The sequence below is a fragment of the Symphodus melops genome (genome assembly GCF_947650265.1).
Source record: "Symphodus melops genome assembly, chromosome: 20".
Taxonomy (NCBI): Eukaryota; Metazoa; Chordata; class Actinopteri; order Labriformes; family Labridae; genus Symphodus; species Symphodus melops.
In genome coordinates this window covers 18,862,152-18,932,035 of record NC_136710.1, presented here as the reverse complement: position 1 = coordinate 18,932,035, position 69,884 = coordinate 18,862,152, and the positions used below count along the sequence as shown (strand labels likewise).

Genomic DNA, 69,884 nt, shown 5'->3' with positions numbered 1-69,884 from the left:
GTCTTAAAAATCATGATTTGAGTGGATGAATCTTATAGCGTTTTATTTTTGTCTCCTCTTACAGTGCAGCTCAATCCCAGTGGGACTCTCCTTGCTTTTTGAGACTGGCACAACATCTGTCTGAAGTCTACTTCAGTGCCACTACTTCAGCACACACTGACAGCTAAGGCGTAACAAGCAGGCGCCATCCACTTTCACAAGAGCAGCCAAAACGGGAATAAACAAGGCGCTGCAAAATTCATGGACAATAAAAAAAAAAAAAAAAAAAAAGGCTCCATCAATATTTCAGTCATGGCTTTGTGTGACTAAATCACGCACTGTCTGCTTAGTGGGCGCTCCTCGTCCCCACGCCGCGCTGCTCTGTGCGCGTCCTTGGACTCCTCCTGCATGTTAACACACACACACACACGCACGCGGAGGATACCACATGAGTGCTCATTATTGTGGAGCTCAAAGTGGGGTCAGAGGACCTTCCCCGGGTCGCTGATTGATTATTAAAGGGGTTACTGAAGTCAAAGGAGGCCTGTGTTAATTAAACGGTTTTTATAAATATGAAGGAAAGCTTCTTTATAGAATAGCTTTTTTTATAAGAAGTTTCTCTGCACAGCGCGTGCAAACACTCGTGAACCTGAGCCATATGTGATGTAATGGCATTCTGAGGCAACACAGTAAATATCCATGTGCATTAAAAGGTCAAAGAAAAAAAAGCCTCCTGATCTTTGAACAAAGCCCAGAGCCTGACAGCATCCAGCGCGCGTGCAGCTGGACCACCTGGATGCGTAAAAACCTCCCCGCGCCTCCTCCTCTCTGAGCAGGCAGCCTCCTGCGAGAACAATAACTAGTTTCTGATGCTGTGCGCTGTGGTGGGAGTGATGAATGGAGGCAGGTGACAAAAGGGGTTTGTGATGGGGATGGTGCACGAGCCAGTGGGTCGGGACGGGATGGGGATCGTCTACTTACGCTGCTGTTCTCTCCTGTCCAGTGGACCATCGCCTGGTTGTGGGTCGCATCCCCTTTGAGCACGAACGAACTGCTCAGCAGAGACATTTGTTTATCCCGGGACAGCGCTCTCCTGAGGCGGGGTGAGCTCTCCGCGCCGACGGCTTCCTCGTCAACATCCTTCGGTAAGCCCGGCGGTGAGCCTCCGCCACCGCCGCCCATGTCCAACGTACGGTCCTCCGCGCCGCGCCGGGTTAAAGCCCCGCTGTCACAGCGCGCGGGTCCCGGCAGTGCCATCCAGGCCGAGGCGGTCAGCAGGAAGACGCAGAGGTGCGCAGCGGAGGAGAGCGGGTTTTCAGGGCGCAGAGATGCCATGCTTTGCGCCGTAGTAGCGCTCGAATCGCGGAGACTGATGGAGAGAGTGCTGATGCTCGCGGAAGATAGATAGGTGTATGCTGTACGCCGAGAGAGAGAGTAAGGGAGAGAGAGAGGGAGGGAGGGGAACTACTGCGAAGGCAAACAGTGGGGACAACGTGGACGCGTCTCTGAGCCAACAGCATCCACAGGACGGCGCAGTGGTGCCATCTGCTGGCCTGCAGCCGCAACGCCGTGCAAACATCAGCGTGGCTCAGCATCCCTCATTAAGTGTCACCACATGATGCATTGACACTCTAAAAATGACAAATGGCGTATTTCAAAGATGCGTTTTCATTTCAAGTGTCTGTCACTGATTGTTGTAGGAGGCCCTCAGGAGCCTGCAGATTAGAGGAGGCTTTACGCTTCAGTCTGTCTCACACAATCACAGAAGAAAAGAGAATTCTCAAATCAGAGGAAATGTGTGTTTTCAGGAAATGAAGTGATACTTTCAGGCAGTACTAATTATCGTCTGTTGATCCACTGCTTTAGTCTATCTGATCCAAAAATACGAGACTCACAGAATGGTTCATCAGTTCAATGTAACCTTTACTAAAAAATGTTTTCATGCTGAAACTCAAAGGTCTTTCAAAACAACTGTAGCCTCAATGTTTATTGAGGATTTAGTTTACAGCTTTGGACTTTTTTTAAATTCAATAAAATGAAATGTGAAAAATTCAGAAGGATTTTTGAGTCTTTGAACTGCACGGCTGAGCTGATCTATCTATCTATCTATCTATCTATCTATCTATCTATCTATCTATCTATCTATCTATCTATCTATCCATTGATTTCACATCCATTCGAAATGTTATACATACATATTTCTACAAGCTAAAAAATATCTTCTCGAAAGGATGTGATACAGACTCATAAAGAGGTCCTGTAGCAAAGCTCAGAGGTCCTCACGTCTGTATAAACGTTCACATTGATTCCACCAACAAAGTAACATTGGTGTCCCAATCTGTGAATTCACTTTGTGTTTTGGTGTTGTGGAAGCACTTCACAGAGGGAGCTCCACACACACACACACACACACACACACACACACACACACACACACACAGTTAAGATACACAGGTGTATCGTTTTATACTGAAAGTACACTTCCTGCTGTTTGTAAGCTTCGAGCTTGTTGTCCAACACTGATTCAGATTATAAGGACACAACAGCTGCCTGAGAATCGACCGGCGACGGCTAATTTGCTTCAGTCTCTCGTCCTCTTCTTTTTAAAAACGAGGAACTGAGTCCGGAGGATAATTCATAAATCCTTTAGGTCACCCTGCAGTCAATCAGCTTCCAGGCCACTGCTGCTCACATCCTCCCCGGGTTTGTTTTTGTTTCAACTTTTAAATTAATTCTTGCATTTTTAATTTGATCTTTGCTCCCAATTTAAAAGATAAAAACTATCAGAAGACCTAAAGCAGTAAAAAAAAAAAAAATATTCCAAAAAAAAAAAAAAGACAACAAAGCTGGAGCAGATTTGCATGTTGTCAGTTTGTCCGTCCCCCTCAGTGCCTGTGTGCTGCTGACCAGCTGGACATGAGGTCAGAGGTCACGCTCTAAGTAATCGCTCTCCTGTGTCTGCGTCCTCCAATTATACTCTCACTCCTCCCGACTCGAAGGGTCTGGACTGGAGGGGACTGGATGTTGTACTCCCGTCAAACGAGCAGAAACATTTAACGGCGACGTAAACTAGCCATGAAAACGTGTCGCTTTACCACGAGCAGAGACGCCAGAATGGTCACTGCTGCTTATGACAAAACACTCGGTCGACACAACGCTGCCAACGTCTGGTTGGTGGGACAACTTGGAAAGTGAAATGTTCATTGAAGAGGAATGGGGAGAATGACATGGTTGGGTTTTTGTGTTTTCATGAAGACGTAGATGGTTTTGAGTGTGTGGACGAGGAGGAAAACCTCTGTTTGCAAAACACCTTTAATTATGTCTGTGTTTGGTGACGAGGTGCCCACATCTTATTGTTGACTCTTGGGACGACTTCAGTGAAATACAGCCTTGTTTTTGTTGAGGTATCTTTGTTCTTTCAGTGTAACTATAGTTGGACTAAACTAAAAATGCTCACAATATATGTTTGATTTATATTAAAGAGGACATATTCTCCCCCGCGTCCACCTTTTCAAACAGCGCCCCCTGTGGTCTAAATGAAACATCTGTGCTTCTGTGTTTTTTTCCAAATATAACATGGATCAAGCAGGGTCAAGTTTGTGACCCTGTAAAAACCAGCTCTCTCTGAACGCTCCCGTTTTGGTGCCTGTCTCTTTAAATGCAATAAGCCCCGCCCCCTCCTGAGTTTTCCTAGTAGACGTCACTCCTTCACTCGTGAGAATAAAAAAGGTTAGAACCATGAGTCCATGGGTGGAGAGAGCAGAGGAGGGAAGGAGATTGTTTTTCTCCCAGAATCCCACTGTGACATCACAAGGAGAGCAAATTTGAAACAGAGCATTTTTCTCTGTGTTGTCAGACTTCTGCAGACCACAAACAAAGGACTGGATGTGTTTATTTCACATATTGTGAGTCAATAAACACTGGCAAAGTGGATTTTTTGCACGTGTCCCTTTTAAGTAAAGCTTGAGGTATCAGTACTTCCTGTTATGAGGCCTTCAGAGTGTTTACACAAAGCAGTGGCCACTCTTCTGAAGGTTTAGACCTCCAAAGTCCAAAGTGTAGATTTAAATATGATTTCTGCTGCACACAGGTGCTGCAGAGTCCGACATGATTATTTCAGCAGAACCTCTCCTTAAAGAAACAGCCGTTGGTGCTACGGTGACCTACGAGCTGGATCAGTGTTTGAGAGGTGAGCTGTGTTAATTATTTACACATCACAGTCCTCCTGTTGTGGCTGCTCATCGGGAATAAATGGAGAGAGAGCGATGCCGCTGCTTCAGCTGGTGGAGAGACCGGTGCAGCTCGGGTGTCCGCGGCGGCAGAGCGGCAGCAGAGACGCTTTGAATATTTGATGGCCGTGAGGCCAGGAGGTGCAGCAGAGTGACAGAGGAGACAAGAAAAGACTCTCACAATGACCTCATAGCAACTTCTCCTACATGTTGCTCTCTCTCTCAGACGCTTTTAACAGCTCCACCTTCTGAAGATCAACTAACTTTAGCTGTAATGAAGTTTAGAGACACTTTTATCTGGCAGAGAGAAAACTCCTGCAGGCAAAGCGAAGATCCACTTACTGGGTACAGAGTGAGCGGAGATGCTTCAGGATGCTTCAAAATGAGTTATTTTTAACGAATTTGTTCTCTTTTTTTTTTTTTTTTGACAAACTAATTCAAAAGACAACACAGTAAATAATGCATGCGCCTTGAAAACGTTGAATAATTCAGTCGACATGAATAATGTGTATGAAAATGAAAACTGTACGGACATGTGATGCTACAGAAGTCACAGATCAAAACACGCCGAGTGGATGCGGCAGGATTTCAAATTAAACATGTGCTCGTAATCTTGAAATGAGGTCTATATGAAGGGGGGGGGGGGGGGGGGGGGGGGGGGGGGGCAGAGTGTACACCCTCAATGACCTCGACTGCTAGGATACCGCCTGTAATTGCACCTCCTCAACTGGAGCTTGACTTTAAATATTTCATAGTACTAAGTGTGTGTGTGTGTGTGTGTGTGTGTGTGTGTGTGCGTGCGTGCATGTGTGTGCGTGTGCAGGAGGAGGTGGAGAGGTGAGGCGTGCATGTGTGTGTGTGTGTGTGTGCGCATGTGTGTGCGTGCATGTGTGTGTGTGCGTGCACGTGTGTGTGTGTGTGTGTGTGTGTGTGTGTGTGTGCGTGCATGTGTGTGTGTGTGCGTGCACGTGTGTGTGTGCGTGCATGTGTGTGCGTGTGCAGGAGGAGGTGGAGAGGTGAGGCGTGCATGTGGTCCGTTTAAATCTTAACGACAGTCCCGACCGGATATTCTTAACGAGTATGAAAATGCAAACTGCGTTCCTCCAAAGCTCGCCGTTTCTTCGAGAACTCTCACTCGCCAGGAACGCAAGCCGAATTACACTCAACTGCCAGGAGCGAGTATGCAGAGAGCGAAGCTTTCACAGTCTGTCTCATCTTCACATCACAAAGACATCTAATGGTTGGATGTCTACGGAGCCCCTGAAGGGACGAGGAGGAAAGAAGAATGTCGAGATGGAAGAAAAACAGTCGATGTTTTTATCCGTTCTGCTGCTGAATGTTTTGAGTTCCTAAACTGCTGTTTCCACTCGGAATAAAGTTTGCCTTTTCCCTGAGAAGAAATTTTACAGCCTTTAATTTTTCATCAGCATCCATCGGCTATCGTCTCTCGATGATACACAGAACTTACCGTTATTAACTTTGCACACTTTGCAGTAAGCAAACTTCGCCGTCATCACGTCTTTGTCGTCCCACATTCACATTTCGATTCGGCGTCGCAGAAGCATGACGTGTGCACGCGCACGGCGCTGTGCTGCTCTGCTGAAGCCCTCCCACCTCTTTCACGCCACCCTTTGTCCCTCCATTACGCCTCCAATATGATCAGATTAAAGGTGAAATGTCACCGGGGCGTAACGATCGCGGCTGTGTAGCAGAGAACGAATAAAATCTTCATGTTTGGAAAACAAAGAGAATCCTCTTTGCTTTTCTTTCAGGAACAAAAATGAACATTTTAAGAGGGAAACACTTTTGCAAGAATAAAAAAGTCCCGTCTGAAAGGGATCGTCTCCAGGAGAAACTCCTGACCTGTCCTCCAGAAGTTTGTATGTTCAGGAGTGCAGATGTGAAAACAGCTGTAGAAGAGGCCCATGTTGTCTGCAGTAAGAAGGATTTTACACCTCCTATATGGACGGCTGATTATTATTTCATAGACGGCAGGCCGCAGTGAACGAGGAGGGAAAACGCTAATGAGAGTAAAACATGCAATTAGAACGGCTCCCATGCATCTTCAAACTGGACTCATTTTTAATCCGTTAAAATGAAGATGGATGTGATGCATGGTTTGGTGCAGATCATACAGCATCCTTGGTGAAAAAAGTCATCAATCAGGAACAAAGCCGCCACCATCACACGTGTCACCACGACAGAGGACACGGACGGCCGCTGAGAGGCCGCTCCAAGCAGCTCTCCTGCAGCGCCGTAAAACTAATGCACATTCATCTTCATAACTTCCAATTATCTGTGAACATTTCATGACGTACAAAGCTACGGAGCAGCATGCTAACGAGCCGGAGCCGGAGCCCCCCCCCACGCCGTCCAAGGTTTACCTCCCCCTGTGCTGCCTCTGATTGAGATGATGCAAGACCGGCTCTTTTTCATCTCTCATCTGCGTCCACACACGCAAACACTCACACACACACACACACACACACACACACACACACACACACACACACACACACACACACACACACACGCAAACACTCACACAGACACGCAAACAAGAAGAAGGAGCCACGGGCAGTGACCGAGGAGGACTTAGGTTTCAGGGAGGTCATTCTGGAGAGACAGACTCTGAAACCTGTCTCTGTTCCTTCTGAAAGAATCTCGAGAATTCAAACATGACTTCCACATGCAGGAATGTGTGACTCTGTATGCACAGACATGAGCGTGTAACGGAAGCAGCTTACGTGGAACAGTATGTACTGCGTTGTGTAAAGAGGCCAGCACCATGTCACAGAGATTGGTAAGCAGCTCTGTAGTTCTTGGCGTCTCTGCAGAACTCTTTCAACCGTTGAAACACCATCGCACTCATCACGGTCTGACCAATCAATAGAATGGAAGGGCGGAGCTATAGATTTCAACAGTTCAACAATAATGATGGTGGAAGACAAGCTCGTCCTTTTTTTTTTGGAAAACATCCTGATTCATTTTCCCAGACTAAACCGTCACTAAGAAGGGAAGCACAACTTTTGTTACCGAGCAACAGTAAGAGCTCAAGAGGTCGACGGAGGTCGGGGAAGACGGCAGCCTTAACGAACACTGTTTCTGGTTCTAAAAGAAACAACAAAAACCACGATAATTATTGATGCACATCAAACAGAAACTCAGGAGAGGTATCAAAGTTTTCCCTCTTAAAACACCGAGCTGCAGTATCTGACGACTTAGGAGGAGGTTATGCAACTTTAAGGAAGTAGAAGAACATGATACAGGTTAAAAATGTTTTTAAAGAAGAGTTTACAAACGCCTTGATCCACGAGCAGACTGACTTCACACAGTCTAATGGATGTTCCACCTCCCTAATGAGGCAGCCAATGAGTGACCCCGCTGAACTCCCGACGAGTAATTACCTCAAATCAGGATCCTTAAAGCACTTATACACGCTTACACACACGCACGCACACACACACACACACACACACACACACACACACACACACACACACACACACACACACACACACACACACACACACACACACACACACACGCTCACCCTTTAAGTTTCTCATATCCCTCTTCTTGCATGGTTTAAAAGGTGTGACCATGTATTAGGGACCACACGGGGGCCGTCCCCTCACTCTGCCCCCCCCCCCCCCCCCCCCCGGGAGTCACACTCTGTCATCACAGATTAATGCAGCGAGGTTGATGTCTCACCCTGGCTGATAGAAACACGGACCTTTGAATACCACTGGTGCATGAAAAACAATGCTGCAGTCATGCTTGGACAAAATGTACACAGAAGAATTAATGTTTCGGACTCCATGCATGGCGGCATGTACAAAGTAAAGCGTGTTAAGAGTGTACATGTTAGTTGTTTTTTTGTGATTTCTGTATCAGGGTCTCCAAATTCAGACCCAGACACGTGTGATGTTCTGTCAGCTCAAGCTGCATCCATCATGGCGCCTTTCTTTTCCCCTCCATGCTAACCTGTACAGTGATCAGTGCTGTGTTGGGATGTCATAATGTGCAGAGCTGCATCAATATTGCAGGTTTATTTGTGGAACAATCACACTGACCTTCAATAAACCTTCAAGGATGACGGAGTCACTGAATCCGAGCAGCAGATGCTCGCTGTGGTTGTTGAACTCATTTATGGACAGAAAAAGGATTTCTATGTTTGTCTTTTTTTTTCTGGAGTCTCATTTGACTCCTTCATGAAGCCTGATGCTTTTTAATTAATGTGCACATGACTTATGTTTTCATGTCCTGTGTAGCAGCATTTCTACTGACAGAGCTAAATGTTTGTGTTATGATCAGTATTTTATGTTTTTAGACGATGTGTGTGTTTGGAGGGGTTAAACTGTTCAGACATTGTTCAGATTGTGCAGCACTCACCTCAACCTTTTTTTTCCTCAAATCTGTCAAATAAAGGATCTTTATACGACATCAACTTAACTTTCAGTTCACGCTGAGCTATTTGACTTCTGTCCCTGTGTTCTTGAAGAGCACCTCGACATGTTTTTGAGCCTGTGCAGTACTCACTTCAACCGCGTCTCCTTACTGTTGAGTATGTCTGATTTTAGTGCATGCTTCATTTTTGGAAGCAGATTGAATATCTTTTAAAAAACTATTGCTGTCTTTAAGTTATTTCACTCTGAATTTGGGATTGGTCGTAGAAAATGGGACCAAAGTTCTGTGTTGGTTGATTATTTTTCACTCAACTGGAGTCCAAGATGATTTTGAGTACAGAGACCAGGGAGTGTATCGTGTCGTACTGCATCTGTCTGTAGGTATTTCATTGTGATGTTCATGGTATGTTTACTTACTTACAAAACTACCACGACAGAGATTTTAAAGGTCACTTGTTATTTAAAATCAACTTCAGCATGTTTCTCTAACACTCACATGTGTCTCTAGTCTGTCTACAAACCCCCCCAGTCTTCTGCCTGCTCCACTTTTTGGAAAATGTGCTATCAAACAGGCCATTTCATGACATCACAAAGGGCAGTAGCCCCTCCCCCAAGTGGGTGACACTCCCGCAGCTAGGTGTTTGTTCTGCCCTCTGAGTCTACCTTCTCACCGTAAACAATAGGACATGGAGCGAGAAAGCACCGAGTACACCCGAGCCCTTCCAGAGAGGGGGCGTGGTCAGACACAGCTCATTTACATATTTAAAGCTACAGACACAGAAACAGCCTGTTCTGAGCAGGGCTGAAATAGAGGGGTTTATAGACATGATCAAATACAGGATCAGAGTGGATTTACAACAACACACTTCACACACATGATGAAGAGGAGCTCTGACACTTATTTACACTGGTTGAAAAGAAGGATTAGAATATGTGACCTTTAAACTTTGCTTTAATTCGAAGATTAATCTTTAGAGGTCACAAGCTAATTCATAACAAACAGAGATAATTTTGTTAATATTTGAAATCATCCATAAAAAAGATGCTTTTCGTATCTTTCCGTTGGACTAACAGATTTTCAAATGATCTTAACCTATAACTTTTGATAAATTCTCAAACTGACCATCGTTATGCTTTACTTTAAACTATTTAAAACCACCGAGGATAAAAACGTATTTGCACTGAGACCGACTGAATAATGTCAAACTACGACATATTCTGTCAGGTTTCAGTCGACCGACATGATATTTTCCTGAACTTGCCCGTGTGGACCTTCAGCTTAGGACTTGCACGGCTGTGATTGAGTTTGCGGCACCAAAATGTTGCCCTGAAGGACTTTCTCGTCAAAGCTGAAGCCTCTGGAAAGCAATCAGTCCATCATGTAAAAATACAACTCTTCTGCGACTCTGTAAGAAGCCTAACTTTAAAATTATAAGGGGGAGAAATGATATTCATATCTGTAATGCTGAGCTGTATCTCGACAGAATGTTCCTTTTCAATTACAGAGCAGCCTGACTCGGGTTATAAAATCCTCTGACACAGCATTTAGAGCGTGACAGCACGATATAACTCTCCAGTAAAACTCAGGACAACAAGTTCTGCTGCAATACGCTGATAACATCTTTCTTCCACACTTTTAAAAGGCTTCCGCTCTGTTAACTTCCAGCATCTTTAAAGCCTCTTCACTGCAGCAATAAACACATGAGAGCAGTTTTATTCCGCCTGTGCTGGATGTAAATGCTGTGCTTTGGGGATGGAGATACATTTCCATTTGTCAGATTTCCCCGGAGAGCAAGGCCACTTTCCGGCATCCTTCCCACCCACAACTCTCACTTAATCAAACGCACTCTCCCCCCGGGGTTTCATTTCCAACAGAGCTAAACATCCGAACAAGAGCCTCCGAGTTCTTCCCCATCCCCACAACAACCCCCCTGGACCAAATCTAGACGGCTGAAACTCCATGCTGCAACCACACTGATTGTAACGCATTTGTTTACTGTGCATGGCGACGTCTTAATTGTTGTCAAGGGAAGTTGGAGAGGGAAAGTAGATGGATGAGAGTAGAGAGGGGTGGTGTATGGAGGGGGGTGAATTCAGTGCAGAGGCTTGCACGCTTGTCTATGGGGGCCGGGGGGCAAATTACATGCAGTCATATCAAGAAATGTAGCAGTGAATTATAAGCCCATCAGGTTATTTCATGCTCACGGTGAGTCCAGGATCTTCAGCTGGGTCAGAGGAAGGAAGAGCTGCAGGGGTGACGGCATCTTGAGTTTATAAATGTAAGTGTCCTCAGACCACCTCAACGGGGTCTTCAGTTTATAAAGTAGAACCAGTCGTGTTTGAAGGCACACACGTACTGTATGTCATTAATTACTGAAAAAATAAATAAAAAATTAAATGTTTAACAAAAAAGTCTGAGTTTAAGTTCGAGACCATAAAGGAATGAAAAGTCCAAGTTCAGAAAATAGGACTAAGCAGTGTCATTAAACAAACAAGTCTAAATAGAATACTAGTCCCAAATCAAGTCCAAAGTCAAGACTGTGTGTGTGTGTGTGTGTGTGTGTGTGTGTGGAAATAGTGAATGAAGTCCCTTTATGGGGAGGTCTTGGCGTCTCTAACACTTACAGATCCTCTCCCATGGCTCTCTGTATTGGATTGCCATTCTTCAAAAACAAGTGTTTGAACGCCCCCTGCTGGCAATCTGCACAACACTGCCCGGCCTGTCAAAGATCTGCGGCAATCATCTGACCCGGGTGAGCTATTTTCCTGCTCTGAATCTGATCCATGTAAACAAACATCCTCTTGGTGATACTGTGAAGGTCTTGTTATTTGTGCTGGATGAGAACAGAGAGGGCTCGAAGACGATCCCCAGACATGAATTATTGAACAACCTTGACTATGTTGTCTTCCACTTTGCACTGAATTTTAAAAATCTCTGCAGCTCTCAACCTTTCTTCCCTTACAAACCTCTTTGATGTCAGAGTTTTTTTTATGTCAATGCACCTCATCTTCCTCCATCAGTCATCAGTGTGAGTGTCCTTCACTCACTTATGTCTGTCCTCCTCCTCCTCTCTCCTGCCTTTATATGACACGACAGACAGCTCTATCTGCCGCCGTATCCCCAAGGCTGAGAGCTCACAATGACTATTCATGAGGACTAAATCCTCAACCTAGATAAGGCCCAAACAAACAAGCTGATCACGAGTCCACAGTCAAACTTTAAGGGGGGAAAAGACGCATCAGGGGAGACGATGAAATACGTGTCGATGAGGGAAATTAGGAAACATATTCCTCTTTTAAAATGAGGCATCAAAGGTGACAGTGGAGATTTGTGAGTCGATATTTTAATTAAAGGGAGCTACTGAAAGCAACGTGGAGACACAAAAATTAAAAATCCACTCATCCTCATGCAACATGTGCAGAAAGCAAACGTTAAAAAAGACAGGATCTTTTAAAGAGCATTAAGATCAACCTGAGATCACGTCCGCTGATGAAGAGATCAAGATATGAATAATAGATTCAGAGATGGAGGCGGACCGCTGGGGATACATGGTAGTTGTTTTACGTACATATTCAGGCCTCTTACATATTGGCATCAGCTCCATTGTCTTCCTTTGGGATGTAACGACGATACGATTCTCTCACAATGTATTTGAGGAAATGAGACTGATGATGAGTGAATCAGATTCCTTTAGGAGCTGCTCACCTGCTTGTCTGTGTGTTTTGACCTTTTCATGTTTGTGCTGTCCATTAAATGCTGCATCATGTTTGTGTAGTTCTCCGTCTTCTTCTAATATCTGCACACAGTTTTTGTCTCGTCTGTTATCTTCCCACCTCTTTTCATTTTCTGTCTTGAAGTCTAAATGTTTCCACACCTCTGATTTAAAAGACGCTGGTGCGTGCTCAAGAACTAGCTCTGTCTGACGCTCACGGTATTATTGATTCACTTTTCAGAGTTCAGATGTGAACCTCGACACCTTTGAATCGATTGATCACGATTTCACACTTCATCTTCACGTCCCTAGTTTTTGTGGGTCAATATGAAAACTATGTGACGATACAGATGATGCAGAAATCTGCTGTAAAACCCGTATTTAGGCCTAAAATATTAAGAGGGTTCAAGTCTTTAAGGAAGTAAAGGGAGACTGTCAGCCACTAACCAACAAGTCCTCCAACCCTCTCTTTAATGAGATTAGAGCACCCCCTACAGGCGAACGGAGGAACGCCAGTAAATCGTCACCCTGCACCGTCCCACTGCTTGATGCGCTCACCAAGGTAAGTGCTAATTAGCTATTAAGTTAGCTAGCTTGGACTTGGGTTAGAGGTCAAACGTCATTCAATGACGAACACACTTTCATTGGATCGAGGTTATTTATACGTCCACTAGAGGTCGCTTGACACTGAAACGTAAATATGACGCTTGCACAAACGACCAGTGGAGTCGGTTTTTGGTGGGGGACAGGCTCCCACTAACACATTTCAAAATGTTCGGACAAAAAAGTCTGTGCTGAGAATTTCCTCCAAGGACGGCACATTTTTCACACACCTTTTATTCATTAATGATTGGGCAGCTTCACTTTTACACCTACTTCACTGTTTTGGATAAAAGCTGAATTTGGAAGAAGCTGACTGACAGAGTGACCGACTTCACGCGAGCAGTCAAGTCGGTCACTCTGACTTCATCCCCAGTTTCTCCTGCCAGACCCCTCTTGTTGTAAACAGACGGAGCTGAAGGAATGTAATCTGCAGAAGTCACCTCGAGCGAGTGGGAGAGGGTGGGGACGTTTATATCCTGTGACCAGTGCACGGCCTGCACGCCACCACTACCATCTACGTGCAAGTTATCAAACTGATTCTGTTAAGCTGAACGTAGCATCGATAAAAAAAACACAAATATTCTCATTATAGCATCGTGAAGCAGACTGTTGATTCACTTCACCATCGTCTCGTCTCAGGATACATATTATACTCTCAATCTTAGGTCACCGGGCCCCTTCAAAATAACACTTCTTTTCACATCATCCTCATATCTTCCAAAATGATCATCGTGCTTCGATTGAAGAGACTTTGAACTAACAACAGAGTCCATAAACTGATGAGAGAGATGATGAATCGAGGGGATAAACAGGCTGACACCAGATCTATACAATAATATATCGCTTAGGAAGAAAAGTGGTCGCCTCCTGCTGGCCATTACAAAGACTACAGGTATAAAATAAGGCCTTTTGACAGGCCACATCCACTTCTATATCCAGGCCACAGACGATATGTGGCTATAAGGAAACAAGCTTTGACATCATTAGAACATTTGTTCAAAAGAGTTATCGACGTGCAGACAAGAGGACACTTTTTAATCAAAGGGTGCTCGTCTGAGACAAGGAGGTAAGTCTATGGTGACCACCGTCATGCTCAGTCACTATCCGTCTTTAAAGAGGTTCATTAGTGACAGACATCAAAGTGAGGCTCAGCACAGCCTCATCAAAGCAGGAACATGACAGATCCACGCTTCACCTCACCAAACAAACCTCCTCCTCCTCCTCCTGATGAACCGCTCCGCTCACTCCCTGTGAGTGAACCAAACACATCGGGGATCTTTGAAATATCAGTAGAGAAGACAGAGGGCGCTGTTGAACCACAGCAGCACTTGACCTGTGAATGCTTCTGGGTCGGTGGAGCAGGAGTCCTGCAGAGGCGTTTGCCCACCGACACTTGACGAGCGAGTTCACAGACTCGGTGAGAGAGGGACTGGTTTGCTTCGAGAAGGCAGCGGCTTGTTTGGTGAAGGCTGCTGAAGCTGAGACAGCTGGGACTCTGTGTTAAGAAGCAGATGCACGGAGTGCTGCATGGGTGTTGAAAAGGGTTTTAATAATTTGTTCTGCTGGTTCAGTGCAGAGATCCAACTTAGAAGCTTTTAAAGAGGTCGGAGGGTTGAGAATAAAAAGCCTTTAATTCATCAAATTCATAAAAACACACCGACTGGCCTTCATCATCAGGACAGGTACAAGCTACTTCCTTTAAAGGTTTACAGTCAGTCACACATCGAAATATAAACATGATACCAAGGCAGATAAGAGTGATAAAATCTAAAAGTGATAAATATAGGAGCCAGTTACTTTCAGACAGTCATCTGTTTAGAAACACCACTTGTGCAACAGGGGTTAAAAATGGCTCATCTCTGTTTCCTCTCTGTTTTAAGGTTAAATGCAGCACACGTTAGGCCTGACAGAACATGAAAGGCAGAGGGTTCACAACTCTCACGCAATGAGAGTGAGACACGCATTTCAGGCAATTCACACGCCCCACGCCATACCTTGCATTTCTCACGCAAATTATAACTCGGTCAAAAGAAATGTTTTTTTATACATAGCTTGGATAAATCCTGATCGTCACCAAATGGTTCCATTAACCTTTCTCTGCAACGAGCTCTTTGGGTCCAACGCAGCCACGCACCAGTCAATCAAACCACCAGGCATTCAACCAATCACAAAGTAGCAAAGCACTATCTGGGTTGGGGGTTATCACCCTAATATATACAGTCTATGGTTATTACATCATATCTTTTTACACGTCTACATTCAGCGCAATTCAAGGAGGATTCTACATTTGCGGAGGCTCGACGTTAACAACCAAAGTCTGGCATTTGGTATTAATCCAATTATACTTTCATCATAAAATGACTACAATAGGCTATATTTGAACTAAAACAAAGAAATTATACTGAACTGAACTTGTGTTAAAAACCATTATTATGCTTAAGATTAATAAATGAACACCCCAAACAAATGTTTGAGAACCCTGAATGCAGAGTAACTCAACACTAAATGAGCAGATCCTGACAGTCACATGATTACTGATCCTCCAGGACCCTGAGAGGCGTGCAGGTCAGACTGTGGCCGACCACGTCACCTCTCTCCCTCTCGCTCTCTGCTGTTAGCTTCACATAGCTCTTGATTTCTCCTTTTCTTTTTTTCAAACAGATTCTGCTTGTGTTGCAGATTCTTCCTCCTTCATCAGAAACATGATCATGTCTGTCTCTTTTTTTCTCACTTCTTAGAAGAGGTGTGTTTTATCATTAGTAAGGAAGTGTGTCACTTGGTTTATTTATCACTGACTTTAATCACTTCAGACAGTCCGGCTGCAGAGAAACATCAAACATTGGTGCTGGGACTTCATTCAGGTGAGATGTGATGATATATTTCATGTTTTTATTTTGGGGGGAGAGTTCTGCTTTTTTCTTGCCTCTGTAACTTTAGCTAAATGTTGCTCGAATGCTCCTGATGGATTAATGTTGGGTCTTTATAAAATGTTAATAAGTAAGGTCTTTTACCTGCTTCCTGTAAACATCTCCAGGTAACACTTGTCAGGAATTTATGCAATACAAATAAAGATCGTTTGATTATTTCTTCAAATGACAAACATGTGTTTGCATTAAAAAAGAGAAAAAATGGTTTTGAAATAAATATCTTAAAGCAAATAAACGGAGCTTTTCAATAAATTTAAATTATTATTCTTAAATTGTTTCCATGTTCTGTGCTTTAAACCAACAAAACCTGCTGAGACGTGTTTCTAGAAATGATGTAATTTTCTAGATCACGAGCAAGAGCTGACATGTGCAGAGTGAGTTCTTGGTGATATTGAGATTCTCGTGAAATGATTAATCAGACACAGAATGAGAGCGAGGATTATTCAGGACTGCAGACTGTAATATATGAAATGTCTGAAGAAACACTGCTGAGAGACGCAATGGTTGTTGAGTAATGATCTGTTTGGGTTGAATTAAAAATAAAAAGATGAATAAAGAAAGTCTAAGAAAAACTTTCATCTTCAGATGATCTACTCTGAACTTTGACAGGAAATTCTTGGAAAATGTCCTGATTCGAAAAATTGTCTTTTTTTTCCAAAGAAATTCTTAATTTTGTCACCGGAAGCAATTTTCAGTACTTGGAAAGCTATGTAAATACGTCCCCTGCTGTTTTCCAAAAGTTTAATATCATAATAATACTGACTCGAGTAAAGTCTCCATGATGAGAGCCCTGTGTTAAACATATTTCAATGAATCATTCTCTTAGATGTCACACTGTCTGTGTCTGTCTTGTTCCCTTTAACTTTAGGTTTCAATCTGAAGGATGAACATTTGCAACAGCACCGACTTCGTCAACTTCTTCAATGACACCAATGAGTTCCTATTCCAATACAACGCTTGTATCGAGTATGTCAAGTATCACATGAAAGTCACATTCATAATGCACGTGGCAACATGCATCATCATCAGTATCGGCCTTCCTCTGACGCTCATCGCCATCTATGCTCTTTACCGTCTGGTATGTACATTACACGACTTTATGACTGGAGCACAGTCTGAACTTTATGTTAATTGCTCCCCCCTATTATTTAATGGATAATTTGTATTACACTATTTGTTGCTTTCACTTGAAAAATGTTGAATACGTTTTTGCAGTTGCTCTTAAAAGCAGGGTTGGTCATTTTGGAAAACTTTGAAAGTGTCATTCCCCGTGTATTTACATGCTTAAATGAGCTCACCAACATGCATCACAATCTTTTTTTGCAGCACATAAAGATCCCATCCCAGATGCATGTCTGCAGATAAACCAGCGTGTCATTTGTGTTACGTCTTTGAAAGCACAATGAGCGATGGATGAAAGATGCATTATGTGGCTTTTAATGCAATAGTGGGAGAGAAATAAAAATGTTTGGGAAGAGGATGAGCTCAGAACATGTTTACAACTGATTGTCTACTTTGTGTTTTTCTGCAGATACGAAAGGATCATGTGGGACCAATCTACGTCATCAACCTTCTTATTTCTGACTTCATTCAGCTCTGCAGCTTGATGGTTTGGGAAATTAAAGGGGGGAGTGATGTGCACATTGAATCTTACTTTTACGAATGTGGCCTATTGACCAGTGTTTGCTTCATGGTGTGCATCTCCCTGGAAAGGTAACTATAAGTCCTGTAGCTTCGTCTGTTTTCTGACTTTTTTATTCTGAAATATTTTTGCACCATCTCAAAGACAACGGGTCCATCTTTTGTTGCAGGTATTTGGTCATCGCCCACCCACTGTGGTACCGCTTCAAACGAACCATCAAGATCTCTGTGGTGGTCTGCGTTGTGGTCTGGCTCATTCCTCTTCCTTTATTTCTCAGGGCAAATTACTGGGATACTTTACAATTCTTTGCCATTTTCCTCCTCATTCCCCTCCCACTGTTCATCTTCTTCCTGGTTGGGACCCTCAGAGCCCTCTCTGCTTCTGTCTCCGTCTCCTCTGAAGAAAAACGTCGAATTGTTGGAATTTTAGTCCTGGTGCTGCTCATTTACACACTGCTGTTCCTGCCCAACGCCATTTATTATCTGGTCGACGGATATGACGAAATTCTGTTTAACACATCTTACATATTTCTTAGGCTGAGTCCTCTGGCTGACTTAATTCTGTATTTTTTCATGAGAAAACAGCCCCTTGGAAAGCTTTGTACCATTGCTAACTGTTGCAGAGTTGCCAACACTGACGCCAACATATAGCTGGTATGAAAGAGGACAACATTGTGACAGTAAGCTCTGTGGAGGAAGAGATCATGAGGAGAAAACAGACCAACACCTGCCTTCCCTCACTTTACAACAAATGTGTTTCTTCCAAACTTTTGTTCAACAATGTTTTTCTTGTTATATACACTTTATACTCTTCTTAACTTTCTCATGTTCGGATCATTAACTTGTGCTGTTAAAGTGGTTGGCATGTTGTTGTGAGAGAAGGTCCCATTTATTGTAAATTTGACTAAATGGAATATGAAATCACACTGTCACTCATTACATTTTAATAATGCTATGGCATTCAATAAAAAACTAAATGTGTTTCAAGAGACAAACAGGAAGTTGTTGAGTAACCAATTGTGAAGCTCACTGTGTCTTTACCTTTTATAATCTTTGACCACGTCTAGTTAAGATCCACCATGAACATTTCTCATCACGTCAGACTTTTTACTTCAACAATTTGGCTTCTGAAAAGCTTTTCTGGGTGACTGAAAGATGTCTCCCACAGCAACATCACTGCTGCATTAAGTTTAGCTCGGATCTCGGAGCTGGGAATGACGTCACACCCGAGTTGACTGCGTTCCAGTTCAGACAAGCAACATGGACGCCATTGTTTTGTTAGCTAACACCAGACCATAACGACACACTACGTGATAGTTTCTGACCACAAATAACATGACAACAGCTCCACAGAGAGAACTAGCACGATACCAGATCTGTTTAAATACACAAAAAGACAACTACGCTTCAAATAAACAGTTACATCTTAAACATTCCTATCGATGCAGGAAGCAGCCATATTGGATTTGAACTCAGTTCTACTGCAGGTTCTCTGAGTTTCCGAGTGGACGTTCCGACTTCAGGGGGCGTTCCTGATGACGTATCAGGTACGGTGAGGTACGGTGGGGCTCGAGTAGCAGGAGTTTGTAAAGGACGCAGGAATTGAATGTCAGTAAACACAGGACCATGGGTGGTAGGTTTTAAATTAGCAAACGTGGATATGATGTCATCTGGTTTTATTACCTCTTCATCCTACTTCATAATGATTAATTGTGTATTTTGTTCAGTTTGTGTTTATACCTGCCCAGGGACTGCAGATGGAATCAAACTGATCAGGTTCAATCCAGTGAAATGCATCTCCTCTCATGACCTGACATTTTATACATGTATGATCTCTCACAAACTGAATTAGACTTAAACAGGGCACACAGCTACAACAGACACTGAAGTTATGTTGAGAACGTGTCAGAAAACCAGAGATAGCAAAAGAGATCAGTATCTCAACATTTCACAAGCTAGAAGCTACTTCCCTTGTTGTGTAACTTAGAGCGATAAATGTGTAAACATAATAAAATACACAAACTGCCATAAAACAGGTATACACCCATCAGAAGAGACAAAGGTAGTAAATATACAGTGAAGTGAAAAGATGGGAGAAGATAAGACAACTACAGAGGATGAAAGAGATTGTTACCTGTGCTCCACCTGAGCGTCGACACCTTTCACATGGCGGCGCAGCGTTTAACAGGGGTTTCTTCAATGCTGAGGAAAGACATGAAAGTGGAGCGTGAGAACTGAACACATCTTAACACATGCATGATCTCACTCTCTGAAAAGAGAGCATGCATCTTCACCTCACTTCACTTTGATTAAAACTCTGATGTGTCAGTGGATACATGTAACCACCGCCTATGTAGCAGCAGCCATGTTTCAAATGTTTACCTCTTCAGAGCACCGTCTTCCTGCATTCAACAAATCAAACATCCTTGTTGACCTGAAATTGTCTCTGGAGTTTCACCTTCCTCTCTTCAGATTCAAAAGCTGGTTTCTAAAACACGACACTGAAGAGAGGAGGTTAAGCGCACAATCAAAACAGCAGCGAGGGACGAGCACTGCACTCCTACTTCACACACATCCCTGAACACAAAGCAGCGATCTGCATCCACAACATGGACGAGAACACGTCATATAAGATGATTCTGCTCCATCACTCCAGTTTGGGGACTTCACATTTAGGAAGTTATATGTCCATCCATCCATCCATCCATTTTCTGCCACTAAGCAGAGACACCCAGACTTCCCTCACCCCAGACACCTCCTCCAGCTCTTCCGGTGGGACCCCGAGGCACTCCCAAGCCAGCCGCGAGACATAGTCTGTCCAGCATGTCCTGGGTCGACCCTGAGGCCTCCTCCCGGAGGGACATGTCCGGAACACCTCCCTAGGGAGGCGTCCAGGGGGCATCCAGACCAGATGCCCGAACCACCTCAACTGACTCCTCTCGATGTGAAGGAGTAACGGCTTTACTCCGAGCTTCTCCCTGGTGACCGAGCTCCTCACCCTATCTCTAAGGGTGCGCCCAGCCACCCTTCGGAGGAAGCACATTTTGGCCGCTTGTATCCGAGATCTCGTTCTTTCGGTCATGACCCAGAGCTCATGACCATAGGTGAGGGTAGGAACGAAGATCGACCGGTAAATCGAGAGCTTCGCCTTTTGGCTTAGCTCCTTCTTCACCACGACGGACCGATACAGCGACCGCATGACTGCAGATGCCGCACCGATCCGTCTGTCGATCTCACGCTCCATCTTCCCCCCACTCGTGAACAAGACCCCGAGATACTTAAACTCCTCCACCTGGGGCAAGGACTCCCCACCAACCCAAAGAGGGCAAACCACCTTTTTCCGGTCGAGAACAATGGCCTCAGATTTAGAGGTGCTGATCGTCATCCCAGCCGCCTCACACTCGGTAGTGAACCGCCCCAGTGCGCGCTGAAGGTCCGGGTTTGATGAAGCCAACAAGACCACATCATCTGCAAAAAGCAGAGACAAGATCCTGTGGTGCCCGAACCGGACCCCCTCCAGCCCCTGGCTGCGCCTAGAAATTCTGTCCATAAGAGTAATGAACAGAACCGGTGACAAAGGGCAGCCCTGCCGGAGGCCAACACGCACCGGGAACAGGTCCGACTTACTGCCGGCAATGCAAACCACACTCCAGGGGATAGGATGTTATATGTGTCGTCAATTACGTCTTGCCAACTTCCTGCTGTCTTCAACCAATGAGCGATGTCTCGTTGAAGGTAGGAGTGTGTTTAGATTTTTCATTCATCTGTACTGATTGACTCTGAGGAAGACGCAGTGCATCAAAACATTAGTCCTTTTGGTTTCAGGATGATTTTTAAATATGCTCATATCAGTCAGTACAAATCTTTAACAGCCAGAGAATCACCGTTTCCACAGGTATACCTCACACAAAACAAATTAAAGTGAATCCACACAAACCTTAGAGCAAGACCTTTCAAGCCAAGAAGCCAGCTGAAAATATTCACTGTTCAATAAAATAAAGGGAACACTAAAATAACACATCCTAGATCTGAAAAAGTGAAGTTTTCTTATTATATACTTTGTTCTTTACATAGCTGATTGTGCTGGCAACAAAATCACACAAAAATGATCAATGGAAATCAAATGTAATAACCAATGGAGGTCTAGATTTGGAGTAACGCTCAAAATCAAAGTGTAAAAACAAACTACAGGCAGATCCATCTTTGAGGTAATGTCCTTAAAACAAGTCAAAATGAGGCTCAGTAGTGTGTGTGGCCTCCACGTGCCTGTATGACCTCCCTACAATGCCTGGGCATGCTCTTGATGAGGTGGTGGATAGTCTCCTAAGGGATCTCCTCCCAGACCTGAACTAAAGCATCCACCAACTCCTGGACAGTCTGTGGTGCATTGTGGCGTTGGTGGATGGAGCCAGACATGGTGTCCCAGATAGGCTCAATAGGATTCAGGTCTGGGGAACGGACAGACGCGTTCATAGCATCAATGCCTTCATCTTGCAGGAGCTGCTGACACACTCCAGACACATGAGGTCTAGCATTGTTTTGCATTAGGAGGAACCCAGGGCCAACCACACCAGAATATGGTCTCACAAGGGGTCTAAGGACCTCATCTCGGTACCTAATGGCAGTCAGGCTACCTCCAGCGAGCACATGGAGGAAATGCCACCCCACACCATTACTGACCCACCGCCAAACCGGTCATTCTGGAGGATGTTGCAGGCAGCAGAACATTCTCCACGGCGTCTCCAGACTCTTTCACGTCTGTCACATGTGTTCAGTGTGAACCTGCTTTCATCTGTGAAGAGCACAGGGCGCCAGTGGTGCATTTGCTAATCTTGGTGTTCTCTGTCTTACACAGGACCCTGAGAGGCATGCAGGTCAGACTGTGGCCGACCACGTCTCCGCCTCTCTGCTGTTAGCTTCACATAGCTGTTGGCATACTTTAATAAACATGACCTTATAAGACCACATAGGGTCTTACTAATAATCTTAAAATATGTGAGGATGCGATGACTCATTTCCTTTTTTTCTGAAGAAAAACATCATGTGTGTTTCCTGCTATAAAGATTGAGATCTCGATGCTTCCGTCATAATAAAAAGATCATTACCATAATTTTCTCATGCAATACCTTTAGGTTTCATGAAGGTAACATTAGGTAAACATAGGACAAACACTGAACAAGACAAGAGATTCTTACTGTCAACATGAGGAACATATTAGTCTTCCAAACAGCTTATTATTATTTATAGAATTTGAAGGTTTATTTGAACAGGGACAGACACAAAAACATAAATAAGGTTGAACAATCATCTGATGTATGAATCAGATGATTGTTCAAGCTGGGGATTTATTTGGGATTTTAGTGTTTTTAGCTAAACGTAATTCACAACACTTGTCCCAAGTAGTAGTGGAGTGGTTTAGCTAAAAACTATGAGGGAATCTTGCACTTTGTGATAAAAAGCATGAAATTTCGTACACTTATAGCCAAAGGCATTCTGAAAATAATTAGATATGGAGCAAATTTAAATTTTCGATATGGCAGCTATGGCAGCCATTTTTCAAAATGGCCACCTCTCCTAACTGTTTTCTGATGTGTGATGACTAAATGTAAGATGTTAAACATAAAATTTGTTAAATGTATGAAGCATATCATTATGGACTTACTTTTGCATGCGCCCTATCACCCCCGATTCGGAATAAATCAAGGTGGTAGCCATTTTCAGCTGTTATTTGGACTAGTCAGCTACAGATGACCTTGATGTAGAATGTTATGTTAGCATGAGGGGCATAATTACATGATCACAGCAATAAAAGATAGAAAGGGCATTGTGACATCAATATATGTAATATCCTCGTGTGAATTGTCCACCCCCGTAATGCCACCCTACCTTATCTTGAGATTTCAATTAGCAGGTAAGGATCAATTCAGGCTAAAAAGTTACCTTTTCTAGATGCAGAATTTGGAATGGTTGATTTCTATTTCTCTGAAATCTCCCTCCGTACTCACAAGGATTGTGACAATACCTTGGTCAGACATAAAGATGAAGCTTCAGTCGCACTCACCTTCATAGACGCAAAGGATTGTGCAAACCCAATAACAGAGGTAGATGCTGCCTCTCCCTGCCAATTGTCTATAAGGCTATCTAGCTGTCTATAATGTCATGATTATAAAGGCTTATAAGGCATTTGCTATGATATCACATCATTTGCTAAACTCAGGTTACTCCATGACTGGGACCGTGTGAGCCTGTTTACTGTCTGCTGGTCAGGACTTTCACTCCGTGCTTGCTTTTTCATTCGTTGAAGCTTGGTGTCATTGCAACCATGGCTGCCTCAATACCTTGGCCTCCCATCAAGTCTCCCTGTTAGTAACGTTGAAGGGAGCTGGCCAAGTTCATCAAACTGCATTAAATGACCTGCAAGTGAACTGTATCCACTTCCCTTTGTCTAATCGCTTCGACTGGAAAGGACAAGTTTGTGCCTCCTCAGTGTGTTCTTGGCATATAATGCAGAGAGTCATGTTTGGGGTTTCCATGTGCTGTGTTGTTGTTGTTTCCTTGTCTGTCATTCCCTCGTGTCTCCCCTTCCCTCACTAATCATTCAATTAGGTTCAGCTGCGGTCACAGGTGTCTCCCAATCATCATCATCAGGCTATTTAAGCTGGCTCCTTGCAGGAAGCCAGCGCCAGATCATTTTGTCATCTCCATGGGTTTGTTCCTCAGTATTTGCGCTTGCTCCTCGTATGTTCCTGGATACGTGTATTTACTTGTGTTTGTTAACCTCTTGTATTTTCTCCTTCTGCGTAGTTCCCGTTCCCGTCCTTCCTGCGACTCCGTCTTCCCCTGTTCGTCTTGTGTGTCCGATCTGGCTCCTCATCACGCGTGTTTAGGTTTAGGGTTATTAGGTTGCACTAGAGTCACATTTATTATTGTGTTGCACAAGTATTTCACCCCGTGTCACGTATTAATAAATTGTTATTTGTTAAACGTCCTACTGTCTCTTAGTCGTGCGCTTGGTTCCAAAGATTTTCTGATTCCTAACACAGAGCTTCCAATCAGTCTTGTAAAAGAGGATGATGGTCCTTGATCAGGACAACTCATTAGTTTAAATGTCTTTGACATCTTCTCGTAAAAAATAGTAATGTAGAAAAGGCATCTACGACAATGTAACATCCCACATCAAGGTCATCAGTAGCTGACGAGTCCAAATAACAGCTGAAAATGGCAGCCATCTTGAATTTTTCCAATCGGGGGTGATGGGGTGCATGCAAAAGTAAATTCATAATGGAATGATTAATAGATCAAACAAATTTATCGTCAATATCTTATTTGAATCCATCACACATAAGAAAACACTAATGAGAGACGGCCATTTTGAAAAATGGCTGACATGACCGCCATACTGAAAATTAAAGATGGCTCCATGTCCAATTATTTTCAGAATGCTTTTGGCTATAAGTGAACCAAATTTCATGCTTTTACCACAAAATTCACGATGATTGTGGTTTTCTACCCAACTAATAGAGATGGCTCCCTTTTGATGCATAAAAAATAAACAAATTCATGACTTTCAAATGTCAAGAAAGTTTCTCCTTTTCTTTTTTCAAACAGTTTCTGCTTGTGTTGCAGATTCTTCCTCCTTCATTACAAACATGATCATGCCTGATTCTTTTTTTTTCTCACTTCCTTAGAAGAGGTGTGTTTTATCATTAGTAAGGAAGTGTGTCACTCTGTTTATTTATCACTGACTTCAATCACTTCAGACAGTCCGGCTGCAGAGAAACATCAAACATTGGTGCTGGGACTTCATTCAGGTGAGATGTGATGATATATTTCATGTTTTTATTTTGGGGGGAGAGTTCTGCTTTTTTCTTGCCTCTGTAACTTTAGCTAAATGTTGCTCAAATGCTCCTGATGGATTAATGTTGGGTCTTTGTAACATGTCAATAAGTAAGGTATTTTACCTGCTTCTTGTAAATGTCTCCAGGTAACACTTGTCATACATTTAAGCAATACAAATAAAGATTGATTATTTCTTCAAATGACAAGCATGTGTTTGCATCACAAAAGAGAAAACATGTTTTTGAAATAAATATCTTGAAGCAAATAAACTGAGCTTTTCTACAAATTTAAATTATTATTCTTAAATTGTTTCCATGTTCTGAGCTTCAAATCAACGTAACCTGCTGAGACGTGTTTCTAGAAATTTTCTAGTTCTCGAGCAACAGCAGACGTGTGCAGAGTGAGTTCTTGGTGATATTGAGATTCTCGTGAAATGATTAATCAGACACAGAATCAGAGCGAAGGATTATTCAAGACTGCAGACTGTGATATATGAAATGTCTGAAGAAACACTGCTGAGAGACGCAATGGTTGTTGTTTAACTGAACGTAATACTCTGTTTGGGTCGAATTCAAAACAACAAGATGCATAAAGAAAGCCTGAGAAAAAATGTAATCTTCAGAATGATCTACTCTGAACCTTCTTAGAAAATGTTCTGATTTTAGGAATTGTCGCATTTTTCTTAGAAGGCTTTGTGAATACGGCCCCTCCTGTTTTCCTCAAGTTTAATATAGATCTGTTAAAATGATATTGACTCGAGTAAAGTCTCCATGATGAGAGTCCTGTGTTCAACATATTTCAATGAATCATTCTCTTAGATGTCACACTGTCTGTGTCTGTCTTGATTTCTTCAACTTTAGGTTTCAATCTGAAGGATGACAGATTACAACATGAACACCACCATCAACTTCGTCAATGACACCAACAAGGTCATGGTTGACTTTGACAACGAGGCCTACGTCGAGCATCTCAAGAAAGTCATATTCATAATACACGTGGCAACATGCATCATCATCAGTATCAGCCTTCCTCTGACGCTCATGGCCATCTATGCTCTTTGCCGTCTGGTATGTACATTACACGACTTTTTAACTGGAGCTCATTATGTGGCTTTTAATACAATAGTAGGAGAGAAATAAAGATGTTTGGGAAGAGGATGAGCTCAGAAGATGTTTATAACTGATTGTCTACTTTGTGTTTTTCTGCAGATACGAAAGGATCATGTGGGACCAATCTACGTCATCAACCTTCTTATTTCAGACTTCATTCAGCTCTGCTGCTTGATAGTTCTTGAAATTGGAGATCAGACAACTGTGTACATCGCATTTTGCTTTTACCATTGTGGCCTAGTGACCAGTGTTTGCTTCATGGTGTGCATCTCCCTGGAAAGGTAACTATAAGTCCTGTAGCTTTGTCTCTCTTCTGACATTTTATTCTGAAATATTTTGCACCATCTCAAAGACAACGGGTCCATCTTTTGTTGCAGGTATTTGGTCATCGCCCACCCACTGTGGTACCGCTTCAAACGAACAATCAAGATCTCTGTGGTGGTCTGCGTTGTGGTCTGGATCATTCCTCCTGCTTTTATCCTCATTCTTTTTCGCTGGGTTACTTTTAATGTGATAGATTCAGTCTTTGCCATTTTCCTCCTCACTCCCCTCCCACTGTTCATCTTCTTCCTGGTTGGGACCCTCACAGCCCTCTCTGCTTCTGTCTCCGTCTTCTCTGAAGAAAAACGTTGAATTGTGGGAATTTTAGTCCTGGTGCTGCTCATTTACACACTGCTGTTCCTGCCCACCATCATTCTTTTTCTGGTCAACGGATATGACAAAACTCTGTTGAACACAGCTTACATGTTTGTTCAGCTGAGTCCTCTGACTGACTTAATTCTGTATTTTTTCATGAGAAAACAGCCCCTTGGAAAGCTTTGTACCACTGCTAACTGTTGCAGAGTTGCCAACACTGACGCCAACATAGAGCTGGTATGAAAGAGGACATCATGGTGACAGTAAGATCTGTGGAGGAAGAGATCATGAGGAGAAAACAGACCAACACCTGCCTTCCCTCACTTTACAACAAATGTGTTTCTTCCAAACTTGTGTTCAACAATGTTTTTCTTGTTAAATACACTTTATACTCTTCTTAACTTTCTCATGTTCGGATCATTAACTTGTGCTGTTAAAGTGGTTGGCATGTTGTTGTGAGAGAAGGTCCCATTTATTGTAAATTTGACCAAATGAAATATGGAATCACTGTGTCACTCATTACATTTTAATAATGCTATGGCCTTCAATGAAAAACTAAATGTGTTTCAAGAGACAAACAGGAAGTTGTTGACTAACCGTTTGTGAAGCTCACTGTGTCTTTACCTTTTATAATCTTTGACTACGCCGAGTTAAGATCCACCATGAACATTTCTCATCACGTCAGACTTTTTACTTCAACAATTTGGCTTCTGAAAAGCTTTTCTGGGAAACTGAAAGATGTCTCCCACAGTGACATCACTGCTGCATTAAGTTTAGCTCGGATCTCGGAGCTGGGAATGACGTCACACCTGAGTTGACTGCGTTCCAGTTCAGAAAAGCAACATGGACGCCATTGTTTTGTTAGCTAACACCAGACCAGAACGACACTACGTGATCGTTTCTGACCAAAAATAACATGACAACAGCTCCACAGAGAGAACTAGCACGATACCAGGTCTGTTTAAATACACAAATAATAAACAGTTACATCTTAAACATTCCTATCGATGCACATAGCAGCCATATTGGATTTGAACTCAGTTCTACTGCAGGTTCTCTGAGTTTCCGAGTGGACGTTCCGACTTCAGGGGGCGTTCCTGATGACGTATCAGGTACAGTGAGGTACGGTGGGGCTCGAGTAGGAGGAGTTTGTAATGGATGCAGGAATTGAATGTAAGTAAACACAGGACCATGGGTGGTAGGTTTTAAATTAGTGAACGTGGATATGATGCTACTTCATAATAATTAATTGTGTATTTTGTTCAGTTTGTGTTTATACCTGCCCAGGGACTGCAGATGGAATCGAGCTGATCAGGTTCAATCTAGTGAAATGCATCTCCTCTCATGACCTGACATTTTATACATGTATGATCTCTCACAAACTGAATTAGACTTAAACAGGGCACACAGCTACAACAGACACTGAAGTTATTTTGAGAACGTGTCAGAAAACCAGAGATTGCAAAAGAGATCAGTATCTCAACATTTCACAAGCTAGAAGCTACTTCCCTTGTTGTGTAACTTAGATCGATAAATGTGTAAACAAAATAGAAAAACACAAACTGCCATAAAACAGGTACACACCCATCAGAAGAGACAAAGTGAATAAAGTGAAGTGAAAAGATGGGAGAAGATAAGGAGCCCCCAATGAGTTTTTGTCAAGGGCCCCAACAGACCCTAGAATCATGTGTAGTCTGATACTGTTGAGCCAGATTGTGACACCTTGAAGAGCAGATATGCAGACAGCTGTTCTCCACAATAGTTTTGGCGTATTTTAGTGCAAATTCTTTTGTGGACTGGGTGCTTAAAGGGCAGATTGCTGGCAGTTTTTCTGTCCAACTCCTGCTGGTAAATAGACTGTGATATGTCTTTAAACATGCTCAGTTTGTGTTCAATGATTTCCAGTTGTGGATGATGAAAAGTGATATTTGATTTAGTTAAGATACAGCCCAGGCTGAAGTGATTCATGTCAAATGTCTTCAGAGCATATCTGCCAAGGATAACAAGAAGGAACAAGAAATTCTGTTTCAACATCCCAGTCCTTGCTTTTCGAGTTCAGCTAACAAGAGCGTAATTAGAGACCCCCACAATTACCTCAGTGATGTTCCTTACCCCGAGGAACAATCAGAGGTTCCGAGGCAGATCGGGCGTAATCGGCTCACCCCCGCAGAGATGAATTGCTGTTTTCAGCGAATATTGTGCATCTATTGTGGCGCGGAGGGATAGCGATTGATGAACTGTCCAAACTTATTAAACTAGTTCACTCATCAGTCGCAGCCGGGGTTCTGGTGAGTAGAGCCGCAGTTCTTAGTTCTCCCCATAAACGTCTTAACCTAGAAGCTAGTATTTTCATTCATGGGAAGTTTCTTACCATGCTAGGTCAAGTGGATTCAGGCGCAGACTCCAACTTTGTTGATAACGAGTTATTTAGGCAAGCTCGCATCCAGGTTCGACCCATTTCACAGTCCTTGTTAGTTGACACTTTAAACGGCCAACATCTGGCTCGTGTTGTGACTTAAATGGAAGAATTGTCATTACTCTTAGCAGGTAATCACCGTGAACAGTTGGCATTTCATGTCCTGCCTTCCTCCCATGCTCCCATAGTTTTAGGTCTCCCTTGGATCCAACGCCACAATCCGCTTATTGATTGGGCTGCAGGGAAGATAATTAGTTGGAGCAATTTCTGCCACGCCAACTGTATTGCCTCGGCATCCCCTTCGTGGAAGTCACCTTTGAGCAAGCTCCAAGCAAAATCTTCAGTCCCCTCAGTCTATGATGACCTCTAGGAAGTTTTCAGTAAAGAGAGAGCCCTTTCCCTTCCACCTCACAGACCGTATGATTGCGCCATTGACTTGTTGCCTGGCGACCCATTACCTACTCGTCAACTTTTCAACCTGTCTGCTCCTGAGCATGAAGCTATGGAGACGTACACTACGGAGTCCCTAAATTCAGACATTATTCGTCCCTCGTCGTCTCCACTCGGTGCAGGGTTGGTGCACCTACATCCCGCCATGGTGTGCATTTTCTGAAATGTATTTATTTGTATTTTGATTCATGGATTGATAATTTCATTTGCGAATGAAAATTTGATTTGCTAAAATTTAGTAGAATGAAAAGTATAAATATTTAGTAGGCTATTGGAAATTATTATTTTGTGATTTCATTTTCTTATTTTGTGATGGTAAAACCATGAGAGTGCTAAAAATGTACACAGTTAAAATACAGTTTAAAATCTCATAGGGCTAAAATATAAAAATATTTTGTGTATATTTTGTGAAGCCAAAAACAAACTCTTTACAAGTACTTATGCTGCAATCTCTTTATGTTTTGAGGTTTTTCTACCTACTGTAACCTGCTGCAAACTGCTACAACAAAAGACTGCAAAAGAAATAAAAGCAGCTAAACGCAAAGAGTGGAGTCCTGTATGCTTCAGTTGGGGGATGTCCTATCAAGTGGGGACAATCTGCATAAAATAGACATGCACTTGACAACGCCCATCACCTTGTTCGCATCAGAGAGGGGGACGAATGGAAAATGGCCTTTAACACTCCTCAAGAGTCACTTTGAATACTTGGTCATGCCATTCGGATTGACCAATGCCCACCGCTGTTTTCCAGGCACTTGTGAATGACATTCTCAGGCACCTGTTGAATCGTTCGGTTTTCGTGTATCTGGACGATATTTTAATTTTTTCCTGGACTATGGAGGAACACATTTCTCACGTTCACAAAGTTCTGCAAAAACGTTTGCAGAACATACTGTTTGTTAAGGCTGAAAAATGTGAATTCCACTCCTCATCCGTTTCATTCTTGGGATACATTTTAGAGAGTGGGCAGGTGAGCACCGATCCAGCTAAGATCAAAGCAGTGAAGGAATGGGACACACCTACTTCTCGCAAGCAGCTTCAACGGTTCCGAGGATTCGCAAACTTCTATCGCCGGTTCATCAGAAACTACAGTCAGGTTGTAGCCCCTCTAACCAAACTCACATCTCTCACCGTTCCGTTTTTTGGTCTCCTGCAGCCAAGAATGCTTTTCGAGACTTCAAGGGGAGGTTCTCATCTGCACCCATTCTCGTACAACCAGACCCGAAGAGACAATTTATCGTTGAGGTGGACGCATCAGACATTGGCGTGGGCGCAGTATTGTCACAACGAGCATCAGGTTATCAGAAGCTACATTCTTGTGCATTCTATGCGGGAAACTGTCAGCCGCTGAGAGGAACTACGACATTGGAAACTGGGAGCTGTTGGCGGTCAAACTGGCAGTGGACGAATGGCGTCACTGGCTAGAGGGAGCTGAGAGGACATTACATTAAGACTTAACTCACCATAAGCCCGTTGGGCCTTATTTTTCACCAGATTTCAGTTTACATTGACCTACAGAAATAGAAATAAATTTTCTAAAGACAATGAAATTCAGAGCCATCCTGACACCATCTTACCCTCATCGTGCCTGGTTGCTTCAGTCACATGAGAGATTGAGTCGGTGGTGACGGATGCTCAGAGCCCTTGTCCCGGTGGTGGTCCCCTCAACTGCTTACTTGTCCCTGATTCTGTCCGTTCCCAGATTCTCCAGTGGGGGCACTAGGTGAAGATTGCATGTCATCCTGGGATGGCTCGGACTCCGGATCTAATTAAAAGACACTTCTGGTGGCCGACTATGAGCTCGGACGTAAAAGAGTCGGTGTTAGCCTGCTCCGTTTGCTCCCGGAATAAGGCTTCTCATCAACCCCCGGTGGGTCTCCTCCATCCACTCCCAGTGCCTGGCCGTCCTTGGTCTATCATCGCTCTCAACTTCATCACTGGTTTACCCCCCTCGGAAGGTAACACGGTAGTACTCACCATTGTTGATCGTTTTTCTAAATCTGCCCATTTCGTTGCTCTCCCCAAACTACCGTCTGCCACAGAAACTGCGGACTGTTCACATATTCAGACTGCATGGGACTCCAGCGTTCATTGTTTCTGATCGAGGACCTCAGTTCACTTGGCAGGTTTAGAGAGCATATTGTCAGACACTGGGAGCTACGGTAAGTCTATCTTCGGGGTACCACCCCCAATCCAACGGCCAAACGGAGAGGACTAACCAGGATCTGGAGGACACTCTCCGATGCGTGTTCGTGCAGAAACCTTCCACCTGGAGTCAACATCTTGCATGGGTGGAGTATGCCCATAACTCCCTTCCCTCCTCAGCCACAGACATGGCACCTTTTCAGTGCACCTTGAGATACTTACCTCCTCTGTTTCCTACCCAGGAACAAGACATTGCTGTTCCCTATGTTCAAAATCATCTGCAGCGGATCTGCAGAGTCTAGAGGGATGCACGTGCGGCTCTGCTGAGGACTAAGGAGCGTGATCAAAGACTGGTGGACCGACGCAAAATCCCGGCTCCCACATACATCCCCGGACAGAAGGTTTGATTTAATTCAAAGGACATTCCCCTCATTGTGGCTTCTAAGAAGCTTGCTCCTCTTTTTATTGGTCCTGACGAGATTATTGAAATCAATGATCCCTCTGCTATTCCCCTCAGACTTCCTCCTGCCCTCAAGATCCACCCTGCATTCCACGTCTCACAACTCAAACCGGTGGGCACGATTGAATTGAGCCCTCCGGTCGTCCGCACATTTATTAAAAATCGTGTCACCACATTGTGTTTGTTAAATTAATTGTTTCACTGCAAAAAAAAGTCTCTGAGTCGTGCGTCTGGGTCTCACCAACAGTGTATCATAACAACATAGCAATAGAGTTAATATTTGGTTGGTCATTGTCATTAACTTGTTTTCTGACATCTTGTCAACATGGAGATCGCCGGCTCTGAACCCTTTTGGTGCATGACACGTGAAAAATGAACAAATTACTGACTTCTGCTCGTTCTGTTTTCAAGAAGCGTTCTGCTTTTCTTTTATCAAACAGCTTCTGCTTGTGTTGCAGATTCTTCCTCCTTCATTGTAAGCATGATTCTTGTTTTTCTGACTTCTTAGAAGAGGTGTGTTTTATCATTAGTAAGGAAGTGTGTCACTTGGTATATTTATCACTGACTTCAATCACTTCAGACAGTCTGGCTACAGAGAAACATCAAACATTGGTGCTGGGACTTCATTCAGGTGAGATGTGATGATATATTTCATGTTTTTATTTTGGGGGGAGAGTTCTGCTTTTTTTCTTGCATCTGTAACTTTAGCTAAATGTTGCTCAAATGCTCCTGATGGATTAGTGTTGGGTCTAAAATGTCAATAAGTAAGGTCTTTTACCTGCTTCTTGTAAATGTCTCCAGATAACACTTGTCATAAATGTGTGCAATACAAATAAAGATCGTTTGATTATTTCTTCAAATGACAAGCATGTGTTTGCATTAAAAAAGAGAAAAAATGTTTTTGAAATAAATATCTTGAAGCAAATAAACGGAGCTTTTCAACAAATTCAAATTATTATTCTTAAATTGTTTCCATGTTCTGTGCTTCAAACCAACGTAACCTGCAGAGACGTGTTTCTAGAAATGATGTAATTTTCTAGATGACGAGCAAGAGCTGACGTGTGCAGAGTGAGTTCTTGGTGATATTGAGGTTCTCGTGAAATGATTAATCAGACAGAATGAGAGCGAGGATTATTCAAGACTGTGGACTGTGATATATGAAATGTCTGAAAAAACACTGCTGAGAGACGCTATGGTTGTTGAGTAATAATCTGTTTGGGTCGAATTCAAAATAAAAAGATGAATAAAGAAAGTCTAAGAAAAACCTTCATCTTCAGATTATCTACTCTGAACTTTGACAGGAAATTCGTAGAAAATGTCCTGTTTCGAAGAATTGTCTTTTTTTTCTAAGAATTTCTTAATTTTGTCACCGGAAGCAATTTTCAGTCCTTGGAAGGCTTTGTAAATACGTGCCCCGCTGTTTTCCAAAAGTTTAATATCATAATAGTAATCTGTTATAATAATATTGACTCGAATCAATCATTCTCTTAGATGTCACACTGTCTGTGTCTGTCTTGTTCCCTTTAACTTTAGGTTTCAATCTGAAGGATGACAGATTACAACATGAACACCACCATCAACTTCATCAATGACACCAACAAGTTCCCCTCCTCCATCGACTACGAGGCCGACATCGAGTATTACAAGAAAGTCAGATTCATAATGCGCGTGGCAACATGCATCATCATCAGTATCGGCCTTCCTCTGACGCTCATGGCCATCTATGCTCTTTACCGTCTGGTATGTACATTACACGACCTTATGACTGGAGCTCAGTCTGAACTTTCTGTTAACTGCTCCCCCCGATTATATCATGGATCATTTGTATTACACAGTGTTGCCTTAACTTAAAACAGTTGAATAAGTTTTTGCAGTTGCTCTTAAAAGCAGGGTTGGAAAACTCGCAGGATTTTGAAAGTGTCATTCCCCGTGTATTTACATGCTTGAATGAGCTCACCAACCTGCATCACAATCTTTTTTTGCAGTACATAAAGATCCCATCCCAGATGCATGTCTGCAGATAAACCAGCGTGTCATTTGTGTTACATCTTTGAAAGCACAATGAGCGATGGATGAAAGATGCATTATGTGGCTTTTAATGCAATAGTGGGAGAGAAATAAAGATGTTTGGGAAGAGGATGAGCTCAGAACATGTTTACAACTGATTGTCTACTTTGTGTTTTTCTGCAGATACGAAAGGATCATGTGGCACCAATCTACGTCATCAACCTTCTTATTTCTGACTTCATTCAGCTCTGCAGCTTGATGGTTTTGGTAATTACAGGGGGGAGAGATGTGAACATTGAATCTTTCTTTTACGATTGTGGTGTAATGACCAGTGTTTGCTTCATGGTGTGCATCTCCCTGGAAAGGTAACTATAAGTCCTGTAGCTTCGTCGGTTTTCTGACTTTTTTATTCTCGAATTTTTTTGCACCATCTCAAAGACAACGGGTCCATCTTTTGTTGCAGGTATTTGGTCATTGCCCACCCACTGTGGTACCGCTTCAAACGAACCATCAAGATCTCTGTGGTGGTCTGCGTTGTGGTCTGGATCATTCCTCCTGCTTTTTTCCTCATTATTGTTCCCTGGGTTACTTTTGATGTAATAAATTCAGTCTTAGCCATTTTCCTCTTCATTCCCCTCCCACTGTTCATCTTCTTCCTGGTTGGGACCCTCAGAGCCCTCTCTGCTTCTGTCTCCGTCTCCTCTGAAGAAAAACGTCGAATTGTTGGAATTTTAGTCCTGGTGCTGCTCATTTACACACTGCTGTTCCTGCCTATCATCATTATTTTTCTAGAAATTGTCAGAAGTGACAAAACTCTTTTGAAAATATCTTTCATGTTTGTTAGGCTGAGTCCTCTGGCTGACTTAATTCTGTATTTTTTCACGAGAAAACAGCCCCTTGGAAAGCTTTGTACCACTGCTAACTGTTGCAGAGTTACCAACACTGACGCCAACATATAGCTGGTATGAAAGAGGAAAACATTGTGACAGTAAGCTCTGTGGAGGAAGAGATCATGAGGAGAAAACAGACCAACACCTGCCTTCCCTCACTTTACAACAAATGTGTTTCTTACAAACTTTTGTTCAACAATGTTTTTCTTGTTAAATACACTTTATACTCTTCTTAACTTTCTCATGTTCAGATCATTAACTTGTGCTGTTAAAGTGGTTGGCATGTTGTTGTGAGAGAAGGTCCCATTTATTGTAAATTTGACTAAATGGAATATGAAATCACTGTCACTCATTACATTTTAATAATGCTATGGCCTTCAATAAAAAACTAAATGTGTTTCAAGAGACAAACAGGAAGTTGTTGACTAACCGTTTGTGAAGCTCACTGTGTCTTTACCTTTTATAATCTTTGACTACGCCGAGTTAAGATCCACCATGAACATTTCTCATCACGTCAGACTTTTTACTTCAACAATTTGGCTTCTGAAAAGCTTTTCTGGGTAACTGAAAGATGTCTCCCACAGTGACATCACTGCTGCATTAAGTTTAGCTCGGATCTCGGAGCTGGGAATGACGTCACACCCGAGTTTGTGTTTATACCTGCCCAGGGACTGCAGATGGAATCAAACTGATCAGGTTCAATCCAGTGAAATGCATCTCCTCTCATGACCTGACATTTTATACATGTATGATCTCTCACAAACTGAATTAGACTTAAACAGGGCACACAGCTACAACAGACACTGAAGTTATGTTGAGAACGTGTCAGAAAACCAGAAATTGCTAAATAGATCAGTATCTCAACATTTCACAAGCTAGAAGCTACTTCCCTTGTTGTGCAACTTAGAGCGATAAATGTGTAAACAAAATCAAATACACAAACTGCCATAAAACAGGTACACACCCATCAGAAGAGACAAAGGCAGTAAATATAAAGTCAAGTGAAAAGATGGGAGAAGATAAGACAACTACAGAGGATGAAAGAGATTGTTACCTGTGCTCCACCTGAGCGTCGACACCTTTCACATGGCGGCGCGGCGTTTAACAGGGGTTTCTTCAATGCTGAGGAAAGACATGAAAGTGGAGCGTGAGAACTGAACACGTCTTCAAACATGCATGATCTCACTCTCTGCAAATAGACTATGCATCTTCACCTCACTTCACTTTGATTAAAACTCTGACGTGTCAGTAGATACATGTAACCACAGCCTATGTAGCAGCAGCCATGTTTCAAATGTTCACACCTTCAGAGCACCATCTTCCTGCATTCAACAAATCAAACGTCAGTCTGGAGTTTCACCTTCCTCTCTTCAGATACAAAAGCTGGTTTCTAAAACACGACACTGAAGAGGAGGTTAAACGCACATTCAAAACAGCAGCGAGGGACGAGCACTGCACTCGTACTTCACACACATCCCTGAACACAAAGCAGCGATCTGCATCCACAACATGGACGAGAACACGTCATATAAGATGATTCTGCTCCATCACTCTGGTTTGGGGACCTGAAAGAGTCTCTCTCTTCACTGGGGGAGGGGTCAACTTTATACACTGCTCAAAAAAATAAAGGGAACACTGAAACAACACAATGTAATTCCAAGTCAATCACACTTCTGTGAAATCAAACTGTCCACTTAGGAAGCAACACTGATTGACATTCAATCTCACATGATGTTGTGCAAATAGACAACAGGCGGAAATTATAGGCAATCAGCAAGACCCCCAATGAAGGAGAGGTTCTGCAGGTGGTGACCCCAGATCACTTCTCAGTTCTGATGCTTTCTGGCTGATGTTTTGGTCACTTTTGAATGCTAGCGGTGCTTTCACTCTCGTGGTGGCATGAGACGGAGTCTACAACCGACACAAGTGGCTGAGGTAGTGCAGCTCATCCAGGATGGCACATCAATGTGAGCTGTGGCCGGAAGATTTGCTGTGTCTGTCAGCGTAGTGTCCAGAGCATGGAGGCGCTACCAGGACACAGGCCAGTACATCAGGAGACGTGGAGGAGGCCGTAGGAGGGAAACAATCCAGCAGCAGGAGCGCTACCTCTGCCTTTGAGCAAGGAGGAAAAAGAGAGGGAACACTGCCAGAGCCCTGCAAAATGACCTCCAGCAGGCCACAAATGTGTCTGCTCAAACAGTCAGAAACAAACTCCATGAGGGTGGTGTGAGGGCCCGACGTCCACAGGTGAGGATTCTGCTTACAGCCCAACACCGTGCAAGACGTTTGGCATTTGCCAGAGAACACCAGGATTGGCAAATGCGCCACTAGTGCCCTGTGCTCTTCACAGATTTAAGCAGGTTCACACTGAGCACATGTGACAGAGTCTGGAGACGCCGTGGAGAACGTTCTGCTGCCTGCAACATCCTCCAGAATGACCGGTGTTGCAGTGGGTCAGTAATGGTGTGGGGTGGCATTTGTTTGGGGGGCCACACAGCCCTCCATGGGCTCGCTAGAGGTAGCCTGACTGCCATTATGTACCGAGATGAGATCCTTCGACCCCTTGTGAGACCACATGCTTGTGTGGTTGGCCCTGGGTTCCTCCTAACGCAAGACAATGCTAGACCTCATGTGTCTGGAGTGTGTCCGCAGTTCCTGCAAGATGAAGGCATTGATGAGATGAACGGGTCCGTCCATTCCCCAGACCTGAATCCTATTGAGCCCATCTGGGACGTCATGTCTGGCTCCATCCACCAACGCCACAATGCACCACAGACTGTCCAGGAGTTGGCGGATGCTTTAGTTCAGGTCTGGGAGGAGATCCCTCAGGAGACCATCCACCACCTCATCAGGAGCAGCCCAGGCATTGTAGGGAGGTCATACAGACACATGGAGGCCACACACACTACTGAGCTTCATCTTGACTTGTTTTAAGGACATTACTTTGATTTTGAGTGTTACTCCAAATCTAGACCTCCGTTGGTTAATATGTTTGATTTCCATTGATCATTTTTGTGTGATTTTGTTGTCAGCACAATCAACTATGTAAAGAACAAAGTATATAATAAGAAAACTTCACTCCTACAGATCTAGGATGTGTTATTTTAGTGTCCCCTTTATTATGTTGAGCAGTGTATATAACTACACTATGACTTGCTTCATTTTTTCTAAAGAAAAACATGATGTGTGTTTCCCGCAATGAAGATCTCGATGTAGACGCTTCCGTCACATCCTTATCTTTCTCTCAAAATAAAAAAACATGACCTTAATTTTATCATGCAATACCTTTAGGTTTCATGAAGGTAACATTAGGTAAACATAGGACAAGCACTGAACAAGACAAGAGATTCTTACCGTCAACATGAGGAACATATTAGTCTATCAATTGGCTTATTATTATTTATCAAATTTGAAGGTTTATTTGAACAGGGACAGACACAAAAACATTAATACGGTCGAACAATCATCTGATGTATGAATCAGATGATTGTTCAAAATCAAACACCATTTTATGTTATTTTTGTCAGAAGTCTAAAAGTGACAGGACAGGAACTCTCCTTCAAGGTCATACAGTCACTCTTCCAGAAGATTTCTGTATTAAGACATGGGATCCTGCCTCCTTCCATCCATTGAGTAGGATGGACAGTTTCTTTCAGTTTATCATTCTTAACTGTCAGCTCGTCTGCATTTTTTTTCTATGTGGGAAAAAAATGGACTTCAGTACCTTTGTACACACGATGGACCTGATTCACAAGTGGATTGTGCTGCTTTTGCAGGAGCTGAACTTCCTGACAAGCTCAACACCCTTAATAATCCAATTCAAAAATGTTGTATAAAGTTCCCATCTGTGTGTATACAGAGGCGCTGCTTGTCAAAAGGAAAGGCAGTAAACTGCTTGGGGCCCCAGGCCAGTATGGGCCCCCCCAATGGCTGAACAAAGTTTAAACCAAAGCAATGCCTTAAAATGTGCTAATTTTGCATCAACAGTAGGAAACCTCCCTAATGGGGCCCCATCTTACAGAACTCACTCTCAACACCCAGCGCTGCAGCATTATTTCTGTGAAACCCAAAATGTATCAATGAAGGAAAATGAAAAGGAGTCATCTGTCTGGGAAATAATAAGAACACTTGTTGTAGAGGCCCCCAATGAGTTTTTGCCAAGGGCCCCAACAGACCCTAGAATCATGTGTAGTCTGATACTGTTGAGCCAGATTGTGACATCTTAAAGAGCAGATATGCAGACAGCTGTTCTCCACAATAGTGCCGGCGTATTTTAGTGCAAATTCTTTTGTGGACTGGGTGCTTAAAGGGGGCAGATTGCTGGTAGTATTTCTGTCCAACTCCTGCTGGTGAATGGACTGTGATATGTCTTTTAACATGCTCAGTTTGTGTTCAATGATTTCCAGATGTGGAAAATGAAAAGTGATGTTTGATTTAGTTAAGATACAGCCCAGGCTGAAGTGATTCATGTCAAATGTCTTTAGAGCATATCATAGCATCATCGCTTCTCGGCCTTTTGGCTAAGATCAAGTGTAGTATCACCTTGAATTTCCCTCGGGATCAATAAAGTATCTATCTATCTATCTATCTATCTATCTAGCAATAGTGTTAATATTTGGTAGGTCTTTGTCATTAACTTGTGTCCTGACGTCTTGTAAACATAGAGATGGCCGGCTCCGCCCCTTTTTGGTGCACAAAAAAACAAAATTATCTACTTCTGCTCGTTCTGTTTTCAGACGTAAAGAAGCGTTCTGCTTTTCGTTTTTCAAACAGCTTCAGCTTGTGTTGCAGATTCTTCCTCTTTCATCAGAAACATGATCATGTCTGTCTCTTTTTTCCCTCCCTTTCTGAGAAGAGGTGTGTTTTATCATTAGTAAGGAAGTGTGTCACTTGGTTTATATATCACTGACTTTCATCACTTCAGACAGTCCGGCTGCAGAGAAACATCAAACATTGGTGCTGGGACTTCATTCAGGTGAGATGTGATGAGATATTTCATGTTTTTATTTTGGGGGGAGAGTTCTGCTTTTTTCTTGCCTCTGTAACTTTAGCTAAATGTTGCTCAAATGCTCCTGATGGATTAATGTTGGGTCTTTGTAACATGTCAATAAGTAAGGTCTTTTACCTGCTTCTTGTAAACATCTCCAGGTAACTTGAATTTGTGCAATACAAATAAAGATTGATTATTTCTTCAAATTTTTTTAAATAAATATCTTGAAGCAAATAAACTGAGCTTTTCAATAAATTTTAATCATTCTTACATTTTTTATATGTTCTGGGATTCAAACCAACGTAACCTGCTGACACGTGTTTCTAGAAATGTTGTAATGGAAGTTTTTAGTGATGATGAGGTTCTTGTGAAATGATTAATCAGACACAGAATCAGAGCGGAGGATTATTCAAGACTGCAGACTGTGATATATGAAATGTCTGAAGAAACACAGCTGAGAGACACAATGGTTGTTGAGTAATACTCTGTTTGGCTCGAATTCAAAAGAAAACAAAAAACGTTTGATCAACAAAGAGAATTAAAAATTCAACATGTATTTTTATTTAAGGTCTAAGAAACCTTGTTAATAATTTTCATCTTTAGAAGGACCTAGTCTGAACTTTGAGGGGTAATTCTTAGAAAATGTCCTGATTCAAAGAATCTTTTTTTCTAAGAATTTCTTAATTTTGTCATCTGGAGCAACTTTTAGAAGACCTCATGAATATGGCTCCTGCTCTTTTCCTGAAGGTTAATATAGATCTGTTAAAATGATATTGACTCGAGTAAAGTCTCCATGATGAGAGCCCTGTGTTAAACATATTTCAATGAATCATTCTCTTAGATGTCACACTGTCTGTGTCTGTCTTGTTCCCTTTAACTTTAGGTTTCAATCTGAAGGATGACAGATTACAACATGAACACCACCGACCAAGGGGACACCAACAAATTCATTGATGAATTTGACAACAAAGTCACATTCATAATACACGTGGCAACATGCATCATCATCAGTATTGGCCTTCCTCTGACGCTCATGGCCATCTATGCTCTTTACCGTCTGGTATGTACATTACACGACTTTATGACTGGAGCACAGAGTATCATTTCTTTGGTTTTTGCAGTTGCTCTTAAAAGCATGAATAAATAAATGTACATGATTAATTGAGTTGGCCAACCTGCATGCATATACATTAAATTTGATTGCGTTGATTTATGGGACTATTTGTGCAATAACATTCCATCCTTACATGCACTTTGTGCAAGATCGTGTTCATACAGTTTATACAGACTTTAAGTTACTGCCATTTCAACAGTTCCTTTTTTGATGCATATTTTTACTCGCTCTTTGATTATTGTTTTGATGCATATCTTTTTTTCTAAACTTATATTTTCATCTATTTTAATTTTGCAGTACATAAAGATCCCATCCCAGATGCATGTCTGCAGATAAACCAGCGTGTCATTTGTGTTACGTCTTTGAAAGCACAATGAGCGATGGATGAAAGATGCATTATGTGGCTTTTTATGCAATAGTGGGAGAGAAATAACTTCATAATAATTAACTGTGTATTTAGCTACTTCCCTTGTTGTGTAACTTAGAGCGATAAATGTGTAAACAAAATAAAATACACAAACCGCCATAAAACAGGTATACACCCATCAGAAGAGACAAAGGCAGTAAATATAAAGTGAAGTGAAAAGATGGGAGAAGATAAGACAACTACAGAGGATGAAAGAGATTGTTACCTGTGCTCCACCTGAGCGTCGACACCTTTCACATGGCGGCGCGGCGTTTAACAGGGGTTTCTTCAATGCTGAGGAAAGACATGAAAGTGGAGCGTGAGAACTGAACACGTTTTTAAACATGATCTCATAGAAGACTTTATATAAGATGATTCTCCTCCATCACTCCGGTTTGGGGACTTGAAAGAGTCTCTCTCTTCACTGGGGGAGGGGTCAACTTTATGTTATAAACATTTTCACATTTAGGATGTTATATGTGTGCTGTCAATTACTTCTTGCCAACTTTCTGTCTTCAACCAATGAGCGATGTCTCGTTGAAGGTATCAGTGTGTTTAGATTTTTCATTCATCTGTACTGTTTGACTCTGAGGAAGACGCATTGTGTCAAAACGTTAAAACGTCCTTTTGGTTTCAGGATGGTTTTTAAATAAGCTCATGTCAGTCAGTGTAAATCTTTAACAGCCAGAGATTCACCGTTTCCACAGGTATACCTCACATTAAAAACAAATTAAAGTGAATCCACACAAGCCTTAGAGCAACACCTTTCAAGGCAACAAGCCAGCTGAAAATATATTTTAAACACTGTTTCACTACTTCCTCACCAAAAGGCTCGGGTTAGATGCACAATCCTTTTTTGGTTAAAGTCCTGTGACACCGTGACTTTCATTTACGAAAAGCAGCTCAAGTATTGATGTCCACCATGTGAGACATAAAAAAACGTCCACTTTTAAAATGTGTGTTAATCCTAATGAGTTTTTAAAGCAAGGTCAAACATTTCAACTATTTGCTTTAACAGCAACATCAATGTGTATTTTTCAACTTCGACACTAGTTTGGCTGTTAACTCCCAACAGATGACAGCTCATCAGAAAGGCCCCGATGTCCTCCACATGACATGTTTCCATTTGGAAATATACTTCGGAGATTCACGTCCGCAGAGGACAAACATGTCTGTCTGGGTCTCGGGAGAAAAAAGTGAACGTTTTGGAGGGTAAACCATCAGACTTACATGAGTCTGTAGGCCACAGGCAGAACTCTAGATGCTGCCATGTTGCTCTTTTTGACATGACTCTAAAAGACTTTGTTTCACATGTTTTATCAAGATTATTCTAAATATGTTGTTCTGATTGCTTTCATGCTCAGTTACAGGGGGGGGGGGGGGGGGGGGGGGGGGGGGGGGATTTTGTTGGGTAGAAAAACAGGGAGGAGGACCCCATTGCAGGTAAAAAACAAAATAGGATTTATTTAAACTGAAAAAGGCAAAAACAAAACTTACTTCTCGTAAACAAAATTCAGATTGAAAAACAAAGGGTAATCCACAGGAGCCAGGAGATGAATGACATGTTACACCGACAGACTACACACAGAGGGGAGTGAACGCAGAGACTAAACAGACACAGAGGTAATCAAACACAGCTGAGACTGGTTACACAGGTGAGGACAATCAGACATGCTGGAAACACAAGGAGCAAATAACACAACACTGAAAACACATCCTAAACAAGATATTACAAAATAAAACAGGAAACACTCAAGACTTAACTAAGAAATTGGAAACCTTAAAACACAAGTAACACCGGAAACAAACTTACAGACAACATAGAAGGACACAGAGATACAGGGAATCACACGAGGGGGGGAATTAGAACTAAAACAAGACAGAAAATCAAAACTAAATCATGACAGATTTAAACTAAAAACATTTGTTGCTTGAGAGGAGTCTTAATTTGTGCTTCACATTAAAGCGCCAGTTTGAGATTAACGCAGTGAGTCTACACCTTCAGGATCCATTGAATAACCTTCTACTGTTCAAAAAACACTGTCCTTGGTCACATGTGCCAATTTCACCTTTAAACTTCCAGGCAACCGAACTACAAGTCGTCACACTCTCCGATTAAATACGATTGGTCCAATTGGGAGGGAAGTTCCGTGTACTCACGTCTGATTGGCTCAGAGCTCACAGTGACGACATCAGCGTTGAGCGCTCCGTTCGTCGGCGTGTGTGTTACGAGAGGAGCTTTTTAGTTACACACACACAGACGGAGAGAGAGAAATGGCGAGCTGGTGTGTGCGAGCGGTGAGACAGAGCTACTCTGTCGTGGCTTCACCTGCGCTGATCAGGTAACAAAAAAAAACCCTAACATGTACGTAGTTAACGGAGAGGGCTCGCGTGAGCTTCAGATTGAATCACCATAGTAACGTTAGCAGCCAGCTAGCATCGTTAGCTTGACCTTTATGTGCTAAATACAGACATTACCTGTAATAAAATGTGTTTAAGGTGTAAAGGTAAGCATGAGCAGCACGTGTGAGGTGTGAGTTACTGTTAGAAACTGAAATGAAATAACTGACATGACGACCAGGTAGTTATGTATCCAGTATGCTAAGCTAACATCCCCTGAGTGTGTTTTGAAGAGTTTGACATATGCTTCCTTTCGTCAGCTGACGTGAGTTTGTTAGTGTGTATTTTTACGAGTCCTCTGTTTTAGTGTGACAGAAGAGACGCCAAAGCAATCCCCAATAAATCTGCAAATGTAACAAATCTATCAACACTACACTTCTACCTCCAGCTCCATGTGAGATTATGTGAGGTAGGGATGATGTCGTGTGTCTGCTTTATTCTCCTGGGCCTGGTTAGAGAGGGAGGACGACACAATAAGAAATAACAAGTCATCACATATTTGACTTGATTGATTTGAAAATAATAATAATGTGATTAATCCCCTTAGGTACACACACAGGACCGGATCACACACACGCACAAACAAACAGGGCTGATGGGCATGCATTACATATTCAAATGGTGGGGGGGTGCCTTGCTCAAGGGCACCTCTCCAGCAGCCGGACCAACTTGAACTGTCAACCTTCCGGTTCCCAACCCAAGTCCCCTGAGGACTGAGCTCCTGCCGCCCCCCTTCTATCTCCTGTCACTGGGCTATTAAACGTATATAAAGTCGTGTAAGTCAGTTAGGTAACCTGTCAGTCAGGTCCCATGGCAGTCGTTCAATTGGCTTCAGTGGTATTAAAGCCTCCTGATGTCACTGATGAGCAGGTTGTCAGCTTTTTTTTTCTAAATAACAACTCGGCAAACGAATAAACATCAAAAACAATCGACTGAAAGAAAACAAGGAAGTATGGCAGCAGCTCTTTTCTTCACAGATTCAATCACTGAAATGGAAGATGAGAAAAACAGACCATATTAAGAGCGCAGAAGAAGAAGATTTCATATAAGTTTGACGTTGATTCTGAGCGTTGAAAATGTCTTTTTTTAAAGAGGCCTGAAAACGTTTGGCTCCCTGATGTAGGTGACTTATTGTGGAAAGCTTTCACTCAGACGTGTTTCCTGGTTTGGAGGTGAAACAGTGAAAGAGAAAAGTTAGTGGAGGATTATTTTTTTTTGGTGACTTAACGTAACGTATATATTTTATCCATCCAATCCAGAGCGTCTCCGAGGTTGTTATGCACGGCCGCGCAGCAGAAGAACGGTCAGGGCTCGGAGGAGGAGGCCGAGAAGCCGGAGCCGAGCTCAGCTGAGAAAGTCCTGATGGAGGAGAAGACCCAGCTGGGGGAGCAGCTGAAGGACATGACGGTAAGTCAGAGAAGTGTTTGAGTCTGAACTGTCGACGCTGCTCTTAAAACAATTCTAAATGTTCCTAAAGAAATTAAAGTGTTTCATCAGGTCCCTTTACTGTGAACCAAACCCAAACGTCTGTGTACCTACACCCCTAATATCTGTCAAACCGAGGGGCGTCCAAAACGGCCGTGTTCGGGGGGGGGGGGGGGGGTCCAAACAAATCCAGAGCATTCAGGACCAGAATCTGAAGTTAAAAGGAGGACATACTGGCTGCTGCGTTGTTGTTTGATGTTTCAGTTACTAATCTGTGTTTGTGGCTTTAATGTGTTTTATTAAGCGAGTTTGTGTCTCTTGTGTCTCTCAGGAAAAGTACAAGCGGGCCTTAGCAGACACAGAGAACCTCAGGACGAGGAGTCAGAAGATGATGGAAGACGCTAAATTATACGGTAAAAACCTCTCACATCCATTCATTCAAATGTTGCCTTTCATAAAGACATCTTATTAAGGAACGTTCGCCTCACTCTGCAGTTTCACATTTCTACCACTAGATGGTGCCAAAGGGCAAGTTTAAAGATTCAGCTGCTGACTTTAAGATTTACATTCTGAGGTTAAAATGTTCTGATAAAGATTTATTGCTGGCTTCAACACAAACAATACTTTGAATTGAGCGCTTTCCTCGTGCTGGATTTGAGCTTTTGGTTTCGGAAAAGTAAACGCAACGAACCTCAAGAGGAGACGGTGTGTTTCTGGTCCTGTTGCACCCTCAGTCATCCCACCTTAAAAGAAGTTTTTTTTACATCAACACGGGACAAAGGTTGTTAGAAATGCTCTGCTGTCATTTGAATTCCTTTGTTCACGTTACCAGGGATACAAGGCTTCTGTAAAGATCTGCTGGAGGTGGCGGACATCTTGGAGAAAGCCACGGAGAGCGTGCCCAAAGAGGAGGTGACGAGCCAGAACCCTCACCTGAAGAACCTGTACGACGGCCTGGTGATGACCGAGGTCCAGATCCAGAAGGTGTTCACCAAACACGGCCTGGTCAAGCTCAACCCCGACGGCCAGAAGTTCGACCCCTACGAGCACGAGGCGCTCTTCCACGCGCCCGTCGAGGGCAAGGAGCCCGGCAGCGTCGCCGTGGTAACCAAAGTGGGCTACAAGCTTCACGGCCGCACCCTCAGACCGGCGTTGGTGGGCGTGGCCAAAGCTCCCTAGAAATGATCATGTAACTTTGACAGAGTGGGGGTTTGATTGGTTGCCTAGGCGATGGATGAGCTCAGGTGCAGCAGACCTTTCCCCCTCCACACGACTCCTTCCTTTCGTCAGCCCACCCCGAGGTGCCTCAAAGAGACAGGACCCCCACTGAGCTGGACTTTGTATCTGGACTATCTCCACCAGTTTTTAAGATGCACAATAACATTTCAGCTTGAGTCACTTCAGAGACAGGTATATATATGTGGAGAGAGAGAGAGGTTTAGGATATGATACTTGCCCGTTTCCAGGTGCAGGGGACGTCACACACATCGACCTAGAAGAGAAGCAGGTGAAAAATGAAGTTTAAAAATCCATCCACAAATCAAGACACGGCTGAGTCACACCTGCTGGCTTCATTCCAACTCTTTAAACACCTTCATAAATCTGTAATGTGTCTTTTCATGTTTGTGAGTCTCAAAGTGATCCCGTGAATCAAGTCAGAAAGTGTGAAGATCCGAAGAGGCTCTCTAGAGTCTGTGTGTTACTAAACTCGAAGGCTCTGGACACTTTAATCCTTGTTTCATGTCGGTTCAGCTCCTGAGTGCCGGACGACGCTGTAAAAGTCATTATTAGCACGTGTGTGGACCGTCGTCCAAACCATCGCAGCAAAGAAATAAAGTGACCAACTATGGAAAAAAAGTCTGTTTTGCATTTATCTCTGACACACAACCTGGAATAAAATGAAAGTTTTCCCACTCACCCACCGCTGAGGAGTGAACGATGTCATGCAGACACCATCAGCGGTCTCTCACGGAAGTTGTTTCTCGTTAAATATCTAAAACAAACAGCTGAGGTACTTTAATGGAGCGTTCACACTCGCAGAAAACTCCTGAAAAAGTGCTCAGACTTCACCTGTGCTTCCTCTTCAAATCCAAGTAAACTGAAGGCAGCGAGATATTCTCCGGAGAGTTCACCTGGAGCCGATAGAAGCTGGAGTGATGTTTATGCACGCTGTGTGGAGTGTCTGCGTTGTGTATTATCAAGATATTTTCAGGAGTGTTGTCGTATTATATATAATCATATCCACTTAATCCTCATGTTTGAAAGATTTCAGAAAAATTCCAGATATAGTTTTCTGTGCATCCACGACTGAGACTGTAAACAGGAAGACGTTAAAGAAATAAAACGTTTATTAATGAAAGTGTCTCAAAGGAGACGATAACTGGATGAAATGGTCTGAACAGTATTTTCACAGCTGTCATAGATAAAACTAAGAGTTCTAATCTTAGAGTAAAAGTAAAAAGTGGTTTGCATCGACATGGTTTTAAACTAACAGAAGTACCAACACACAACATCTACATGATAGGTGACTGGAGTTCGGGCTGGTCTGTCTTAATTGGACGGTTCTAAAGAAAAAAACAGCGAGCGAACGCGTCGCTGTCTGAGTGAGATGTTTTTTTAAACAAGTGAATGAAAACTGTGTCAGCGACGTGACCTCATTAACATGCTGCTCTCATGGAGCTCTTCAGACCAGACTAACAAACCCTCTCTGTGTCACTCTGAAGCTGAATCATGTCGTCTTAGAGTTAGTTTTCCCTCTTTAAAGGACCAATCAGTGAGCTGTGTAGAGAATTAAACCATGAAGTTAAAGTGCTGGCAACAATGCAGCAGCCAGTATGTCCTCCTTCTAACTTTAGATTCTGCTCCTGAATGCTCTGGATTTGTTTGGACCAGAGAAGGTAGGCGGGGCTTTGAAGACGGTTTTGGACGCCCCTGGGTTTGCCAGATATGAGAGCAGTTATCAGGTCAGCAGGTGTTGCAGCGATGGAAGCGGGCAGTGGAACTGCTTCAGATAGAAGTGATTGTACCCGAGCTAAAAAGCCTCTGCATGTTTCTAATAAGCTCCAGCAGCAGAAAGCTGCTCAAACTAGGATCAATGTTGGAGATGAAACATGGAGAGAGGTTAGAACGCAGAAAGCTTTACAGACCCATGCAGAGCTGGCTAAACACTGAAGCTACAGTGTCCACCACATGCAGAGCTGGCTAAACACTGAAGCTACAGTGTCCACCACATGCAGAGCTGGCTAAACAATGAAGCTACAGTGTCCACCACATGCAGAGCTGGCTAAACACTGAAGCTACAGTGTCCACCACATGCAGAGCTGGCTAAACACTGAAGCTACAGTGTCCACCACATGCAGAGCTGGCTAAACACTGAAGCTACAGTGTCCACCACATGGTGACCTGTGTGAGAGGAGGGGGGAGACAGCTCTCTGTGATGATTAGTTTAATCTGCAGTACACATTTTAAACACTAGGGGGCAGAGTGACAGACTGCTCCTTTAAGGCTCGAGGGTTAAATAAAAGAAAACAGAACCCTTTGCAGTTTTAAAGTATCTGCACTTTTAATACATCTCCAAACGTTGTTATTCGCAACAACACAACAGAAGAGCTCAACAACATCAGACTCTGCATGCCATCACGCCACCCAGAGCGCCGGGTCAGCGCCTCTTTGTCCTCCAAAATCTGTTTTTTTTTTTTTTATTACAAAAGCTATAAAAATTTCAGTGACACAAAATACTTTACATTTCACAAGTCCGTTATAGTTTTTTTTCTTCTTCTTCCAATTTATCTTACAAAACTATTTACAATTCGTGGCATGCAGTAAACAAACCCCTCCCAAACTTTACACAAAAAATAGTCCCACGCCTGCAGACAAAACAAGTATGAATGCCGTATTTTTCCTTAAAGACATTTACACCAAAAAGCCGCCATCTTGGAACAAAGTGGAACATTTTGGTTACACATGCAGAACGAAGCGTCTCGCAGAAATCCAAAACAAACAATTACATTCAATCAATACAGAGTCGGCTGATTCCACTGCGGGTCAACGTTTGGTTGGAAATAAATGCCATCTAACTGAAACGTGAAGGTGGAGACGCCTGCTTGGATCTGGTGCATCTTTAAAAACCGGCTACTCAGAACACGAGCCGTCAGTCAGCATGTAGTGAAAATAGTGCAATGGATAAGTCTTTGTAGTGGAAGTGACCGACTGAAGATCCCACAAAACGTTTTCCTCTGAAGCCCTGAGTGGAAACGAGAACCATAACTTGAGATTGTACTTTGAAATGATAGTCTGTGATCACGACCTTCATGAATCTATGAAGTTTGATTCGTTACGTCAGAATTCAGCTGCCAATCACAGAAATCCTGTCAGTGTGTCTGCGCCGTTCCCCCCCCCCCCTCCACCTTTTTACAAATGAGTGAAAGTTTGAACCTTTTGGGGTTTTTTTTTTTAAATTTCAAAGAGCAGAATCTGAAAGGACAAAGCACGCACATGCCGGGAGGAGCATTTAGAAATCCTGATAGGTTGGAGGTCAAACTGTCACTCAAAGCCCAGGAGTCAGGTGATCAAACACAAACTGAACAGAAGTTCAGATGAGGACGTTTTTAAATCAGGAAATATTCAAAAAGCTTCTTGAAGTGGCAGAAAAGCAAAAATCCCTCCATCACACTGCGTGTCACGTTCAGGAGCAAACACAAGATCAAGGTCACTCAACTGTACGCTCTTTGTGATCTACACAGCGCCCTCTGCTGGTGAAAGAGACCTGCAAGTTTAACACAGAGAAACTCAAATGAAACGTTTGACTGGTGAACACATCTGGTAATATCTACGTCGATGTCTTTGATAGTCACAGGACAAGCTAACATCAGATGATATTACTTATAGGTCGGGCTCTTGTGTCACCCGAGCAGAAATGTGCTGGTCTGAGTCATTTTGTATCTGGACCACCAGGAGGCGCTGTGACGCAGAGAGAGAAGAAACTTTAGGCTTTTAAAACGTGTTCATGGGGTTTGATTTACAGTGACAGAAATCTGAAATATCTTTTACTGTTAGCTTGAATTAAAAAAAAAATAAAATAAAAAAAAGGTCAAATTACCGCCGACACAGTAATGAGGTAAGGAATATGAATCTGGGACATATTCCATCTTAGCTAAACTCAGTCCCGTGATTTTAGAGCTCCTGCTGTGAAATAACAGCCGACTCAATAACTTCATTTACATTTAAATAGGTCTGTGCCCACAGCTCAGCTCGGCTCGGCAGAAAGAGAGAGAGAGAGAAAAAAGCAGGCAAATTAAAATGAGTCATCGCTGCTGCTGCAGTAACAGTTCAGCCTTTGAGACAAATGTGAGGTCAGCGTTAATCTGCTCGAGGGACGATCAGCGGAGCTCCGTGCATGTGACGTACACAGATTTAACGCTAATCAGTTCAACACCCCCCCCCCCTTTTTTTTTAACACAGCTCGGGTCTTGATGACAAATACAGTCGGTTCAAAAGGTTTGCAGGAGACTGAAAAGAAGTCCACCAGAGTGTCTGAACGTTTTATCAGTGGAAACAGCTGCTCCATCCCTCTCCTGAATCTCCTCCAACGACCTCTGCAGAAGACGCCACGTCCCCCACTCGTCTCCATCGGTCGGTTTGAACGCGTTCGTGTACAAACATTGAGTCTGGATGAACAAAACCAACTGAAGAAGTTCGACATTATTTTACAACCATACAAAACGTTTACAAAGCATTTGTGCAATCTCGACATTGTGCACGAGCTTCCTGGCCATGATTGCTAATGAAACAGGAAATGACCCAATAACGGGCGCCAAGGACTGTGATTGTTGTTTCTATGGTATCGATAACGTTTGATTTTTCTTTTTTGCTAGAAATGTACTGAAGCCGTGACCCCAGCACTGACTTCAACAGAAAAAAGAAGAAAAAAAACCCCCAATAACTTTTCAAAATAAAACCATAAAAATAAAAAATCGACCCTCCCCGTTCACCTGTAACTCTTCTTCGTCACCACAGACAACACTGACGCTGATCCGTTTCAGGAGATCGATACGTAAACTTGACCTCGCCGATGACAGAAATGTGGTGGCGATACGTTAGCGAGCGGACATTTCGTAGATCAAACATTTCCCTGCTCTGACTTTTTGTTGCTTCATAATGGCGACACAGCTTCTTAATTTTCTCTCCATATATTCTTTGGCAGGTTTGTGCTTTTTATCCTCACAGTCCTGTTTCAGTTTAAGGTTTCGTTTTGCGCCCCAAAAACTCAATACCAGAGTGGTTCTCATTGGTGCTTACTGTTGCTAGGTTACAATAATGCGTCTACAGGGGAGCTACCGCTTTCCTTTAGGCGAGACGATCAGGTCTCTGGTTTTCATATTTTTGATTTTTAGGAAAAATCCTAAAAAAAAACAAAAAAAACATGACACAACGTGAAGCTTCAGACCTGAAAATAAATCCAGGGGGGGAAAAAAAAACAAACAAACTGCTGGATCACTTTCTCCTCATCAATAGTTTAAGACCAAGTTTCTATCAGTAGTCCCGCCCCTTCATGGTTTTGATTGGTGGACGAGGTGACGATAACATGCGTGCTGGTGTTCGAAAAGTTGAAACTTTAGATGAGAGCGAGCAGCTGATGGGGAGACGGAGATTTCTGTGATTAGGACGACGAGTGCTGGTTTTGTAGGGAAATTGGCGCTAACGAACGCCACAGACCATAACAGGCTGTAAAAAAAAAACAAACAGAAATAAAACAGTGCTGAAATTTGGATTTGACTGACGTTGCGAGACAATCTTCAGGATCTTATGGATGTAAAACATCAGACAGAACTGATCGATCTGACGGGGAGTGTTCGGCTCGATTGGGTCGAGATCCTGCGAACGATCTGAAGCCTCCACATCCTTTCAGTCCGTCAGTCACTCAGTCAGTCAGTCGTGCCTCTGTGTGAAATATTCAATACAAATATAAGTGTAACAATCTCAAAAAGTTTAACGCTCTGGCTTTAGTCCTGTGCTGTCCCCCCCCCCCCCCCCCCCCCCGCGCGCGCTCGTCGACATCGTCAATAAACGTGAAGCAATAACACACAAATACCGTCACAACCACAACGTTTGTGTTCGCTGTCTTAACAACACGAAGAGCCCCAGACTTCAAACCCCCCCCCCCCACAGTCCCGTTTCAAACGTAGAAATATAAGCTTCATTTTGTTCCCAGCTCTGGTATGAAAATAGAAAGATTTTCCAGTGGGACATCCTCTCTTTTTTTTTTTTGTAATTTACATATTTACAAAGTCACCTTTTAAAAAGGTGAGCGTCAGTAGTTTTGTTCTCTCTGAGAGAAAACCTCGAGTCCGTTCCTTCCTGAGCCGATGCGTTCCGGCTAAGAGGCGTCTCTGGATATCCAGCCGCTCTCTGTGAGGAAGGTGAGGATGCGCTTCTTGAGCACCTTGTCCAGGTAACTGGGCAGCCGGCTCTTGGCGGGGATGCCCTGCCTTTTCTGCAGGTGGTCCTTGATGATGATGGTTTTGACGGTCAGGTAGCGTGCTGGGCTCAGGTTCAGGGAGTTACACAGCACCTTCTCTCGGTCCGACAGCAGCTCGAAGCCCGTCAGGTTCTCGATGGCAGAAAACTCGCCGTCTTTGCATTCCTCTTTGATCCCACCTCCGACCCCTATACCTCCGGCGACACCTCCGCCGGTCCCTCCCGTACCGATCCCTGATCCCAGCCCGCCACCTCCTCCGCTGCCTCGCTTCGAGGTTACCACACTTTTGTTCTCTTTGCGTTTCTCCCGTTTGTGGCGCGCCGCTTCGTATTCCGAGGATTCCTCCAGGCGGGCGATTCCGTTGCGGCGGTAGCGCTGCAGCTCGCGTACCTTTGCCCTCAGCAGCCGCTCTTTATGCATGTTCTCAAAGAAGTCTTCAAACTCCCGATGGGCCATGAACTGACAGAGGCCCCTCAGCCTCACCCGCTGGTCCTTCTCCTCTTTGGTGATCTTCCTTTTCGGGGTACTCGGAACAGGACCTGATCCGGCTGCTGTCGTGGATCCGGGTCCAGCGGTGCCGCTGCCAGCTCCCGCTGCACCCACACCGGCAGCAGTGCCCGTTACCCCCAGCGTTCCCGGTTTCTCCTTCTCCTTGTCTTTCTTGTCCCGGCCCAGGAACCCCGGCACCAGGTTGTAGTCTCGGGCGATGTTTTTGCGTCGCTGGCGTTCTCGAAGCTTGCGCACATACATGTCCACGTGCGCCCGTTTCATTTCGATCTCCACGTCCTCGTCGTCGTAGTTCACCGACAGCCCGCTGATGAGCTTCTCCGCGTCCTGGTCGTACTCGATCTCGTAGTCGTCACGGAGCGGCATGTAGCCCAGCTGCTGCTGCTCGGCCAGGCTGATGTCGAGCGGCGGGAGCGGGGTGGTGAGGCTCGGTGACAGGGGACCGCCGCTCGGGCAGGTGTGATCGGTCACCCTGTTGGGAATGTTGTCGGGGATGCACGCCTTACCCAGGTTTCCATGGATGTACATGGTGACGTAATGTTCCATGACTTCCTGAGGAGTTCTGGATGCTCCGACATGAGCGGCCATGTCCTCCTGAAAGACACAGGAACAGGAAGTTGTTACTACTCAGCGTTTTTTAAGCAACCAAAGAGAGTTATGAACATTCAAACATTTCATGAATCAATATTTCATCTTTTACTACTTCGGTAATTGTTGGTGAAATGTTCTCCTCCTCTTGGTCCCGTTTTTTTGGTTTTCAGGGAGTTTTTTTTTTTATATCTCGCTCTTGGGAGGAGACTGTCAAAGTCCTGTTCATGTTTGAAAATGAAGGCTGTGTTCAACAAATGCTTGGCAGGTGCACCTCCTTGAAAAAGGATTCAAGTTTTGTTTTTGTTTTTTTTTAAGATTTATTTTGGGCCTTTTATGCCTTTATTATAGAGGGAGGAAAGTGGATAGAGTCGGAAAGGGGGAGAGAGAGTGGGGAGAGACATACGGGAAATGGGCCTCAGGCCGGACGCGAACCCGGGCCGCCCGCGCGCGAGGACTATAGCCTCAATACATGGGATCGCGCACCCTGCCGCTGCGCCACCGACAATCCCAGGATTCAAGTTTTAAAACAAGACAATTTACGATTAAAAAAAGTGGAAAATCCTGCAGATGTAAAGTCAAATTAATCTACTTTCAGATTTAGTCGTCGACAATTAGAAAGATGAAGGAAGCTGAAAATCAACAGAAATATTTTCTCTATCTTCATTACTTTTTAAAATGTGCAGTTTTCGAATAAACTACACAGTAAAATAACCCAAAATGAACAGAAACTTATTCGAACCACTGAAGGATGAGGAGAGCGCCTGTGGCTCTGTTGGTAGAAACGGCCCACAAAAGACGCTTCACTCTGCACGTTTTCATGGATGTGGCAGAGGCCCTCACTTGTGTGATACAAATCCCTCCCGCCCCTCGTCTCACAGTACATCTCCAACCACATCCCTGAACTTCTGGTCCTCAGACGCTGGCCGGCTTTGCATCCCTAACACCACACTCTGTCCCTGTGGAGACAGAGTGTCACAGGCCCCACCCTCTGAGGCACCCATGAAGGTCTGCAGCTTCTGCAGCTACATGTTTACTGGCTCTTTCAACTATTTTTTTGATGCATATTTTATTTGACATTTTTATCTGATTTACTTTAATTCTGCAAAATTGTTATTGTCTCTGTATGCAAGATTAATAAAGGATCATCTGATCTTGCTCCCGCTGCAGAAGCGCGTGAGGGTTGTGAACGTGTGTATGGATTAATGGACTAGTCAATAATGACGGCCTGTTGCACTACACAAACAAGCCCACTTTATTTGTTGTCCCATATCAGATTACACGTGTTGCCTCAAATAAGTTAATAAAACTCCAATATGACCTTCACACTAAGTCATTTTATTAACTTATGATGATTTACTGAAGTTAAATCGTTTCAGCTGAGTCGTCTAACTTTCACAGCAGCAGGTTTTTACAAATATTATCATCACTACTGACCAACTTTAACATTTATATTTATATCTGAGCACTGTATGCGACATATGTTATACCTTAAATGAGGCGTAGACATGATTAAAGTAAAGTAACTTAATAAAAAAATGATGTACCCAGTTTCCAAATCCGTACTGCTCGATAGCATCGAGCAGCGATTGCTCTTCCCTGCTGGTCCATCCTCCCTCTGCCTCGGGACCCCAGAGGGAGAACCGGCCGCCGTCGACCTGCTGGTACCCGTGCCATCTGCGGTGATTCCCGAGTTCAGCGCCCGCCGAGAAGCACTCCGGGCACAGCTCGATGTCCGGACAGTCGGTGCAGCGAAGCCGCAAGTTCGTAACATCTGCGAGGCAGTTCACGCAGTACTTCTTCCCCAGGTCGGCCATGTTGCCTGGCTCCTGCTTCTTGTTGTTGGAGCGCAGAACTCCGCGCCTGCGCACAGCAAGGCTTTGCCGCGCGACCTGCTCACATCCTGCCTCTGAATACTGCTGCGTTCAATGTCCCTCGGAACTCGTCCAATCCGAGTCGGCCCGTGTTCCAGTTGTTAGTCGGACAAGTTATTCTGACACACCTAGTTTTCTTTTTGAGCTAATACTGGACAATATCAACACCTTACGCCATGATTTATGCGTGTAAATAAAATAACATGTCCACAGCACCATACTTACGGTGTGATTGATTTAATCATCCAAAAAAAGAACTTCGCTGCTAATTATCATAATAGACACAATCCTTTACGATACGGTTGGATTTTTAACTCTACTGAAATGTTCTCCGAGTCTCAGAGTCAGATTCCCCTCTTCAGGGGGCATTCCTGTTGATGTTTTAGATCAAGACGTTAGAATTTCCGAGTTCCAAGAGGATTTTGGACGCAGCATATATGTGAGCGAAATCCAGGACGCCTCTGATTGGCTCTCGGTCGCAGTTTCCAGGACAACTGAAACAAAACGAACAGTTCGATGAACTACCAAGGACAAGAGCAGGACAACTACTGACAAAATATAAATAATCTAAACAAAAACATTATTTTATTATTGTTTTAAAGATGGACGTAGAGCCAGAAAACGCAGAAAGCGAGCTGAAGGATGACAAGAATGAATTGTCTTCTATTCTTAATAATGGGAATAAAACTGTCCAAGCTGAAATAGAGTCATCACATCATGATGAAAAAAACCCAGAAAGTGTGAAAGCTACTGAAGAGGCCGCTGATGATGAAGAAGAAGAAGCAGCTGCCTCTGATCCAGAAGAAAACCCCGTAGATGACACAAATCCAGACTCAGGTGCGAAGGTGAACACAGTCCATGAACTGCCAATGTCCCATGAGGAGAGTGTGGTTTTTGAGATTAACAGTAATGACGATGATGGACCTCCCAGACTGCATCTTGAGTCCCCAGATGAAGAGACAACCAGTCTACAGAAGGAGGAGGAGGAGAACCAGGATGAGGAAGAGGAGCCCCACAGCGCTGCAGAAATCAGCTTCAAGGAGTATGCCAAACTCCTCGGCGAGCTGCAGGAGCAAAGAGACACAGCCAACCAACGCAGCACCGTGCTGCAGGTGAAGCTGGTCGAGTACTTCCGCAGGAAAGGCTGGGACGATGTTCAGGTGGAGAGGGAGGAGGAGCAGGTGTCAGAGCAGCTGCAGGAGTATGAGCGGTGCATGAACACGCTGGTGGAGCTGAAGCAGCAGATGAACACGGAGTCAGAGAGCGCTCAGCAGCAGGAGGAGGAGCTGAGGGTACAGTCCCAAGAGAAACTGGAAAAGGTTGTCCTTGTGTCTTTTTTTTTCATATCCAGCAGTGGTTAAAAATGGACTGAGGTATAACATGATTATGATTGCAGGATTCAAATGTTAATGAATACTTCAAAAACACGCTTTTTTATATTGCAATATATATCCTCGAAAGAAAAGTTTTCCTCGCATCCTTCAGTCTGAATAAGCCTTTAAATGGGGTGATTTTATCAATAAAGGTTTACTAAAGGTATCTCATCTTCATCCTCAGGTGGAAAACGAATGGCGAGCCTTTTTGGCATTGAAGCAGGATGTAGCCGTTTCACTTCTGTGCAGACTTGTCGGTAAACAAGCTGCCCTGGCCAAAGTGGAGTCGACTCTCGCGGTGGAGCAGCTTCGCCAGGATGAGCTGATCAAGCTGCGTCTCAAGCATCTGAACCTCAGAATCAAGATTCACAGGCTGGAGGCGCAGCTCCGTGAGAGCGACAACAAGAGAGATCCAATCCAGCTCCAGTTTGAGCGTCTGCAGGCCGGGCGACGAGAACTGAGAAAACAAACAGAAAAGCAGCACGAGGAATCCTTGAAGATAGAAAATAAAATCAGCAGCAGCTTGGAGGTAAGTTGAAAGGTAAACAGAACCAGTGTTTCTTTGTTGCCTGACAGAATCAGAGTCTTTCGTTTTCCTCTGCACTCTCAGGTCCTGTCGAATGTGAAGGAGAAACTGTCCTGGAGCCAGATGGAGGTCCGGACCAAAAAAGAGCAGCTGGCTGAGGTGGAAGTCACCCTGGCCAGGAAGAGGGAGCTCCTGACCGGGATCAAAAAGACACGAAGCGGCCTGCAGAGAGACAACCTGAGGCTGAAGGAGCGCAGCGGGCTGCTGGCGAACAGGGCTCTGCTGCAGGACTTTGAGTACACTGTGGACTCCATTGACCTCCTGGAGGAAAAACTGGAGAAACTGAAGCTGAGACTGTCCATGGCAGGTGGAAAACAAACCTCAAGACACCTAAACTAATGAAGGAGCACTTATATGTGATCAGAGTGTTCAAGAACATCAGCATAAAACCCCACAATTTGTGTTTATATCAAGTATTTTGGTCGACCTTTTGCTGACCTTGGCCGTGGTGTCTTTAACACATCACAGTGTGTAAATAAAGAGTTGTATTCCTCTGATATGTGGAGCAGTGGGTCTGAGACAGATACTCTGCATGCAAAAACATGAGCAATATAGAAAAGTAAATATCAGTCAAAATGTCGTCTTTGGGTGGAGTTGTTCAGCCTTTTTTGATTTCCATCATATCCAACATAACCTGCAGTTTGTACTTATGGTCAGTAGATGGCGCTAGTGTGAAACGCTGCACGATAGAGACATATGACACAGTTGAAGGCAAGTACAAAGACTTCATGCACCGTTCTCAGTGGTTATGTTTGATGAGTTTTAGTCAAACGACTGCGTGTCTTTGAAGACAGTAGACTACATTCACTGGACTCACTCCCCCACAATGCACCACAGGAGGTCCTTCCTGCAAGTGGCCATCAAACACTTAAACTCCTCCCTCTGAGAATCTGATATCCTCATCAACACAGATTCTACATCATTCAGGGAAAGCAGGAACATTTAATGACAAGGTATAATAACAGGTATAACTATAAATGTATGTAGTGCCTTTCAAGGGAACAGGGAGTAATAGTAAGAATACATATCAGGTAAGCCAAAACAGGAGATCAAGTCACACGGGGAGGCAGGCTGTGCTGAACAAATGCTGTTTGAGAAATTGTTTAAATGACGTCCAAAGATGTGGCACTGTGGATGTCTGAGGGGAGGGTGCCTCAGAGGGTGGAGCCTGTGACACTCTGTCTCCATAGGGACAGAGTCTGGTGTTAGGGATGCAAAGCCGGCCAGCGTCTGAGGACCAGAAGTTCAGGGATGTGGTTGGAGATGTACTGTGAGACGAGGGCCTGAGGGCCTCTGCCAGGGAGTCAGAGAGCGATGGTGAAGGGCCACTGAGGGAATGGGGAGGGGCACAATCGAGCTAAAGCGAGGTATGAGTTAACTTTGCCTGAAGTCTGAGTGCGACTGAGACACAGAAATGACTTTGTGTTTTGGAGTGTTAAGGATTCAGGCTGATGATTAAAACGATTAGGCAAGTTCCACTGACTCCACTTTTCAAATACATCCATGAAAACGTGCAGAGTGAAGCGTCTTTTGAGAGCTTTCTCTGCTTCAATGCTAGCTACACATGATGTAGCCCCAATCTGACTGGCAGGAAAATACTGCAGCACAGGAGAGTCAGTCAGATTAGATATTTTTTTTATGTTTGTGTTGTGCTTGCTTTTCACTGCCTCAGGGAAACAATGCGTCTGCAGTGGACTTGGCCACTTCCAGGTTGTGTGTAACCATGTGCCTGTGTCCTGTAGAGCAGACGAAGTGACCAGAGACTCTTTGTTGCTTCTTACCTCGGTTGTTGGTTTCGTGCTGCGCCTGTGTGTGTGTGTTGACTTGCAGGAACTCTTAATCGTGCGGAAATACTCTTATCAGATTGTAATTTGTTGGACCCAAACATAAACACATCATCATGAATTTATAGAAACTTTATTAAGCATGTTCACGGTCTTCATGAGGAAGAGGGTTCAAGTTTAATGTCGAACTTGAAATAAAATAATTTGTGTTTAATGAGGGGAGAATATCTCAAGTTACCTGCTGCGCAAATATCACTCGAGACAACATATAATGTCCAATTTAAAATGTTTAGGATCTCACATTAAAGAAAGGGACCTATCAAGGACACTCCTTGTAATATGACACACAACAGAAACATGAATGAAAACCAATGAAAGACCCTGAATCATCGTTCTTTTATATCCTCTGGTTTTACTGTTCAACTGGGAAATTAAAGAGAAAACGTCAAGAACCAGTTCAGCTAACAGGCACTGAAACCATAAAAAACTTGTTATTCAATATTTAGTGGTTTTAAAGGTGACAGATGATCGTCAAGTAGCCCAAGTTCAAATCCAACACGGCTGCGACTTGCATCAACAGTTGTGTTGTTATCACCTTGTGTAAAACTTCATGTTGCTCGTCCGATTTGTTAACCTCTCACAACTGGAACGTAACTTCCAGTCATGATAGAGGAATAAAATAAACCCTAAAATAAACCAGCTAGCAGAAAAATGCATTCAGTAACAAATGATTTTTATATAAATGTATTTTTTATTTTTGAAAAGACAAGAATAATCACTTTTTTTGTGTGTCACAATTAATATAATAGATTCAGCATGGTTTTTTTTTTGGCTTTGAGTTGGTTTCATATTGATAAAAAAAATCGAATTCTGTCAATATAGTCATTCTGATTTATGTTTAATCCTATTTTTTTATTTTTTTGGGGATGCTTCAAAAAGCAGTACAACGCCATGATTGACAAACAAGCTTCGTCCAATCAGAAAAAGTGTCTGTGCTTGATGAGGCGTACGCTAAAATAAACAACAAAAAAATGTCATACAAGAAAAACTCAATATCAAACACATAAATCATATGTCAAATCAAATGTGCAGCTATACATCTAAATGTCTACAGGTAAACATATAGAGATGAGAATGTGAAGATTGAATGGACAAACTTGAACTGGGGAGACGCACGCTTGGAGGATGACTTCCGTACATGGAGCGCGACCTGAGCGCTAAGCCAACACGGTCTCTAAATCAGCGGCCTCTTTAATTAAGCCTCAACGTATTTGCGTTATCAACCACCTAGAGTTTGGATTTATACAGTACATCGTGCCATTTGTCGTCTCTAATCTGGAAAGAAAAAAATATAAAAAGATTGCTGCCAGTAACATTTACACGTGTGTGTTGTGCAATGTGAGCATATCTGAAGATCTGGAAGCTTCACGACAGCACATTATAATCAATGACAAACTCTACTTACATGATTGCACGAATGGGGCACAGACTGGTCGGCTTTTGTACTCTGTAACTCTTAATCGAGGCAGATACGTACATCCCAGATGACAAACAGCAAGGGAGCCCTGTATAATAGTAGGATTTACTGTTATTACTATAACTGAAGGTAATTCAAACAGCTATTCCTGAAGCCAAACACCTGAAGCTCAGTAAATAGAAGTGGCTTTTAGAGATAAAGAAATATAATTGTTGTTGAGGACAATAACTCACTAGAGGGTCCAGGTCTCTCTCCTGGTCTGGTCTGATTGTTCTTGGGTGTTAGAGGAGCAGCTGAACGATGGGTGTCCGAGCTTCTTCTCTGCACAAACACTGTGAAAACACCATCACAGCATCGTGAACACATCGGGGAAATCACCACAACTTAATCCATGCTTGGCGTTATCTTAAACATTTTTCATGTGAAGTTGTCAAAGTGACACAAGCTATGGAGCCTCAGAAGGGACGTGGAAGAAAATACAGATTAAGATATCAGAGAAACTGTTGATGATTCAAACGACATCACGGTTTAAAGCTTTTCTCAGCGCCTGGGACTTAAAGGTGCAGTTCAACTTGCAAAAAGCTTTTTTCAGAATGAAGTAAAAATGAGGTTTTATTTGCATGACTCTTCTTACCTGAGAAAGGATCTGCTTGCAAAAAGAAGAAAATCCACGTCACGTTCAGGAGGGCGACGGTGATCGTAGCGGTCCAATGCATGGTTGGATGCTTGAGCTCTGAACAGCTCCTGATGTTCTGACTGATGTGTTGCAGGATATAAACACTCTGTATAGATCTATAAATACTTTAATCTGTGTATCTGCGGGTGTTTTCCCGTGATGCAGAGTTGTTAATTTACTAACAGACCACAAAACCAAGAGATACACTTCCTCAGAAGGTGTGATTTGCTCTCTCTCTCTCTCTCTCTCTCTCTCTCTCTCTCTCTCACACACACACACACACACACACACACACAAACTGCAGCTGAAATAGTTTTATTTTTTAATCGACAACAACTCAAAACATTGTGTAGAAAAGCTGTTTTAGTCTCACTTTGTCCAATCAGAAAAGGTTTGTGCTTGATGAGGCGTACGCTGAAATATACAACAAACTGTCACACAAATGATGCAGCAAAGATAAAACGTTTATTAATAAACAGAATATAAAACACACAAAGAATATGTCAAATCAAATGTAAGTCACATGATTATATACACACATCTCTACATATACACTCACCGACCACTTTATCAGGTGCAGCTGTTCAACTGCTCCGTCATGCAAACCATCTAATCAGCCGAAAACTTGAATTTCCCTCGGGATCAATAAAGTATCTATCTATCTATCTATCTATCTATCTATCTATCTATCTATCTATCTATCTATCTATCTATCTATCTATCTATCTATCTATCTATCTATCTATCTATCTATCTATCTATCTATCTATCTATCTATCTATCTATCTATCTATCTATCTATCTATCTATCTATCTATCTATCTATCTCTCTACCTACCTACCTACCTACCCACCCACCCACCCACCCATCCATCCATCCATCCATCAAATGGCAGCATCTCAATTCATTTAGGCATGTAGACATGGACAAGACTATTTACTGAAGTTCATATTGAGCATCAAAATGGAGAAAAAAAGAGACTTTGAACATTGTATGGTTGATGGTGCCAGACGAGCTGGTTAAAGTGTTTTAGAAACAGCTAATCTACTTTAATCTACAACCATCTCAAGGGTTTACAGAGAATGGTCAGAAGAAAAATTACGTGGCATTTCTCTGGGTGAAAACGCCTTATTGATGCCAGAGGTCAGAGGTCAGAGAGGAATGGACAGACTGAGCTGATAGAAAAGCAAAAGAAACTCAAATAACCACAGGTCACAGCCGAGGCCCCTGTGTACGTATTAAGCATCATTTAAACGCCACAGCCGACCTGAGCATTGTTGTTGACCACGTCCAACCCTTTATGATCACAGATGGCTATTTCCAGCAGGATAACGTACCATGTCACAAAGCTCACATGCCCAACAATAGGTCTGGTTCAACACCCTCTTTAATTAAGCCTAGAGTTATTAGCCTTCTCGACCACTTAGACTCTGGATCCAAACAGAATTTTTTGCCGTTTTTCATCTGTATTCTGGAGAGAAAATATAAAAAGATTGCTGTCAGTAACATTTACATGTGTGTGTTGTGCTTTGTAAGCATATCTGAAGTTTAGGAAGCTTCATTGAAGCACATTTACTTTTTTAATAAATCATAAATTTTACTTACATGATTGCACGTATGGGGCAATGACTGGCTGTTACCCGGTAACTCATAATCATCTTTAAAGGAATCCGTCCTTGGAGAAACTTGAAGCAGCAGCCCTCTATGAAAAAGTAACATCTATACTTGAAGCCAAAAACTTGAAGCTCAGTAAATAGAAGTGGCTTTTAGAGATAAAGAAATATAATGGATGGTGAGGAAAAGGACTCACCAGGTATGTCTCCTCGTCTGTTCTGATTGTTCTTGGGTGTTACAGGAGCAGCTGAACGATGGGTGTTTGTAAAAAGAGAAGCTGCTGAGGTGCTGCTTTCACTCATCCCAGCGTCTGTGCTGACGTCTGAGGAAGTCGCTCCCAGAGCATCAGGAGAGGCTGAAGTCTTCTCATCCAGGTCTCTGTGTGGAAGCAAAGGAATATGTGACATCGTTGCAATACAGGACTGATTTTTTTTAACTCCCAAAAAACACAAGAACTTACGTAGCAGGTGGACCAAATAAAGCTTCTGGATCCATGCACACCTCCATGTTGGTATAGGTAAGGCTTTTCCAAAAACACGAGAACAAGAAAAGATCAATGTTTCCTGTTGTTGCATAAGTACAAACACTGATAATAGCACGGGCACGTCCACACTCACCCACACACACTCGTTTTTAATTGATGGATTTTTGGGATGGCCTCATCCTTGACAGGCTCCTCATCACACACACAGTTTTAAACAGTACTTATGATAAAATAACAGAGAACAAATAATAGGAAGTGACTCACATTAGCTTGTGTGCACATCCTGGTGCCAGAGGTCTGAAGTCAACAGCCACAAGCTTTGAATCTTTTTGTAGCATTTTTGTGTTGTTGCACTGACAGTTTTGTGGACTGCTGGTCTCCTTGGAAACATTTAGAAGCAGATTGTTCTTCAAGGCTGCTGTGAAAAAAATGGATATAAGCAAGTTGACCAGATTGTACCCCCCCCCCCACCCCACCCCCCGTTATCTCGTCATACAGGATCGAAACATGATTTTCTTTAGTAACTTTCAGACCACTTTTACAACCTCGCTGTGTGAAAGGGTTGTTGAATATGTTTTGAAATACGGCGTGAAAAAGTAAATATGTATGTCCTCTTCATCACACATGCCACGAGAAAGTACACAGATATATACAGACATGGCTTACCTTCAGCGGTGGTGTTGGTGTCGTTGGTTTTCTTCCTGGTGTCGCTGACTGAATGTGGAGTTGATGTCGGGTTCGTATCAGACTGCAGGTGAAGACAAAACTCTCCATACAGCGTCTCTTCATCCGAGCTTCTTCTCTGCACAAACACTGTGAAAACACCATCACAGCATCGTGAACACATCGGGGAAATCACCACAACTTAATCGTTATCTTAAACATTTTTCATGTGAAGTTGTCAAAGTGACACAAGCTATGGAGCCTCAGAAGGGACGTGGAAGAAAATACAGATTAAGATATCAGAGAAACTGTTGATGATTCAAACGACATCACGTTTTAAAGCTTTTCTCAGTGCCTGGGACTTAAAGGTGCAGTTCAACTTGCAAAAAGCTTTTTTCAGAATGAAGTAAAAATGAGGTTTTATTTGCATGACTCTTCTTACCTGAGAAAGGATCTGCTTGCAAAAAGAAGAAAATCCACGTCACGTTCAGGAGGGCGACGGTGATCGTAGCGGTCCAATGCATGGTTGGATGCTTGAGCTCTGAACAGCTCCTGATGTTCTGACTGATGTGTTGCAGGATATAAACGCTCTGTATAGATCTATAAATACTTTAATCTGTGTATCTGCGGGTGTTTTCCCGTGATGCAGAGTTGTTAATTTACTAATAGACCACAAAACCAAGAGATACACTTCCTCAGAAGGTGTGATTTGCTCTCTCTCTCTCTCTCTCTCTCTCTCTCTCTCTCTCTCTCTCACACACACACACACACACACACACACACACACAAACTGCAGCTGAAATAGTTTTATTTTTTAATCGACAACAACTCAAAACATTGTGTAGAAAAGCTGTTTTAGTCTCACTTTGTCCAATCAGAAAAGGTTTGTGCTTGATGAGGCGTACGCTGAAATAAACAACAAACTGTCACACAAATGATGCAGCAAAGATAAAACGTTTATTAATAAACAGAATAAACAACACACAAAGAACATGTCAAATCAAATGTAAGTCACATGATTATATACACACATCTCTACATATACACTCACCGACCACTTTATAAGGTGCAGCTGTTCAACTGCTCCGTCATGCAAACCATCTAATCAGCCGAAAACTTGAATTTCCCTCGGGATCAATAAAGTATCTATCTATCTATCTATCCATCCATCCATCCATCTCAACTCAACTCAACTCAACTTTATTGATAAAGCGCTTTAAACAGCCGTAGCTGTGACAAAGTGCTGTACATCCATGAAGAGCACAAACGTAAAACATAAGTAAAACACTAAAAGGGATAAAACAATAAAAACAATAAAAACAATAAAAGACTAAAACAAGAACAGAGTCTCATGCTGGGTTAAAAGCCAAAGAATAAAAATGTGTTTTAAGATGAGTTTTAAAAATGGACAGTGAGGGGGCGTGTCTTATGTACAGTGGGAGATCATTCCAGAGTTTGGGACCGGCAGAAGAAAAAGCCCTATCCCCTCTGAGCTTCACTTAGACCTGGGTACCTCCAGGAGCAGCTGGTCAGCTGACCTGAGGCACCGGGCAGGAGCGTAGGGATGGAGCAGCTCAGAGAGGTAAGGTGGGGCGAGATCATTTACAGATTTAAAAACAAATAAAAGAATCTTAAAATGAACTCTATATCTATCTATCTATCTATCTATCTATCTATCTATCTATCTATCTATCTATCTATCTATCTATCTATCTATCTATCTATCTATCTATCTATCTATCTATCTATCTATCTATCTATCTATCTATCTATCTATCTATCTATCTCTCTACCTACCTACCTACCTACCCACCCACCCACCCATCCATCCATCCATCCATCAAATGGCAGCATCTCAATTCATTTAGGCATGTAGACATGGACAAGACTATTTACTGAAGTTCATATCGAGCATCAAAATGGAGAAAAAAAGAGACTTTGAACATTGTATGGTTGATGGTGCCAGACGAGCTGGTTAAAGTGTTTTAGAAACAGCTAATCTACTTTAATCTACAACCATCTCAAGGGTTTACAGAGAATGGTCAGAAGAAAAATTACGTGGCATTTCTCTGGGTGAAAACGCCTTATTGAAGCCAGAGGTCAGAGGTCAGAGAGGAATGGACAGACTGAGCTGATAGAAAAGCAAAAGAAACTCAAATAACCACAGGTCACAGCCGAGGCCCCTGTTTACTTATTAAGCATCATTTAAACGCCACAGCCGACCTGAGCATTGTTGTTGACCACGTCCAACCCTTTATGATCACAGATGGCTATTTCCAGCAGGATAACGTACCATGTCACAAAGCTCACATACCCAACAATGGGTCTGGTTTAACACCCTTTTTAATTAAGACTGCATTTATTACCCTTTTCCACCACTTAGACTCTGGATCCAAACAGAATTTTTTGCCGTTTTTCATCTGTATTCTGGAGAGAAAATATAAAAAGATTGCTGTCAGTAACATTTACATGTGTGTGTTGTGCTTTGTAAGCATATCTGAAGTTTAGGAAGCTTCATTGAAGCACATTTACTTTTTTAATAAATTATAAACTTTACTTACATGAGTGTAAATGTGGGGCAATGACTGGCTGTTTCCCGGATATGCTTCATCATCTTTATAGGAATCCGTCCTTGGAAAAACTTGAAGCAGCAGCCCTCTATGAAAAAGTAACATCTATACTTGAAGCCAAAAATGTGAAGCTCAGTAAATAGAAGTGGCTTTTAGAGATAAAGAAATATAATGGATGGTGAGGAAAAGGACTCACCAGGTATGTCTCCTGGTCTGGTCTGATTGTTCTTGGGTGTTAGAGGAGCAGCTGAACGATGGGTGTTTGTAAAAAGAGAAGCTGCTGAGGTGCTGCTTTCACTCATCCCAGCGTCTGTGCTGACGTCTGAGGAAGTCGCTCCCAGAGCATCAGGAGAGGCTGAAGTCTTCTCATCCAGGTCTCTGTATGGAAGCAAAGAAATATGTGACATCGTTGCAATACAGGACTGATTTTTTTTAACTCCCAAAAAACACAAGAACTTACGAAGCAGGTGGATCAAATAAAGCTTCTGGATCCATGCACACCTCCATGTTGGTATAGGTAAGGCTTTTCCAAAAACACGAGAACAAGAAAAGATCAATGTTACCTGTTGTTGCATAAGTACAAACACTGATAATAGCACGGGCACGTCCACACTCACTCACACACACTCGTTTTTAATTGATAGATTTTTGGGATGGCTTCATCCTTGACAGGCTCCTCATCACACACACAGTTTCAAACAGTACTCATGATAAAATAACAGAGAACAAATAATATGAAGTGACTCACATTAGCTTGTGTGCACATCCTGGTGCCAGAGGTCTGAAGTCAACATCCACAAGCTGTGAATCTTTTTGTTGCATTTTTGTGTTGTTGCACTGACAGTTTTGTGGACTGCTGGTCTCCTTGGAAGCATTTAGAAGCAGATTGTTCTTCAAGGCTGCTGTGAAAAAAATGGATATAAGCAAGTTGACCAGATTGTACCCCCCCCCCCCCCCCCCCCTCGTTATCTTGTCATACAGGATCGAAACATGATTTTTTTTAGTAACTTTCAGACCACTTTTACAACCTCGCTGTGTGAAAGGGTTGTCGAATATGTTTTGAAATACGGCGTGAAAAAGTAAATATGTTTGTCCTCTTCATCACACATGCCACGAGAAAGTCCACAGATATATACAGACATGGCTTACCTTCAGCGGTCGTGTTGGTGTCGTTGGTTTTCTTCCTGGTGTCGCTGCCTGAATGTGGAGTTGATGTCGGGTTCGTATCAGACTGCAGGTGAAGACAAAACTCTCCATACAGCGTCTCTTCATCCGAGCTTCTTCTCTGCACAAACACTGTGAAAACACCATCACAGCATCGTGAACACATCGGGGAAATCACCACAACTTAATCGTTATCTTAAACATTTTTCATGTGAAGTTGTCAAAGTGACACAAGCTATGGAGCCTCAGAAGGGACGTGGAAGAAAATACAGATTAAGATATCAGAGAAACTGTTGATGATTCAAACGACATCACGTTTTAAAGCTTTTCTCAGCGCCTCGGACTTAAAGGTGCAGTTCAACTTGCAAAAAGCTTTTTTCAGAATGAAGTAAAAATGAGGTTTTATTTGCATGACTCTTCTTACCTGAGAAAGGATCTCCTTGGAAAAAGAAGAAAATCCACGTCACGTTCAGGAGGGCGACGGTGATCGTAGCGGTCCAATGCATGGTTGGATGCTTGAGCTCTGAACAGCTCCTGATGTTCTGACTGATGTGTTGCAGGATATAAACACTCTGTATAGATCTATAAATACTTTAATCTGTGTATCTGCGGGTGTTTTCCCGTGACGCAGAGTTGAATAATTTATCATTTGATCACAAAACAAAGATTTAATCTTGTGCAGAAGGTTTGATCTCACACACGACACAAACTGCAGTCCAGTCAGAATGTTTTATTTTTTACTTTTCAGACATTTAACCAACGGCTCAAAACATTTCCCATCCAGTAATCGAGCTGCAGCTTCAGATATGATGCTGGTTCACAAAAGCTTATTAAAATGCAACAAAACAACAGGAAAGTGTCGCAAATGATAAAACACTGTCATAAAAACAGGAAGTGATGCAAATAAAACAACAAAAAGAACTGCATGTAGAGTCAACACAAGCTGAGCTCTGGTCGTCCATCAGTCGCTCAGGTCATGATTTCAGCTCTGGCTGGTTCCCTGTTTCTTTGTCGATCTTCTGTCATTAACACGTGTGTGATTGAAACAGTAAGACACTGATTGTGACACGCTTTTTACACTACAGTTAAAAAATAAGACAAAGTTATTGCAGTTAACCCGCTCACTGCTCTAAATATCATTCTAATGATGTAGAAAGAGGCTGCACATCTTTAGATGAAACATGACCGAGTACATTTAGTCCTGAACATGCTGCAGCAGCAGAAAGTATCTTATCACTAGAAGAGGAAGTGGCAAACA

The 69,884-nt window shown here is 43.0% G+C and overlaps 8 protein-coding genes and 3 long non-coding RNA genes across 17 annotated transcripts in view; 6 read left to right on the top strand and 5 right to left on the bottom strand.

Moving 5' to 3' along the window:
* Positions 1 to 1,405, bottom strand: part of sorcs2 (sortilin-related VPS10 domain containing receptor 2) — a 277,922-nt gene extending 276,517 nt beyond the window's left edge. For all 7 annotated transcript variants that reach the window (XM_079370958.1, XM_079370959.1, XM_079370960.1 and 4 more), the window contains exon 1: positions 961 to 1,405. In XM_079370958.1, the coding sequence (XP_079227084.1) occupies positions 961 to 1,314 (354 nt within the window). In that variant the 5' untranslated portion in view covers positions 1,315 to 1,405. The remainder of the gene's footprint in view (positions 1 to 960) is intronic.
* Positions 1,406 to 16,633: 15,228 nt separating this feature from the next.
* LOC306841688 (G-protein coupled receptor 4-like) lies at positions 16,634 to 18,152 on the top strand (the record flags this gene model as incomplete). Its single annotated transcript, XM_079371635.1, has 3 exons — positions 16,634 to 16,938; positions 17,392 to 17,573; positions 17,672 to 18,152. The coding sequence occupies exons 1-3, from the start codon at positions 16,744 to 16,746 to the stop codon at positions 18,150 to 18,152; spliced, it is 858 nt and encodes a 285-aa protein (XP_079227761.1). The 5' UTR covers positions 16,634 to 16,743.
* Positions 18,153 to 24,015: 5,863 nt separating this feature from the next.
* On the top strand, positions 24,016 to 24,489 carry LOC306841567. The gene is made up of 2 exons (XR_013781558.1): positions 24,016 to 24,208; positions 24,306 to 24,489. It is a non-coding gene; the product is annotated as an uncharacterized lncRNA (long non-coding RNA).
* A 795-nt stretch (positions 24,490 to 25,284) lies between these two features.
* On the top strand, positions 25,285 to 27,526 carry LOC306841513 (G-protein coupled receptor 4-like). The gene is made up of 4 exons (XM_079371449.1): positions 25,285 to 25,312; positions 26,201 to 26,407; positions 26,549 to 26,730; positions 26,827 to 27,526. The coding sequence occupies exons 2-4, from the start codon at positions 26,216 to 26,218 to the stop codon at positions 27,080 to 27,082; spliced, it is 630 nt and encodes a 209-aa protein (XP_079227575.1). The 5' UTR covers positions 25,285 to 25,312; positions 26,201 to 26,215; the 3' UTR covers positions 27,083 to 27,526.
* Positions 27,527 to 34,073: 6,547 nt separating this feature from the next.
* On the top strand, positions 34,074 to 35,772 carry LOC306841296 (uncharacterized protein). The gene is made up of 3 exons (XM_079371092.1): positions 34,074 to 34,296; positions 34,747 to 34,928; positions 35,027 to 35,772. Exons 1-3 carry the CDS (start codon positions 34,105 to 34,107, stop codon positions 35,520 to 35,522), a joined length of 870 nt encoding a protein of 289 aa, XP_079227218.1. The 5' UTR covers positions 34,074 to 34,104; the 3' UTR covers positions 35,523 to 35,772.
* Positions 35,178 to 44,040, bottom strand: LOC306841300. The gene is made up of 4 exons (XR_013781479.1): positions 43,461 to 44,040; positions 42,190 to 42,257; positions 36,508 to 36,575; positions 35,178 to 35,265 (listed from the first exon to the last, which is right to left on the bottom strand). It is a non-coding gene; the product is annotated as an uncharacterized lncRNA (long non-coding RNA).
* Positions 44,041 to 44,146: 106 nt separating this feature from the next.
* On the top strand, positions 44,147 to 47,645 carry grpel1 (GrpE-like 1, mitochondrial). Its single transcript, XM_079371093.1, has 4 exons — positions 44,147 to 44,305; positions 45,623 to 45,770; positions 46,120 to 46,201; positions 46,621 to 47,645. Exons 1-4 carry the CDS (start codon positions 44,238 to 44,240, stop codon positions 46,965 to 46,967), a joined length of 645 nt encoding a protein of 214 aa, XP_079227219.1. The 5' UTR covers positions 44,147 to 44,237; the 3' UTR covers positions 46,968 to 47,645.
* A 5,038-nt stretch (positions 47,646 to 52,683) lies between these two features.
* tada2b (transcriptional adaptor 2B) lies at positions 52,684 to 56,178 on the bottom strand. Its single transcript, XM_079371090.1, has 2 exons — positions 55,908 to 56,178; positions 52,684 to 54,366 (listed from the first exon to the last, which is right to left on the bottom strand). Exons 1-2 carry the CDS (start codon positions 56,175 to 56,177, stop codon positions 53,164 to 53,166), a joined length of 1,473 nt encoding a protein of 490 aa, XP_079227216.1. The 5' UTR covers position 56,178; the 3' UTR covers positions 52,684 to 53,163.
* Positions 56,179 to 56,836: 658 nt separating this feature from the next.
* Positions 56,837 to 58,690, top strand: cfap184 (cilia and flagella associated protein 184; the record flags this gene model as incomplete). Its single annotated transcript, XM_079371091.1, has 3 exons — positions 56,837 to 57,553; positions 57,792 to 58,136; positions 58,218 to 58,690. 3 exons carry the CDS (start codon positions 56,837 to 56,839, stop codon positions 58,530 to 58,532), a joined length of 1,377 nt encoding a protein of 458 aa, XP_079227217.1. The 3' UTR covers positions 58,533 to 58,690.
* Positions 58,691 to 64,503: 5,813 nt separating this feature from the next.
* On the bottom strand, positions 64,504 to 65,429 carry LOC306841935. The gene is made up of 3 exons (XR_013781633.1): positions 65,335 to 65,429; positions 64,896 to 65,042; positions 64,504 to 64,647 (listed from the first exon to the last, which is right to left on the bottom strand). It is a non-coding gene; the product is annotated as an uncharacterized lncRNA (long non-coding RNA).
* A 2,777-nt stretch (positions 65,430 to 68,206) lies between these two features.
* The window catches only part of LOC306841687 (uncharacterized protein), a gene marked incomplete at its 3' end in the record, with an annotated part of 24,132 nt that continues 22,454 nt past the window's right edge, over positions 68,207 to 69,884 (bottom strand). The window contains exons 5-6 of the mRNA XM_079371634.1: positions 68,612 to 68,758; positions 68,207 to 68,364 (exon numbers count right to left, since the gene is read on the bottom strand). Of these exons, the coding sequence (XP_079227760.1) occupies positions 68,207 to 68,364; positions 68,612 to 68,758 (305 nt within the window). The remainder of the gene's footprint in view (positions 68,365 to 68,611; positions 68,759 to 69,884) is intronic.

Excerpts from the sequence above, each read along its gene's own strand:
- LOC306841513 (XM_079371449.1), top strand. The coding sequence starts at position 26,216 with ATGACAGATTACAACATGAACACCACCATCAACTTCGTCAATGACACC. Across the intron at positions 26,408-26,548 it reads TCTATGCTCTTTGCCGTCTG|ATACGAAAGGATCATGTGGG; the intron begins GTATGTACATTA and ends GTTTTTCTGCAG. Across the intron at positions 26,731-26,826 it reads GTGTGCATCTCCCTGGAAAG|GTATTTGGTCATCGCCCACC; the intron begins GTAACTATAAGT and ends CTTTTGTTGCAG.
- LOC306841296 (XM_079371092.1), top strand. The coding sequence starts at position 34,105 with ATGACAGATTACAACATGAACACCACCATCAACTTCATCAATGACACC. Across the intron at positions 34,297-34,746 it reads TCTATGCTCTTTACCGTCTG|ATACGAAAGGATCATGTGGC; the intron begins GTATGTACATTA and ends GTTTTTCTGCAG. Across the intron at positions 34,929-35,026 it reads GTGTGCATCTCCCTGGAAAG|GTATTTGGTCATTGCCCACC; the intron begins GTAACTATAAGT and ends CTTTTGTTGCAG.
- grpel1 (XM_079371093.1), top strand. The coding sequence starts at position 44,238 with ATGGCGAGCTGGTGTGTGCGAGCGGTGAGACAGAGCTACTCTGTCGTG. Across the intron at positions 44,306-45,622 it reads GCTTCACCTGCGCTGATCAG|AGCGTCTCCGAGGTTGTTAT; the intron begins GTAACAAAAAAA and ends CATCCAATCCAG. Across the intron at positions 46,202-46,620 it reads GGAAGACGCTAAATTATACG|GGATACAAGGCTTCTGTAAA; the intron begins GTAAAAACCTCT and ends TCACGTTACCAG.
- tada2b (XM_079371090.1), bottom strand. The coding sequence starts at position 56,177 with ATGGCCGACCTGGGGAAGAAGTACTGCGTGAACTGCCTCGCAGATGTT. Across the intron at positions 54,367-55,907 it reads AGTACGGATTTGGAAACTGG|GAGGACATGGCCGCTCATGT; the intron begins GTACATCATTTT and ends TGTGTCTTTCAG.